The sequence below is a fragment of the Papio anubis genome, chromosome 7 (genome assembly GCF_008728515.1).
Source record: "Papio anubis isolate 15944 chromosome 7, Panubis1.0, whole genome shotgun sequence".
Classification (NCBI taxonomy): domain Eukaryota; kingdom Metazoa; phylum Chordata; class Mammalia; order Primates; family Cercopithecidae; genus Papio; species Papio anubis.
The window spans coordinates 150,647,948-150,720,036 of NC_044982.1; the positions used below are offsets into that span (position 1 = coordinate 150,647,948).

At 36.3% G+C, this 72,089-nt stretch overlaps 1 long non-coding RNA gene across 1 annotated transcript; it reads left to right on the forward strand.

Annotated features, from left to right (window-relative positions):
- Window positions 1-22,659: 22,659 nt before the first annotated feature.
- LOC108586685 lies at window positions 22,660-49,433 on the forward strand. Its single transcript, XR_001904280.3, has 3 exons — window positions 22,660-22,857; window positions 25,633-25,779; window positions 41,444-49,433. It is a non-coding gene; the product is annotated as an uncharacterized LOC108586685 (long non-coding RNA).
- The last annotated feature ends 22,656 nt before the right edge of the window (window positions 49,434-72,089 follow it).

Here is a 72,089-nt window from a genome sequence, read left to right on the forward strand (position 1 = left end):
TTGAGCCAGGTTTGGGCCATATTGTTACTTCAGTAAGATTTAATTCAGCAGTCTTCAAATGATTAAGGGCAGGTTGAATGCATTCCCTTTCTCAGAGCTTTGGAGTTGTGTGTCTGGAGTCATTTTCTCAGTTCTCTTGCATTGCCTTCATTCTTCACTCAGCAGGTCCTACACACCTACACTTAATATGGGGAAACTTCTTGAGCTCTTTTACCTACTTCCAGCAATAGGAGCCCACTGGTTGCACTCATTGTAAGACAGAGTGCCAGAAGACTTTCTCTCACTTCTCTCTCCATCCTCAGACTACCAGGCATTCAATGCCTGTGCCTGGCTCTGTGTGCATACATGTATGAGGGGCCATTTGCAGCTCTCCTGTCTTGCTTCCAGTATTTCTGGGGACACTTGGCGAAGATCTATGGAAAAGACTTGATATAGTTTGGCTCTGTGTCCCCACCCAAATCCCACCCTGAATTGTAATCCCCATGTGTTGGCAGAGTGGCCTGGTGGGAGGTGATTGAATCATGGGGACGGACTTCTGCCTTGCTGTTCTCATGACAGAATTCTCACAAGATCTGGTTGTTTGATAAGTGCATGGCTCTTCCCTTTCACTGTCTCCTGCTGCCATGTAAAACGTGCCTTGCTTTTCCTTTGCCTTTTGCCATGATTGTAAGTTTCCTGAAGCCTCCCAAGCCATGTGGAACTGTAAATCAATTAAACCTGTTTTCTTTATAAATTACCCAGTCTCAGGTAATTCTTTACAGCAGTGTGCAAATGGGCTAATATAAGACTTGGTGGGTGGAAGCAGAACACACTTTGCATGACTCTGATTATTTTAAATTTGTTGAGGTTTTATGGTCCAACATATAGTCTATCTTGGATATGGTTAAAAATAATGTATATCCTGCTGCTATTAGATGGCATGTTCTACTAAAGTCAATTAAATCTTATTGATTGATGCTTTCATTGAGTTCTTCTATATCTTTGCTGATTTTCTGTCTAGTTGCTCTATCAGTTGTTGAGAAAAGAGTGGAGAAGTTTCTAACTATAATTGTGGGTTAGTCTATTTTTTCTTTCAGTTCCCTCCTCAGCATCTGTTGACACGCAAGTCGGGGAGGGGAGGGGCCCTATTATTGCCGGGTGGGAGTGGGACTTCCAGCTCCCCACTAGTCCTCTATTGATACCATGGGGGTGGCCTGTGGCAACTGAGTGGTGGTGAAAGTCCTGACTCTCCAGTAGGCTTCTTCTGGCACTACCCCACTGAGAGGGGACAGGTACTTCTTCACTGCCAAATTGAGGGGTGACATGGTGAAGTTCTGACTCTTCACATGATGTCCATTGGGAAAATCTTATCACCACTCAGTGGGGATGAAACTCTGCTTTCTACGTGGCCTTTCTGATACCATCCTGGCAGACTGGCAAGGGTGGAAGAATAGACTTCCAATCAGCTTTTGCTGGTATTGGTATGGGTAAGAATAAGTTTTTCCTGTGGTATTTGCCTGGAATAAATACTTGTATAAAAGCCTTATATCTTGCTAGGCTGCTTCTTTCCTGGTCCTTTTAATAGAGAGAGCTGGCTGTTGTTGTTGTTATTATTATTGTTATTGTTTGGACCAGCTGGCACTTCAACACAATAGTTCCTTTTACCTAGTACATCATGTCTAGCTTTCAAAAGAAAATTTCAAGACATACTAAAAGGCAAAAAACACAGTTTGAGGAGACAGAGAAATCATCAGACCCAGACTCAGATATGGTAGAAGTGTTGGAATTATCAGATTAGAAATTTAAAACATCTCTGATTAATATGCTAAGGGCTCTAAGGGATAAAGTAGACAGTATGCAAGAACAGATGGGCAATGTAAGCCTTAAATTCTGTACCCTGCAAAGTTATCCTTCAAAAGTGAAAGAAAAGTAAAGACTTTCTGGGACAAATGAAAATTGAGGGAATTTGTTGCCAGTGGACATGCTTTGTAAGAAATATTAAAAGAAGTTCTTCAGAGGGAAGAAAAATGTTATAGGTCATAAACTCAGATCTACATAAAGAAAGGAAGAGCATCAGAGTAAGAATGAGTGAAGTTAAAATATACACTGTAACTTTTTTTCTTCTTAACTAACCTAATAGGTTACAGTTTATTCAAAATAATAATAGCAACACAGTATTAGATTATGTCTGCTTTGTAGATACACCAATGCTATGTACATTTGTATAAGGAAGAAATGAAAGCTAAGTAACAGAAGGAATAAAAAAGAATTAGGAATATTTTGTGATTGTAAGATACTTGCACTGCCAGTGAAGTGGTATAGAGTTATTTAAAAATGAAATTGCTTTATCCGTAATTGCATATTGCAAACTCTAGGATTACCACTAAGAGAAAATAAAAAGGAAGTATAATTACTAAGCTAAAAAATGAAGAAAAATGGAATTATATGAAATGCTCAATTAAAACCACAAAGGGCAGAAATAAAGTAGAAGAAAAAATAGGAACAAAGAACAAGAGCAATAAATAGAAAACAGTAACATATATGGTAGATATGAATCCAAATTTATCAATAATTACTCAACATCAGTGGTCTAAATACTGTAAGAGAGATTACCAGAGTCACTGACAAAACATGACACAACTATATATTATCTAAAGGAAACCAACTGTAAATATAAAGACATATATAACTTAGAAATAAAGAAATAGAGAAAGATATACCATGCTAACAACTAACAAAATAAAGCAGAAATAGCTATATTAATTTCAGACAGAACAGATAAAGTTAGCAGGGATAAGGAGGGACATTATATAATCATAAAAGAGCAAATTCTCCAGAGATACAAAACATTCTTTAATAGGTATGTACCTAACAACAGAGCATCAATATACATGAGGCAAAAACAGATAGAACTACAAGAAGAAATAGATGACTCTACTATTAAAGTTGGAGACTTCAACACCTCTCTATCAGAAATGGACAGGCCTAGCAGGGAGAAAATCAGTAAGGGCAAAATTAAACTCAACAGCACAATCAATCAACTAGAAATAGTTGACATCTATAAACTACTTCATCTAACAACAGCAGAATGCACATTCTTCCCGAGCTCATGTGGAACATTTGACAAGACAGAGCATATTCTGAGCCATAAAACACTCCTTACCAAACTTAAAAAAGTAGAAATTATAAAATGTGTGCTCTCTGACCATAATGGAATTAAACTAGAAATCAATGATAGAAAGATATCTGGCAAACCCCAAAATATTTGTATATTAAACAGCACACCTGTAAATGACACATGGTTCTAAGAAGAAGTCTCAAGATAAAATATTTTAAGATAAATGAGAATAAAATACAGCTTATCAAAATTTGTGGCATGCAATGAAAGCAGTGCTTACAAAAAAAATATAGTATTGAATGAATACATTAGAAGAGAAGAAAGATATGAAATCAATAATCTAAACTTTCACTTTAAAATAACTAGAAAAATCAAATTAAATCCAAAGGAAGCAGAAGAAAAGAAATAATAAAATTGAGAGCAAAAAATCAAAGAAATTGAAAACAGAAATTATTGATTCTCTCAATGAAGAAAATCAACAAAACCAAACCTGGTTATTTGAAAACATCGATAAAATTGATAAGCCTCTAGCCAGACTTACTAAGGATAAAAGAAAGAAGACATAAATTTCTAGTATCAGAAATGAAAGAAGAAACATCACCACAGATCCCATGGAACTTCAAAGAATAATATAGAAATATAAACAACTCTATGTTTACAAATTCAGTAACCTAGATGAAGAAAACCAATTTCTTGAGACACACTCTGCTAAAATACAAGAAGAAATAAACAGTTTGAATAAGCCTACCTATATCTGTTAAGGAAACTGAATCAACAATTAATAGTAACCTTTGAAAACAGAAAACACCAGACTTAAATGGATTTATTAATAAGTTCTATGAAACATTTAAAGAAAAAGTTATACCAATTCTCTACATCTCTTTGATAGAATGTAACTGCAGAGCGAATACTCCCTAACTCATTCTATGAGGTCTGAATTACCCTGATACCAAAACCAGGCAATAAAAGAAAACCAGAGACTTATCTCTCTTATGAACATAAATAAAAAAACCCTAAAAAATTAATAAATTACATCTAACAATATATAAAAATAATTATACACTATAACCAAGTATGCAAGGTTGGTTCAGAATTTTGAAACTACTTAACATAATCAATCAATTCAACAGGCTAAAAAAGAAAAATAACATGATTGTATCAATAGATGCAGAAAAAGCATTTGATAAGTTCCAAAATTCATTCATAATAAAAATTGTCAGCAAGCTAGGAATAAGAGAGAACTTCCTCAATTTGATAAGGAATATCCAAAAAACAGCTAACATTATACTTCATAGTGAGAAACTGGAAGATTTCCCACTAAGATCAGATATAAGTCAAGGATGTCTCCTCTCATCATTCCTTTTCAATATCGTACTAGAAGTTCTAGCTAGTGAAATAAGGTGAGAAAAAGAAATGAAAGGCATACAAATTGTGAAGGAAGAAATAAAGCTGTCTTTGTTTGAAGATGACATGATAATCTATGTAGAAAATCTGGAAGAACTGATTTAAAAAACCCACCTGGGATTAATAAGCAATTATAGCAAGGTTGTAGGATACAAGACTAATACAGAAAAGTCAATCACTTTCCCACATATCAACAAGTGGAATGTGAAGTTAAAAACACAGTATCATTTTCATTAGCATCCAAAAAAAATGCTTAGGTATAAATCTAACAAAATATGTACAAGATCTATATGAGCAAAGCTACAAAACTCTGATAAACAAAAGAAGAACTATATAAATAGAGAAATATTCTCTGTTCATGATTAGGAAGATGCAATATTATCAATATGCCAGGTATTTCTAACTTGATTTATAGACTTAATGCAATCCCAATATAAATTGCAGCAAGATATTTCATGGATATTAATGAAGTAATTCTAAAGTTTACATAGAAAGGCAAAAGACAGAGAATAGTCAACATAATACTAAAGGAGGAAGAACAAAGTTGGAAAACTGACTTAACAGGACCTCAAGATGTACCATAAAGCTATGATAATCAAATGAATATGGTTTTGATAAAAAAGAGGACACATTTATCAGTGGAAGAGAATAAAGAACCCAGAAATAGGCCCACACAAATATAGTCAACTAATCTTTGACAGTTCTTTGACAGAGCAAAGGCAGTTTAATAGAGAAAAGATAGCTTTTTCAAAAAATGGTGCTGGAACAACTGGACTTTCACATGTAAAAATAAATAAATAATTATAGACAAAGATCTTATATCCCACAAAAATTAACTCAAAATGGGTCATGGATATAAATGTAAAATGCAAAACTATAAAACTCCTAGAAGACAACTCAGAAGAAAAAACTTAGATAAATTTGGGTATATTGATGACTTTTTAGATATATCACCAAAAGGATGATCTGTGAAAGTAATAATTGATAAGCTGGATTCATTAAAATAAAAAAAAAATCTGTTCTGTGAAAGACACTGTCAAGAGGATAAGAAGAAAAGCCACAGACTGAAAAACGTTATTTGCAAAATACACATTTGATAAAGGACTCTTATCCAAAACACACAAAGAACTCTCAAAACTTAACAACAAGAAAACAAACAACCTGATTTTTAAAATGGGCCAAAGGCTGGGCACAGTGGCTCACACCTGTAACCCCAGCACTTTGGGAGGCCAAGGTGGGCAGATCATCTGAGGTCAGGAGTTTGAGACCAGCCTGGCTAGCATGGCAAAAACCCTGTCTCTATTAAGAATATGAAAAATTAGCCAGCTGTCATGGTGCGTACCTGTAGTCCCAGTTACTCAGGAGGCTGAGGCAGGAGAATCACTTGAACCTGGGAGGTGGAGGTTGCAGTGAGCTGAGATCGTGCCACTGCACTCCAGCCTGGGGGACAGAGCGAAACTGTCTCAAAAATAAATAAATAAATATATATATAAATAGCCAGAGATCTTAGCAGTCACCTCACTGTATTAGTCAGAGTTTCTAGGGGGAGATAACTAATAGGATATATATATATATATATGAGTTTGTTAAGTATTAACTCATAGGATCACAAGGTCCCACAATAGGCTGTCTGCAAGCTGAGGAGCAAAGAGAGCCAGTTTGAGTCCCCAAACTCAAGAACTTGGAGTCTGATGTTTGAGGGCGGGAAGCATCCAGAAGAGGAGAAAGATGTAGGCTGGGAGGCTAGGCCAGTCTAGGCTTTTCATGTTTTTCTGCTTGCTTTATTTTCTAGCCATGCTGGCGGCTGATTAGATGGTGCCCACCCAGATTAAGGGTAGTCCTGCCTTTATTAGCCCACTGACTCAAATATTAATCTCCTTTGGCAACACCCTCACAGACACACCCAGGATCAAAACTATGCATCCTTCAAACCAATCAAGTTGACACTCAGCATTAACCATCACACTCACCAAAGAAGGTATATTAATGGCAAATAAGCATATGAAAAAGTGTTCAACTTCACATATCATCAGGGAATTGCAAATTAAAACCACAATGAAATACCACTTACCAGAATGGACATTGTTGAGATATTTCAACAATGAGATTCACATTTATTAGAACGGCCAAATATTCTAATATTGTTCACACTAACAGCAGCAAATATTGGTGATGATGTAGAGTGACGGGTACTCTTATTCAACGCTGGTGGGAATGCAAAATGTACAGCCACCTTAAAAGGTAGTTTAGCAGTTTCTTATAAAATTAAACATACTCCTACCATACAATACAGCAATCACACTCCTTGGAATGTTCCCAAATGAGTTGAATACTTATGTCCATACAAAAATCTGCACTCAAACATTTATAGCAATTTTATTCATTTTGGCTAAAACTTGGAAGCAACCAAGATATTATTTAGGAAGTGAATGGATAAATAAACTGCGGTACATCCAGAGAGTAGAATATTATTCAGCACTAAAAAGAAATGAGCAATGCAAGAACCTTAAATGCACATTACTCAGTGAAAAAAGCCGATCTAAAAAGGCCACCTGCTGCAAAATTTCAACTATATGACACTCTGGAAAAAGTAAATCTGAGAGGAGACAATAAGAAAGGATCAATGTTTGCTAAAGTTTAGGAGGGGATGGAAGAATGAATAAGCAGAGCAGAGAGGATTTTTAGGGCATAACATTAGTTTGTATGATACTATAATGGTGGATACCTGTCATTATACATTTGCAAAAATACATACATTGTACAACATTGAGTGAAACCTAATAATGTAAGCTATAGACTTGTGTGATGATGTGTCATTGTTGGGTCATCCATTGTAACAACTGAGTAACATCACCAGGACTTACAAAAACAGTGACTGTCAACATTATCTTTTTTACAACTGGTTTGATATTTTCTGATTATTCTGTATGACGTTGGCATCATTAAGAAGCCTAGTGTCTGGAAAATAGCATTTATGTCCTTAATGTTGAACAGAAAGAACACATACATGAAGAAATGAATGCCCAAATCTCAGCAAAATGGTGAAATAGGGCAAAGTTTCCTAAAAGAGTGTTTTTTCCTTTGTTAATTACAAAGTACAAAGTTTTTACTTGGAAAAGCTCTTCATTCTTTTTAATGAATGGGTAGCATATTTGACCTAGAGAGGCTCACTAAACTAGTCAAAGAATTACATGTGTTTGAATAGGTGTCTCTTAGCTACACTTAGATGACAGGGACTGTTATTATTCATTTTATATCTAGCATAGAACCTCAAAGGGATGACTTTTGAGCTGTAAGTGCTTAATAAATATTTGCTGAGTGACTGTTAAAAACGGATCAATTTAGTTTCCTAGGTAACTATGGCAGAGGATCTCCGTTTAAAGTTGGAATTTATACTTTCTCCCAAACACTAGTGTTATGGACTAAATTGTGTCTCCATTCCCAAATTCAAAAGATGAAGGTCCAACTCCCAGTACCTCACAATGTACTGAAGATAATATCATTAGAGGTGATTCAGTTAAAATGAAGCCATTAAAGTGCAGCCCTAACTCAGTATGACTAACTCCTTATAAGAAGAGGAAGAGATACTAGGGACATAGAGAAAGGGGATATGAGGATACAGTGACAAGGCCAAAGAGAGAAGCTACAGAAGAAACCAAACCTGCCAACACCTTTATCTTAGACTTCCAGCCTCCAGCACTGTGGAAAAATAAATTTCTTTAAGCCACCTGTTCTGAGGTGTATTGTTATGGCAGGCCTGGCAGATTCAAGCCATTCCTTTGAATATATAACAAGGAAATCCCATGTTTTAAATTTATGAATGTTTTATTTAACAAATATATTGACACTTCTTCAAATATCTTGGCAAACTGGTAAATAAGTATCTCTCAAATGTAAAATCTTTATTTTGTTTGATATCAATGTTTATTTCCCCCCTCTTCTTTCACCATTAAATAATTAACTATATATATATATATATATACATTCTATTTATATCCCCCCAAACTTCCATGTTTATCTTATAATCTGTTTTGGTCTGACTTGTGTTAATTTGGCACCTTTTATTCTAATTGATTGGAAGCTGAGGACCTCAAAGAGTGTTAGTCTCCAGTGCCTCCAACCATGTCATTTGATATTCAGTTCAATGTGTTCCTGCAGGGCCAGAACTGGTTTTTCTGCAGCAATTTTCCCTTCATGCATGTTATTTCACCCCCACCCCCACCCCAAACCATCTTAGATGACGCCCTTTCAGGTTAGAACTAAGGAGGAAACAAACACTGATGGCATTTTATCAGCAGGCAGTGACCCAAGTATAACCACAACCCAAATTTCAGAGAGTGTACTTTTTTAACACTCCTGCTGGAGGTATGATGATAATAACTAAAGTCAGACACAGACATTTCCTTCAACTTTTGCCAGACGATGTGGCTCCTTGAAGTAGATTACAATGAAGTCTTTACAAAGCAAGAGGCATGTTGGAGCCTCTCTCCCAAAGGGAAAACAGTTTCCAGTCTGAGACTGACCCCTTAAGTGGAGTCAAAATCCAACGGTTGCATCATCCTTAAAGCATGCTATCTAACCTGAAGGCAGCCTATAGAGTGGCAGTTAGAGCACACGTCCCTCGTTTCAAGTATTAGTTAATATTTTTTAAGAGGATATGAGAGAGTTTTAAAGGGTAACAAAATCAAATTTTGAGAGAACTTTTATCCATATCATTTAGTTTTTTTTTTTTTTCCAGACAACATTTTTACATTGGTAAGCCTTGAACTCTGTAAGTTTTAAGATGACATACAAGACATTTTTAAAAATCATAATTACAATATGTTTGTTGCATTATTCACATCTATCTGATAAAAATATGCAAATTTAGTCAGAAAATTGAGAAAAGATTTAGATGCAGTTTCCAAAGACATTTCATTTCAACTTTTGTTCTTTCTTGGAATTCTGTTCATCACCAGTCAGAGTTGTGTCTGGATTTGCAATAGGTTCTGGGGACTACAAAGGAACAGAAGTCATGGTTGAAGACTTTACTCTGCTCCCACAATATGCTAGGAGCTGTCAGGCATACAGCATTCTTCACAATCAAAACCCCCTGTTAAGTACAATTTTCTGTTCAAAACAGATCAAAATAATTTTTTTTTTTTTACTATTGCCCCTGTATCTTTGGCATCTCCATGAAGTTTTGTGGGTCCCTTGAGTTGGAGCAGTGGTCCCCAACCTTTTTGGCACCAGGGACCGATTTTGTGGAAGAAAATTTTTCTGTAGACCAGGGTGGGGGGATGGTTTCAGGATGATTCAAGTGCATTACATTTATCATGTATTTTATTTCTATTATTACATTGTAATATATAATGAAATAATTATACAACACACCATGATGTAGAATCAGTTGGAGCTCTGAGCTTGTTTTCCTGCAGCTAGACAGTCCTATCTTGGGGTGATGGGAGACAGTGACAGATCATCAGGGATTAGATTCTCATAAGGAGCACACAACCTAGGTCCCTCGCATGCACAGTTCACAATACGGTTTGGGTTCCTATGACAATTTAATGCTGCCACTAATCTGTCAAGAGGCAGAGCTCAGGTGGTAATGCAAGCAATGGGGAGTGGCTGTAAATACAGATGATACTTGGCTCACTGCCTGCCGCTCACCTCCTGCCACACGGCCCAGTTACTAACAGGCCACAACTGGTACTGGTCCATGGACTGGAGGTTGGGGACCCCTGAGTTGGAGGATATTTGTATGCAGGAGTAACAGCAATGGCTCAGATTTTCTAGAGTTGTTCTCTGTGCTTTAAATGGTAACCAGATGCTCAATGATCATGAATGTCTTTAGTGTTGTGAAGAAAGTCCTATAGATTTCTCACCAACTTGAATTACTTATTTGTGCAATGAGATAGTGAAATTGATTTACCCCACAATGATTTCTTATGTGGTAACAGGGAGGTTAATGGTAGGAGACCAGTGGCCATGGTAAAATGATGCCCAATGACCAATTTAGGAGGGCAGCTACCTCAGAAGCCACCTCCACCCTTGAAATCTGACACTTTGCATGACTTACATGAGAAAATGCTGACTCTTTTACATAGCCTACCACTCATCGGGTCCCACTTTCAGGCTGAAAACCTCTTAGTTTAGTCTAGAATCTACGAATTCAGGGGTATATGGTAAGAGAAGGAAGTGCTAGAGCCTAAATGGAATTTCAGAAGTGATGTCATTGCTGGGGAAGAGGAGGCTGAGAATCAGCCTACCAGCTGGTTCCCTAGTGGCCAAGAGAGGTGAGGAACTGATGCAAGTTTTTAGATAAACCACAACTAGTTCAGCAATAGCTAGTCTATTTTTCTGCCTTATTTTCGCCCTAGGCATTTGGACCTATAATAGTTCTAAAAAATAACAACCAGATGTGGTCCTTACACTTATGCTATGTATGATCTGGTGACAATAAAAATAAATAATTATATAATTAAAAATAGTTGGGCAAAGATACAGATAAAAGAAGCAGACACATATGCAGGTTAGAATCAATATATTTTCTCTTAAGAAGCAAAAAGTCCCCAGGATGCCTGTCTGCCCATATGGACTTAATTAACTTGGTTGATATTCAGACTTGGTTTGGGGCTTTTTCAGGGGTAGGAGGGGCAATTTTGGTGCCATGCAACATTCAGTATTTTGATTCCAGGAAAAAAAAGTGATAATGATCCATATTCCATTGTGTACTTTTTATATAATGCAAAGTTACCAAATGTGAACATTTTAATTGGGCTATTCTAAGCAGTACCATTGTTATAGGCCTTCTTGTCAAGATGAATCTTACATTAAAACATTTCTCCCAAGCTACCACAAAACCCAGAATCATAAAAAATTTAAGAATTGCTAAAATACAAAGGACCTGGACCTCCTTAGATTGTTTGTGTTTTGCATTTCACTCAGCTTGAGTAATGAAGCTAAATTTGGTTCGTTTCTTTTATACTTCGCCTGTCTCTAATCAGTTTCACTTTTGATTTTCCATGAGCTCACTGAATGGTGTTGTTTTGGGGGCTTACATGGTCCTGGCATTTTTGTCCATATTCTCAACAAGCTTACTATGGTCATGGAAAGAAAACATTTCAGGGCATATAAGGGTTTGTAAAGGCTTGAATACTTTGTCAGAGGACGCTTAACTTTGAGGTTAAAAATACTTAAATAGGAAAATGAATGGAATTTTATGGAGCTTGGGTTTATTCTGAAATAAGAAAAGTCAAGCTTTATAGTCCATCGATATTTTCTCAGTTGCTTAATAAATTTCACAATTATGCTGAATTTTGTTGAAGCCCTCTAATATGAATGGATATGTTACAGTATTTAATTTTTATCTGTTGATGTGTGTTATAAATCCTGGTAATGTAGGCACTGCATATATTTAATAAACACAGCTTGGATGCAGCATATCTTTCTAATAAGCATAACGCGAGCTCAGTCTGTGCCAGCTTGGTTAAACCAACAGATGATTTTAGCAGGAACAAAATGTTTTCGGTTTTCAGAGAATTCTTCTGTGCTATTAATTGGTAATGTGAATGAGCAATCGATATGCACCTTGCTGTATGTTCTGTTAAAAGATGATTTTAAATTAAATCTTTTAAGGCAAATTATTATTACTGAGTATAAAACGGCTGAATTGTATCATTTATGCCAAGTCTTTCTAACTATTTAGTATTTTTGAGTAAAAGGGTAAGACTGCTGCCTCTGGATAGGTGACAGAAGTGGAGATTAAGCTGGCATTATCAGTGGTTTATATTCAGCTGGAGGATTACCTCACTCCCTTGCCTCTTCTCTATGTTGGGTATGCTGCCTTGTAGCCATTCTGCTGTTCATTAGCGCCTCTACCAGAGGTGTGTGGGATGAGAAATCCTAGTCAGCCCCACTTTACTCCTTGTCAGCAATTCTGGTAAAAGAAGGAGCAGGGGACAAGATTGAAACTAATGGCTGAAATGAGGTTTGAGGATTATCTGTGGTTTTCATTAGCCCTCTTCACTTGTTAACAAGCTCAACCCAGAGCTGAATGCAGTATTTTTTTTATTCACCCGTATTTAGTCCCTGATAAAAATTCTGGTTTGCTATTTATGCCATACCAATAAGCAGGATATAAGAAAAACTGAATATACTAAGGAACTATAACTTAGTTTTGGAAAAATGATGTTACTACACACACACACACACACACACACACTCTTTATAATCAATTCCTTGCAAAGTCTCTCATTTTCTGTGGTGTTTTCTGTTTTTTTTTTTTTTATACGAATGGTTATTAGCATAAGACACATTAGCCTGAAAGTGCCTTAGTCAATTGTTCCAAAATGAGACAAAGAAATTTAACACAGATTTAGTAATAGTTTCATGAAATATGACCTTAAAATTGCAAGTGTTTAATGTCATTAAATAAATACAGCACTGGCCGGGCATGGTGGCTCACGCCTGTAATCCTAACACTTTGGGAGGCTGAGGCAGGTGGAATCACGAGGTCAGTAGATCAAGACCAGCCTGACCAACATGGTGAAACCCTGAATTTACTAAAAATACAAAAATTAGCCTGGCGTGGTGGCACGCGCCTGTAATCCCAGCTACTCAGGAGACTGAGGCAGGAGAATCGCTTGAACCCAGGAGGCGGAGGTTTCAGTGAGCCAAGACCACGCCACTGCACTGCAGTCTGTCTGACAAAGCGAGATTCAAAAAAAAAACAAAAATGTAGCACAGCACTACAGTTGTAGAAATCAAGAATCAAGAGTATACAACTACATAAAAAAAAATTGTCAGCTTTAACGTTATGTGAATTGGCACTTGGGATAAAATAGCAAGTGTCTGCATTATATGTGGGTTGACATAGGGCAGTATCTCAAAGAACCCAGGCAGACGTGAATGCAGAGCGCACCCTGGAAATCTGTGTCAGATGACTCTGTGACCCTGGTGAAAATCAATATACTGATGTTAAACACGCATGTGAAAAGTATGAATGAAATTATTTTGTAAAATATGTGAGTGGCTAAAGCAATATTCCCCAGTAATATATTTAATATAGTCAACTTTAATATGCAGGTATAACTAAATCAACAAAATACTATAAGTAGACATTTGACAATTTTATCTACACTCCTAAAATCTTTATATATATTCAACTTGGCCAAAAATGACTTCAGGATTTTTATCAGAAATATATTAATTTTTGAAAACCAGGCTAAATTTGATTGTGCCAGTTTTAGCTACGAGAGACAGGGATGGGTCCCCAGTGAAATCCAACCTTTAAGCCAAAGACAGTTGAAAGCCTGAATACTGAGCTGTGGTTCTGGATAGATCCCTGAACTGGAGTGAGATTTACCCTTTCTCTCTCTCTCAGTTGGATCCTTCTGGATGATGCCTTTTAACCAGTTGAATGGTGCTTTTCCCAAAGCCTACCCACGGACCAATCAGCACTCACTCCCCCATTCTGAGCCAATAGAAACTCTGGACTCAGCCTCACAGAGGCCTACCCGCTTTCAGGCCGCCTCTCACAGCTGAGGGCAACCCGCTTTCAGTGTTCCTTCTGGCTGTTGAGAGTTTTCCTTCTGTCACTCAGTAAAATTCTTCTCTGCCTTACTCTCCAGTGTCTGTGTACTTTATTCCTCTTGGTCGTGGTACAAGAACCTGGAACTCGCTGAGCTGTGGGTGGTGAGAACAAACGAGCTGTAACCCGCCCCCGTTTTCTGAGTTGTGGGCAGCAGGTGCTAAGGGAGCTGTAACAGGCCCCCAGTTTACCACTCTATGGGCGGTGGGCGCGAAGAGAGCTCGAACACGCCCCTGTTTGCCTAGCTGTGGGTGTGAAGTGAAGCCATTGGGCGCCATTCCCTCCTGGCTTTCTTGCAGAACTACAAAAACTGCAACATTTCTTGGGGGCTCATACCTCGGGACTCCCTGGGTGAGAGCCGTGACACCTCCAGGGACTCCGCGGTTGCTGGCATCTCTGAGTTTTCAGGTGCCACCCTGTTCCCCTTGTCTAGACATTGGTGCCTAACACAAAATTTACTCGTGACACACCTGGTCCAGCTGTGGGCTAAGCACAGAGTCCCTTTTCTGCCGCGGTATCTGGGCTGGGACACGGGCTGAGCGCAGTCTGCTGGGCCCCACGGGCAGAGCAAGCGTGGCAGGCCCGAGCAAGGCCCTGGGCAAAGGATATAGCAGGCGCAAAGATTTCTTGCTGGCAAACTGGCACCAAAAGAATCTTGTAACGCTAGCAATCAAAACTATCATTAATTGTAGAGGGAAATACAGGATTAGCCCACTACCAAGGAAAATAACATTTGAAGAGAGTTTGATTATTCAGCACAAATACAACGCATTTTAACCATACATGCCTCCAAAATAGTCTAGGCCATTCTATGAAATTCTATATGATTTAAATCTAGATTTTCATTGTTAGGAAAAGTGAGATAGGAAAGTGTATTGAACGTCAAACTCAGTCTTTGAGATATAGGCTCCTTTGAATCTGTTCTTTGGGTGAATCAAAATCACTGCCAATGGACACACTAACATTTGTGAATTGACTAGAATGTTCATTTCATGGCATGTAACTGATGTTGCTGTTAGTTATTTTTATTTAGTCAGTTTTTTAAAATTAGGATTTAGGCAGCCAAGCATTACATGAGGAAAAGGGTGATTTAGTTTTCTGTATTAATATGGCAGCTTGCATCTTTTTCATGACATTTTTTCTATAAGATACTGGTATTGAGAACACATTTTGCTTTTGTTTTTATTCATACATCAAAAGAGGTATCCTGGCGGGGTGTGGTGGCTCAGACCTGTAATCGCAACACTTTGGGAGGCCGAGGTGGGAGGATTGCTTGAGCCCAGGAGTTTGAAACCAGCCAGGGAAACACAGTGAAACCCTGTCTCTACAAAAAGGAAATAAAAATTAGCTGGGTGTGGTGGCACGTGACTGTGGTCCTAGATACTTGGGGTCTGAGGCGAGAGGATGGCTTGAGCCTGGGAGGTCAAGTCTGCAATGAGCCATGATTGTGCCATTGTGCTCCAGCCTGGGTGACAGAGTGAGACCTTGTCTCAAAAAATATAAATAAATAAATAAATAAATAAATAAATAAGACATCTTGAGACACAGAAGTTCAACTTTGCAACAATTCAGTGGGTCCAGAAAATAAGTAAAATCTAGTCTATGACTCTCCTTGTTTCCTTTAATCTTATATAAGCATAACAGTGCTCCAAGTCTCCATCTTCTTTCTGAAATTAGCCTGTGCAATCTGTGAAAAAATATCTCCCTTTTCATGTAGGTGACCTCGATGTTAGTCCACAATAAAGGAACTTCTGGAGCTTTCCCTGACCAATCTGTGAGAACCTGCAAACTGGAGAAACTATACCATACCAGGCTCTAGAATCTATTGTCTAGGCCTCCCCAGAATCCCCCAATTTAAAACCAAAGCTTAGTCCAGAAAACTAACAAATGGCAAGTATCATCTTTCCTGGACAAGCCAGGAACCTGTTTTTTTTTTTTTTTGTTTTTTTTTTTCCTTAAGGTGACTTCTTAAAATATTTGAATAGTGTTTTTGTATTGCTGTTTTTGTATTTTCGGAATAGTCTGGAAATTGGTACTGAAATAGGTGATTGAAGCCTGGGGATGCCCTAGAAGCTGGAGAATTATGGGTTAATATTTGGTAATATCATGAATTTATATTTTATTTGTTATTTGACAAACCCTTGGGAAAAGACCAGAGTTCAAATGTTACCTTACAGAGTGCTTAGTATAAGCAGTGTAAGTTAGCCACTAGTTCATTCTACATGTCATGAATATGGACCTGATGTGTGTTACTCATCAGTAAAAATTACTGTATTTTTCTTTGGGTTGCTGGGCATCTTACAGCAAAATAACATGGTGGAAGGATAAGAGAGTTGAACAAGCAGCATATGAAGTGAGGTTATTTGGAAATTCCACTGCTCTGGAGAAGTGGGGTCTTCAGCTGAGGCTAACAACCTATGTTCTGCACCACACTGCATGAAGCCAGCTTCATGTGATGGGTAATGATGTGGGACAATACTCAAATACGTGCAGCAGTGGATGTGGCACAGATGGCTAAGACAAGGAGCACTATGAAGGCCACACCTTCAGTATGTGTAAAAATGCTCATCCTGTTCTAGCCTAGCCACCCAGAGCAGACAGGCATGAAAGTGGAGGGCAGGGAAACCCACTGTCCTTGAGTTGTTCTCTCTGAACTGACCAAATTCTTGTAGAGAGGGAGCCCTTGGTGAAAATGAATTTGGCATTATATGTCAGACTCTGCTTATTCTAGCTGAGGAGAGAGAACAGCAGTGTGGAAGAATCAACCTGAGACCTACACAGATTCACAAGTTTATTAAGTCTATACAGTTTCACAAGTTTATTCATATTATTATTGTAAATCAACACTGTCCTGTCAATTCCTGTCCGTGGCATACTTACAAGTTGTTAAATGCTGTATAATACCTTTGAGAGATGGGATGAGATGAATGCAAGTTATTCGTTTCACTTGCAGTTTTAAACAGGGAATGAAGCACAGGCAAAAAACTACTTATGAAGGCTCCCCACGATGTCTCTATGAGTAGCAGAGCTACCAAACCTGTTGTCCTCCTAGTAGAGCAAGTGAGATCTATGCAGACCAATTACACTGGATCAAGGATAGCAACCTTCTCCCTTGTCTTTATGGTGACTATTTGGAAATCATGCCTGGTCTATCTATTGAGATTTTATGAATTAAACCATTATATTGTTTAGATTAAAAATATTTAGGCTTGGTGTTATTAAAGCAGAGAACAATATTACTGAAATATAGAGCTACAGGATGTGTGTGAAGAATAGGGTAGGCAAAAGAGTAGTAAGAGAATAAGGAGGAATAATGGCAATCAACATAGCAGATCTCTAAGAAACTGTTAAAGATATTATATGGTCTATTAGTTGTGTAAGTTTTCAATTTCTGCTTTAACCAATTGCTTCACATTTGTTGGCTTAAAGCAACACAGATTTATTATCTTGTATTTCTGTGGGTCAGAGGTCCAACACAGGTCTCACTGGGCTATAACCAACATGTTGGCAGAACTATGTTTGTTTCAGGAGGCACAATGGCAGAGTTCCTTTCCTTGCTGTTTCCAGCTTCTAGAGGCTGCCCACTTTCCTTGACTCAAGACCCCTTCATCTTCAAAGCCAGCAACATCCCACCTCTTCTACTCTTCTTTCATCATCATACTTTTTGACCACAACTGGGAGAAATTCTACGATTAATGGCTCATTTGATTACATTGGGCAACCTGAATAATCTGGGATAATCTCCCTAGCTCAAAATCTGTAATCTTAATCACTTCTGCAAAGTCCCTTTTTCCATGGAAGGGAACAAATTCATGGTTTCTGAAAATTAGGACATGAACATATTTGGGGAGACATTATTCCATCTAACTCATTAATATATTCTGCTTTTCCATCCCCCCAAATTCTCTTCCTCTTGCCTAGTCAAAGAACTTTATCTTAAGGTCTTTATCAGTTCAATCTCTGCTCACTATTTTTGTTCATTCATTCATTCGTCTGTTTCTCTACTTCTTCATTATTTACATATGTATGAAATATTTATTTAACATCCCTTCTGTGTCAGATTACTCTCTAATCTCTTCAAAAATATATAGGAAAGGCAACTGTTTTATGAGTATTTCAAAAAAAAAATACGTAGACAACTTTATGCTTGTTAAATGGGAAGTACTAAGTAGAAGACTGAACCCTATTGTCAGAGTAAGTATATGGAATAATGTTGGTCCTGAATGCTCTGTGACATTCATGGGTCAGTTGGTTGGATAAAAGTACTGTGATAGAGACTGGTAGGTGTATCCCCAAATCTATTCAGCCTAGAGCTGACCAAAGAGATTGTGTCTAAATTTACTAAGTTAGGTGCATATGAATTTATTAAGTCAGGGTTGGCCATCTGTGGCCTATGGGCCAAATCTAGCCACCTGTTTTTATAAATAAGTTTTATTGGAATACAGCCATACACGTTCATTTACATAATTTTTTTTGCAGCTCTCATGCTATAATGGAAGAGTTAGATCTTTGTGATAGAATCTGTATGGGATGAAAAGCAGAAAATACTTAATTATCTGGCCATTTTACAGGGTACATTTGTCCACCTCTGGTCTAAGCCAACAGGAAACGTTCAGTATCTGTTAAGATGGTTTCAGTATTGAGTAACAGAATGTGTAACTAATAGTGGTTAAATAATGAAGAAATTTATTACAGCATGAAAAGTAAGTGTAAGGTTTATTAATTACATGCCTCAAAGAAATGATCCAAGATCCAGGTCCATTCGGCCTTTCTGCTCTGCCACATTGGCAGGTTGGCTCATCTATTCATGGTCCTAGGCTGACTCTTACCTTCCCAGGCATCACATCCTCATGTACCTCATCACAGGCAGAGGAATGAGACACTTCCTTGACAGGTCACTCCTTATCAAGGAAGGATGGTTTTGTTGTACCTCCACACTGACCCTGGAGGAAACTTGTGGGGTTTTTTTTGTTTTTTTTTTTCCCTTTACTTTTCACTAGAGAGAACTGCTTCACATACTCATGGCTAATTACTGGCAAGGAGGGCAGAACGACCGTGACTGGCTTGGGCTATCCAAAATTTATTTATTTATTTATTTTTATTTTATTTATTTTTTGAGACGGAGTCTCACTCTGTTGCCCAGGCTTGAGTGCATTGGCGCCATATCAGCTCACTGCAAGCTCCACCTCCCGGGTTCATGACATTCTCCTGCCTCAGCCTCCCGAGTAGCTGGGACTACAGGCACCCGTCACCATGCCCAGCTAAATTTTTGTATTTTTAGTAGAGACGAGGTGTCACCATGTTAGCCAGGATGGTCTCAATCTCCTGACCTCGTGATCTGCCTGCCTAGGCCTCTCAAAGTGCTGGGATTACAGGGGTGAGCCACCCCGCCTGGCCCCAAAATTTATATTTTGGAACTGAGAGAGGTCCCTTTCCGAAGCACGTGGCTGCTGGGAAGAACAGCCATACAAAACTGGTACCCTGCTGGGAAGAAAAAGATAGAAAATGCCTATGTGGCCAAGTGTCTGCCCTCCTTCTGCTAGCATCTGTGTGCCAAATCTAATGCCTTTCATCTCAGATCTGCCTATGTTGACTCATCGCATCTACTCCACTTACATTTTATGCTGCCTGACATTTTCATGAGTAAAGTACCCAACTTTTGAATCAAGAAACCAGTTTTGGGTTCCTGCCCATTTTTCTCTCCTGACCGAAACCTCTTATTTCTAGCACAGTGGTTGAATGAGATGCTGTGGAACTATATTAGAAGTCAAACTGACCACAATTTGTATTTCAGGTATGCCAATTACTTACTATGCCATGGGGTTTTTCCTCTTTATAAGGAATATAATAATAGATCTCATTTCACAAGTTATCATAACGATAAAATGAAATGATTTAAATAAAGCATTTAACATAGTTCACATAGAAGTGCTCAGTGAATGTTGTGTTTTACAATTATCCCACTCCCATCACTGCACAGGATGTTCATAGTAGTACTTCCCTGAGATAAGCCTGAAATAGGACATGAGAATAATAAATTAATTATTTTCCCTATTCACACAAACCTCAATTAACTTTTTGAATGAAAAGCTAAACTCTGAGATCTGAGATTGTCATGCTGACATTGTGAATTTTGGGATGCTGGCTGAGAACAGAAGGGCTATAAACACATGCAAACTGGTTTGGATTGAACTGTGCAAATCAATTATTGGTAAGTTTGTTGACATAATATTTAAACCAAATAAAGTATTTTACGTTACTTAAAAGACGATGCCTTGGGAAACAAACACTTAGACTGAAGGGGTATGCCATAGCATTGAAGACATCAGCAGGTTTGACCTTGCAAATCCAGCCTTTATATTTTCTTACTCTCCTGCTGGTTTTACATTCTAAGTGTTTCTCAAATTTGTCTCTCCTCCATCTCTACTGCCACAATCCTTATCTGACATCTGGACTACTGCAATATTCTTCTTAAAGGTCTTCTTGCTTTCCCATATCCAACCTCTGTAACAGAGCCAGGTTAAAATACAAAAGGAGCAAATGTGATTAGGCTCTTCCCTTTAAAAGGCTCTTCCCTTTAAAAACATAAAATGAGAACTTCTGCTTCTGGACATGGTAAAGTAACTGGTATTAGACTTACCATGTCCCTTCTAAAGAACAGTAGGCCTGGGCAAAAAAAATATGAGGTAACTGTTCTCAAACATCTAACAATAGGCTGCATAGAACCATGGTCCTTGAAAGAAGGGACCTTCATAAGGCAAAATGCATTTACCTCACCTTCCTGCTAAGAACATTTTTCCCAATGGCAGGAGGTAGAGTCCAAGCACAGCCACAGTTCAGCTGATGAAAAGGCAGAGATCAAAATTTTGAGATGCTGAAGTGACTAGATTTTAACGAAAAAGATATTTGAGAGGAGAGACCTGTGTAAAGGAGGGGCCGATAAGTCAGCTGGGGAAATTACTTTGAGTTGTTTCTCAAGTGCCAGGGTGTGTATAAATAGGGCAAGGCTTTCTGAAGTCTAGAAGAGATGGCTTGCTCTGGGGCTGAGAGGTGAGCAAAGCTATCAGAGGTCATGCAAGGCTGAAACTTGGTGGGTTTCTGGCCCACCATAAGTGATAAGACCTTTCCAGGTACCTCTGGCATTACATGGAGGCATGAGAAAGGCCATGCCTAAGCCTATAAATAGTGTGCCCTAGAGAAAGAACCATATTCTAGGACTAAAGCAAAATCTAAAACAGAGTAGTCCTCACTAAGCATAAACAGTTTTATAAGGTTAAGAAGACATTCCAGTAATTTAATTGTCTTGCTGAAAGTAAATACAGCAGAAAACATAATCTATGCTCTCTACAACATAAATTTAAAAATTACCAGACATGCAACTAAGCAGGAAAATATGATTGATGATCAAATAACAAAAGTTTGTCACTAGGAGCAGAGACTGAAATAACCCAGATGTTGGAATTAGCAAACATTGCCTTTAAAGCAACCATTATAAGTATGTTCAAAGATTTGAAGAAAAAGAAGACAGAATGAGTGAATAGATGGGGAATCTAAGCAGAAAAAGGTAATCTATAAAAAAAAACCACATGGCAATTTTAGAACTCAAAAGGACAATATCTGAAATGAGAAATTCACATTACCAGTATATTGTATATTACAGGAAACATCGCTAGCAAACCTGAAAAGAGATCATTTGTAATAATCAAAGATGAAGAACAGAGTAAAAATAGACTGAAAATAAATGATCAGAGACTCAGTGACTTGTGGGACATATCAAGTGGTCTCAGTTATTTGTAATGGGAGTTTATAAGAGGAAAAGGAAAATAGAACAAAAACATTTAAAGAAATAATGGCTGAGAATTTCACACTTTGGTGAAAATAATCAAAGTACAGGTTTAAGAAGGTCAGTAATCCCCAGGAAAAAGATATACAAAGAAAACCTAGGTACATTACAGTTGAAATGTTTAATAATACAAATTAAAAGCTATCTTAATAATAGAAAAAAGAGCATTGCGTACAAGGAAATGACAATACACAAATTATGACTGACCTTTCATCAGAAACCAGGAAGATTACAACACAATTGAAAAATACTTTTAATGTGCCCAAAGTAAATGAAACACTCAGTCCAGAGTTTAACATCCGGAAAACATTCTTCAAAACTGAAGGCACCTTAAGGTACAGAAAAACAAAGCTTGTATATTCTCACTTACTTGTGGGAGCTAAAAAATTAAAACAATTGAACTCAGGGAGATAGAGAATAAAATGATGGTTACCAGAGGCTGGGAAGGGTAGTGGGGGTAGGGGGAAAGGAGAAAGAGGATGATGGTTAATGGGCACAAAAATGTAGTTAGATAGAATGAATAAGATCTCGTATTTGATAGTACAACAGAATTACTACAGTCAAGAATAATTTATTGCACATTTAAAAATAACTGAAATAGAACAATTGAATTGTTTGTAACACAAAGAAGTAAAAAATGCTTGAGGTAGATAAATAGATACCCCATTTATCCTGATGTGATTATTATGCATTACATGCCTGTATCAAAATATCTCATGTACCCCATAAATGTATATACCTACTATATACTTACAAAAATTAAAAATAAAAAGAAGACAAATTAAAGGTAGTTTGGGTAAAAAAAAAATTCTGAGAGAATTCTTTGCCAGAAGACTGGGACTATAAAGTATGCTAAAGAAAGTTCTTTAGAAATGATACTAAATGGAAAATCAGCTCTACAGCAAGAAATGAAAAGAACTAGAAATGATAAATATGTGGGTAAGTATGAAACTTTCTACTTTCCTTAGAAATTTTGTAAGACTATGGTCTGTTTAATGCAATAGTAGTAACATTTTAATGTACATTTTAAACACAGTTATAAGTAAAATATAAGCAACAAGAATACTCATGATGAGGGATGAATATGTGGACATTATATTAATTATAATGTTAAAAGATTCCTATATTTTATGTGAAGTGATACAATATTTGTTCAAAGTAGACTGTGATAAGTTATATATTTTGATAACTAGGGCTAAAACAGTAATATTCAGAGGTATACAGAAAAGTCTAAGAAGGAAATAGAATGGAATACTGAAAAAATATTATATTGACAACAAAGAAGTAAAGAAAAGAGGAACAAAAATCAGATGGGCTAAATAGAAAACAAATAACAAGATGGTACCTTTAAACTCACTCATATCATAACTGTATTAATGGAAATATACTAAATAATATGAAAATTCAGAGACTTTCTGACTGGATAAAAACAAGATTTAGTTACATTTAAAGAGATATATCTTAACATAGAAGCATTAGAAATTGAAAGTTAATGTATGGAAAATATATTATGCATAGAGTAAGTACAAGAAAGCTGGTGTGGCTATGTTGATATGAGATTAAGTAGTCTTTTCTTTTCCTTTTTTTTTGAAACAGAGTCTTGCTCTGTCACCCAGGCTGGATGGAGTGCAGTGGCATGAACTTGGTTTACTACAACCTCCTTCTCCAGGGTTCAAGAGATTCTCCTGCCTCAGCCTCCCGAGTAGCTGGGACCACAGGCATACAATTAGCACACCATGCTGAGCTAATTTTTATATTTTTAGTAGAGACAGGGTTTCACCATGTTGGCCAGGCTGGTCTCAAACTCCTGACCTCAGGTAATCCACCAGCCTCCACCTCCCGAAGTGTTGAGATTACAGGCATGAGCCACCACGCCTGGCTAGATTAAGTAGTCTTTTAAGGCATAAGGATTGTCAGAGGCAAGGAGGATTACAAGAGAAAAAGAGCGGGTATTTAATAATGAGGAAGGGTGCAATTAACTAGGAAGACACAACAATCATAAATGTATATGCACCAAATAATAGATGCTCAAAATATGTAGGCAAAATTTACAGAATAGAAAGAAGAGACAGACAAATTTACGATAATAATGGGAGGTACTTTTTTCAGTAATTGGCAGAAAAAGTAGACAAAAAAATTATTGAGACAATGGATTTCTGTAACACTAGCAACCAAGTTGACTTAACAATTTATAGGACACTAGTTTAATAACTACAGGATTACATATTCTTTTATTCTTTTCATATAATCATTGATTATTTAGACAGATATACCATATAAATGGGCTAAAAGTAAGTTTCAACGCATTTTAAAAGATTAAATTTTATAGAGAATGTCCTCCAGAATTAAATTAGAAATCAATAACAATAACAAATCTAGAAATATTCTAGGTATTTGGAAATTAAAGAATATTTTCTATGTAACCAATAGGTTACAGAATAAATTACAAGGGAAATTAGAATATATTTTGAGCAATAATAATTACAATTCATCATCTAAACACTTATGTGATGCAGCTAAGACAGTGCTTGGAGAAAAATTTATAGTTTTATATTAGAAAAGATAAAACATTTATAAAAAATAACCTAAGCTGCCTTCTTAAACTAGATAAAGAGGACATTAAATGCAAAGTTAAGTAGAAGGAAAGAAATAACAAAGATAGAGGCAGAACAAGTGAAATAAAAATTAGATGAACAAGAGAGAAATGAATAGAGCAAAATGTGAATTATTTGAAAATATTAATAAAGCTAATAAACTTCTAATAAGACTGTTTAAAGAAAAACACTAGAGAAATAAATATGATTGAAAGAAGGAACATCATTATATATGATTTAGATATTAAAAGGATAGTAAGATAATATTATGAATTACTTATTTCAACACTGTCAACAATTTATATGAAATAGACAAATTCCTTAAAATATAATTTACCCAAATTGGCATAAAAGGAAATAAAAAATTAAATTAGAGCTACATTTATTAAATGAATGTATAATGAATATGTTAAATGAATTAAATTTATAATTTAAAAAACTTTTCCATAAAGAAAATCTCAGGCTCAGATAATTTTCATGCTGAAATTTATTAAATATTTAGTAAAGAAAAAAGCCAGCATTACACAAATTCTTTCAGAAAATAGAGGAAGAAACACTTTTTGATTCATTTTAATAAGGCTAGCATAACCTGGATACCAAAACCTGACGAAAACATTGTCCTCTTCTCTACAATTAAAAAATAATAACAACAACAGCAAACATTTTTCTAAAACCCCTAGGAAGCTAGGCAGAAAAGAAAATGTCTTCAATCTGATAAGCAGCATTTAAGTATAGCTATGATCTATAGCTAACATCAGTTTTAGTGGTGAAATATTGAACATTTTCCCAAGATTGGAGAAAGGCAAAATTCCATGCATCCACTACTTCTACTTAATATTGCACTTGCAACAAGGCAATATAAGGCAATTAAAGCATAAAAATTAGAAAGGAAAAGCAAAAGTCTGTACTTGCACACTATGTGAAAGTGTGCACATATGATATTTCTATTACACATAATAATGCTAAGGAATCTACAAGGCAATTACTAGCAATGGTAAGTACAAATCTGGTAAGTCAAATTTGCAGGATACAAAGTCAAAATACAAACAAATATTAGTTGTAGTTTTATATATTTGATGAAAACAAATTAAATTAAAAATTTCAAATACAATTTAAATAGGAAAAACAAGACAAACTTCACGGATAAATATAACAAAATATGTGGAAGAATGCAGCACCAAAAAGTATAAACCATATTAAAAAATTCACAGAAGACTTAATGAATGAAGAGATGTTCATGGATTGGAAGACTCAAACATGTTAAAATGTGAGTTCTGCCCAAATGATCTATAGATTCAATGATATAAAAATGATCCGTGTTGTAGAAATAGCTTAGTTGATTCTAAATATATACGGAAACAAAAAATAATCATCAATAGAATCCTGAAAAAGAATACATTTAGAGAATTCATGCTACATTTCTTAAAGACTTACTACCAAGCTACTTGTCACCAGGATAATATTATTTCTCTTTAACTGCATATGATGACAATATCAACATATATAAAAGATACTGAAGAGCATAATAATGTAATGCTCATGAACCCACCTTTTAGTGTAAACAATTATATACTTATATTATTGTTTTATCTCTATACTTCTACTTTACCTCAATTGATTATTTTGTCTTAATTTGCTACCCTAAAACATCAAAAAAGTGAATTTTCCCCTTATCTCATATGTGGTTACTTGGTGGTATAGTTCATGTAGGAAAGACAGAATCAATTGTTTATTTCCTCCCTAGTTTATCAATTGTTTAAATGAAGAGGTGGAACCCTAGCATCTTCCAGAGATGACTCATTTTTGTCTAAGAATTATCAAAGGTGCCTGGATTTAAACATACTTAATGTTTTACAGTGCATTGCAGACATATCTTTATTGATGCTCAGTTGTTCTATCTTGGATTAAAAAGGGTTTATTCAAGTTGGTTGCTGAGTATCCTTGATAGCTTTCTTGCTTGTGCCAGGATAATCTTATATATTTCTTGTCTCACATCTGGAATTAGCAACCACTTAAAATATTACTTTTTCCTTCTTATAGAAAATGGTCATGGGAGGGAAAATCTGAATATTGGGGTGCTCGTTGCTGCTGGGTTGATCTTATCATAGACATTTGCTGTGTAGAAAATGTGTGTGTGTGTGTGTTGCTTTGCGTGTGTTGTGTTTATGTGTTATACATAAAAGAAATATGGCATTGACTTTTACGAATTCATTTTCAGGATATCAAAGTTTGTTACCTAACATATTAACCCCATATACAAAAGCAAATCATGATATTTTAGATTGGGATACAATTTTTTATATGGATTGTAATTCTTTTAATCTTGACATCAATAATAAATGAAGAGGGTGCCATTTTTACATGTGTCTTAGGAAGAATGTCTTGGGTAGAATGAATTTCTGTGGATCACTTAATGGACCAAACACCAATCAATTCACGTATTTTAAGTTCCCATTATTGTTTTGTGCTAAGCAATGGAAATATATGGAAAATACTGGATTGATTAACTGAGAATTCATTATTTTGATCACTATTGTGCTACTTGGAAATATTTGCATGATCCGGAGTGTTGAGTAGGTTACCCTCTGCAGTTACCTTTCTCAATAGTTTCCTCTGAGAAATAACATTTTCTTGATCCTATTTAAACAAGTGTGCAAACATAGTCTCAAGACAAAATTCTTTTTATCTACCAGCTCTTTTTTTCTACCAGGTTTCTCCCACTCCCACTCCACACCCCATAAAGAAATTCTGTAGCCGCCATTGTCAAGTGATAATAGTTAAATGAGAAACCAATCTGTTAATAACAAGACAAGAGGAAAGTAGAACTATGTTCCAGGGTGTATGCTAAGTAGTTTCACATGAAATAATAATAACACCCATACTTAAGCAGACTTACTGAAATTCACATTATTTTAAACACTTTCCATATATTAACACCTGACCCCATAACCATCATTTTCATTGTACAGACAAAGAGACTGACAAACAAAGAAGTGAAGTAAGTTGGCTCAGGTTCCATACTCTTTACCGTCCTGGACTACCTCTCAGCATGTTATCTAATCTTATTGGACATCCAGGATAATTTTTTTGGTGTAGATATTACTGTCCCCATTTTACAGATAGTTAAACTGAGACTCAGGGAGATTAAATGATTTAAATACATAAAACTTGAAAATTTGGACCTAAGATTTCTAAATCAAAAACCCATGTTCTCAGTTTTAGATATCAGTGAACAGAATAATTATTTAGATGAAGTAGCTTATTAGTAGTATATAATTTCTCAGTTTTTATTTTATGTAACAGAATATTAAAATGTTATAAATTACACAAGTATTAAATATAGAGTTGTATATTAAAATTAATACCGATTAATTAAATAAGTAGGGGCAATAATTTGGATATCAGAGGTTTATTTTTATACAGGTAAGTGAGAGTGTATTTGTCTCTTTTCTCTTAAAATAAATAAATTAATAAAATGATGCACTTTTGTGTGCCATATTTTATTCTTTGCTAGCGAATTTTTTATTTTATTTTATTATTTTATTTTATTTTCTTGAGATGGAGTCTCATTCTGTCACCCAGGCTGGATTGCAGTGGCATGATCTCGGCTCACTGAAACCTCCGCCTCCTGGGTTTAAGTGATTCTCCTGCCTCAGCCTCTTAAATAGCTGGGACTACAGGCCTGTGGCACCATGCCTGGCTAATTTTTGCATTTTTAGTAAAGACAGGGTTTCACCATGTTGGCCTGACTGGTCTCAATCTCCTGACCTCAGGTGATCTGCCCACCTTGGCCTCCCAAAGTGCTGAGATTACAGGTGTGAGCCACGCGTCCAACCGCAAATTATTTTAAAAATTAATACATAAGAAAAACGGAACTGGCTCCTTTATTTTTATTCAAAAAGAAAACAAAAATCCTCCTGGTGTAAAGAATGCCTGGTTAAAAATATCCCCAGATTATCCCAATGAAAACATTCTTTCTTGGAAGTAGACTCAGATGGGAAAAGCTTAGAACCAGTTGGAATTAGGTGACCACATTAGATAAAGTGGTAGTAAAATTTGAAGGGTCATTTACAGTCATTGACTTTTCATGTCTTTGGCTCTGCCAAATGCATCCCCAATCAAGAGACTCAGCCCTCCAAACAATTCATGACATGCCGATTTGTATATGGGTCATTTATTGACTGTAATAATAGGACTTGTGTTACTCTGTTGAAATTCAATGTTGAACACATTGATGCTAAAAAGTCTGCAATCTTTATTTATTGGCCTTAGCATATTTATTTTTTAAAACCTTATAGTCTTCATTAATAACTGTAATTAAGAAGAAAAATAAAACCAACTTTCGTTTCCAGCTATTTTTCTTTTTTTTCTTTTTTTTTTCCAGCTATTTTTCATAGCAAACAAAACAGAGGTACACCAAAGACATATAAAGTAAAAAGCTGTTGAACTGCATTTTAAGGAGAGACTTGATATTTCATAAATGTCTCTAATGAAATACGTCTATAAAATGTGAAATTATTTTAGAATTCTAGCCACAGATCATACAATCTTCGAGAGTAAAAGGATGGATCAAGACAACAAGAAAGAAGGCATGAAGCTGTGGAGAGTGAGGGTGAGAAGCATTGCAGATGACTGCAAGCCAGTTCCCTGACCTTCCCCTACTCCTACTGCTGCAGGCCCTGGTCAGGGAAAGTAAAACTGACACTAGCTGTTTAACGTGCTGTAAGACCAGAAAGTAAAATGAAAACCATTACTACCTCTCAGGATGCAAGAAAGTACAAGAAAGGACTAAACTAGTTGAAGATGTTATCTCAATGGAAGAAGGAATCCTAATTAAATTGAAGTCTTAAAAAAAAAAGACTGTCTATTTCACAAGACTGATAGAGACATATATTTGATGAGTCGACTTGGTCTTTTCAAGGCCCTACTCTGGCTTCTCTTCTATTTCTGTGTATGATTAGAAGGATAAACAGTCTATAAGAGCTTGCTATCTACCAAATCCAACCACGCGGTCTTGAAAATTACTTCTGGGTTTACAGATAATTCTTGTATCAAATAAGTTGATAGGAGACACCAAGAATTAGTAGGATTGGACTAGAGTCAAAACCCACTGCACTTATCAAGGCTTTACCGATCCTACTGTGTTCCATATGTGTTGAAGTCTAAAGATATCTAGAAATATATGGCATGATCACTGCCCTCAGGGAGCTGACAGCATTGTATGCTAGAAAGAGGCAAAAACAACAAAAGAGAATGTAACTTATAACTGACTGAAATACCAGTGTGTCATTTTGGAAGCAGAGAAGCCTGATTTCGGGCAAACTTTTTAATGAGAATTTGAGTTTTCATATCTATAAGGTGAAAATAAGATGATCAACTTACGGTTGAAATGACAAAGATGCATGTCCTATGAGATAGCCTTATATATACTAAGCATTCAATATGTAAGAACAGTGATGATAATGCTAATAATGACATAATGATGCCCCTAAGTGACAGACAGAAAATAACTGGACTAATAGGGATATCTCTACAAGCTGGAGTGGTTGAGCAAGGTACCTTAGAGTTAATGGGATCAGAACCCAGTGGTTCTGGGCCCCAAAGTATGAACAAAGGTGAGTGAGGCAAAAATGTGACCTGTGTAAGGATCACTAAGGGAACCATCCTTAGAGTCACCGGAAGTTTATACTTTGGCCTTGGGAGCAGGTGATGATACTTAAACGAACACATTTGTCCATAGTCTCTGAATGACTCAGCCATGAGCCTCAGTGCTTATGATTACTGTGGAATTGGTGCCAGCTTGGCCTTGTCAAGAATGCCGAATGTAATGTAATTTTAATGACTTCCATTGTATTTGAGGCTTCCTTGCTAAGATCCAGCATCACATTGTACATTTCAACTGATCTGAGTATACTAATGAAGATTAATTGTTCATTGATTAAGGAAAGATGAATCACCTTATTACTGATGTGAACTTTCCTTCCTGAAGTAAAAGTGTATTGAGCTTCAAAATACTGGCTCAGACGTGGTGAAAGGCTCTATTTAATTGTCTTTCATTTTATTTTACCCTGATGATAATGGTAACAAAATACTTATTCCTCTTGAAAAAAAAATCAAGTGGAAGTTTTATTGTTTTTTTCCAAACATATACAAAAGTCCACACACAGTGATTGAGTAGAGGGTTTTATTAACACCTTTTTCTCAAAAATTGAATGAACTCATTCCTATGAATCAATTTCTGATAATAAGTGTTATCATTTAGGATTGCATTAAGCTGCATGTAAACAGGATCCTAAACTCAGTGGCTTAGTCAAATTAGGGATTAATTTTACATACTTAACAGGGAGACTGGAGAACTCAAGGAGCCAGGTTTTTTTTTTTTTTTTTTTCCTCCCTCCCATTTCATTGATCTGGGTGTGTGATATCCGGCATCTTGGTTGGAGGTTGGCTGCTGTACCAATGTGCACTATGTCTGCCTTTCCAGGCAGGCAGAAAGTGAAGAGCAGAGGGCCAAAATGCCTGCACTACCTGAATCAGTCTATTTTTGTTTTGTAGGCAAAAATGGAAGGCAATGTCTTTTTCTAGAGTATAATATATACCCAACATATATATCCAACATACTTCTGTTTATATCTTGTTGGTTGGATCCATGACTCATAGCTATCCATTTTTTTTCTCAAAAACCTAGGAAATCTTATTGTCTTTTATCTGAGAACGTTGCTTTTCTAAACAGAATCAGGGTTCATTTAGCAAGGAAAAAGGAGGAGATGGCCTATGTTGATTAGCATAGTCAATGGAATGGGTTTCCTTGCTAGGCTTCTTCTTGAGAGGAAAACTCTAGGAACATGACCATGACATATTAGAACTCCCTGCAGCAATATAGAAAAAGCAGTGGTAAGGAAGGTGGCAATCACATGATTTCCAAACCTTAGAATACTTGACTGGGGCTGGAGAACTCCTGAACTTCAAGTTCACCTCTGCTTCTCTGAGGTTTCGACAGCTTCCCTGTTGTCCCCAGGTGGATTTTCTGCTTTCATAGTAGAACCTTCTTTATTTTAGCAGTATGGTTTGATGCATGTGTGCTATAGACATGGAGTCTACATAGCAGTAAGGCACCACATTAAAAAGTACAGCATCTAGAGGTAGAATACCTAGGTCCAAATTGTAGCTCTGTCACTAATTTAGCTATGTGATCCTGAGCAAGTTGCTTAATCTTACTTTGCCTCCATCTTCCTATCTATCAAATGGTAACAATACCCTTTTTCATAGGGTTTTTCTGGAGATTAAATGAGTTAATATGTTTATAGTATTAAAAATAGCACCCATCACATAGTAAACACTCAGTAAGCATCAGCTGTTATTTAATTCAACAAACTTTAAGATAGATATGTAAAATAAAAATGATATGAAATCTAACCTTTTGAGAGTTTGTTAATTTGGGAAGAAAGATAATATGAAAATACTTGAGAATAATTTAAAGACAGATTTTAAGGAATTGCATAGTTGGGTAGTAAACTATGAGGCCCTTTTTTGCCTCTGCATTATTATTTATTTTGTTAGATGAACATGAAACTTTGAGTTTGGGTACTGAATATTCCACCTGTTTGTACATCCAGGCCCCAGCTTATGATAGGCACTCAGTACAAATTTATTGACAATTATTACAAGAAACTGAACTAATCTGAAGATCATTGTATTTTTAGTAATTGAAAAAAGACTTCATGAATTATGAGAGCTATGATCTGGAAAGAATTATAAGAATTCAGTAAGCTGAAAAGAAAAGAAAAAAGAAAAGGACATTCTAACAGAGAAGGGTATGGTAGAATGTGATGGAATGCTGTGTTAAAAAGGACAATGGCAGCAATGTGTAGAATGCACACAGTGCATGGCAGATGACTGACTTATTTGATCTTGGACATGATGGAGTAGTGATGAAGCTGGTTTTATCAGTTGGTTGAAGACTAAATACCTTGTGAATATTTTTGGATATCAGAATTGATCTGAGACACAGTAGAAACAATTACAGAATCTTTCACAGGAAAATATCGTAAAAATATTCACATTTTAAGAATTAAGCAGTGGAGTGCATAATTAGTAAAATTTGAAAAAGAAAAACTAGAGGTAAGAAGACCTATTAGGAGATGATTAAAGTCCAGAGGGGAGGTCTTGAAAAGGGCAGCTTCTCTTCAAAGGCCTGAGATTAGAAGTGCAGTCTCAGTTTCTTTTTGAGGGCATAATAACAGCTTCAAAAGGCATCCTAGTCTCTTCCTAAATTCCCTAAGGAATTCTAAGCATTTTTCTAAACACTCAAAATCACTTAGGAAGAATTATTCTTTCTAAATATGGGCAAATAAACTGCAAGGTAGGAAAAAAATAACTAGTTAGTGTATATAGATTTTTAACCTACCTTTATTTTTAAAAGTTATTCACTTGCTGGATTTTTTTGTTTAGTGGTACCATACAGTAACCTTTTACTTTACAGGGCTGCATTTTTTATGATCTGAAGATTTTTGAAAGGATTTTGTATCCTTTATTACATAATGTATTCTATCTCCCTTATTAATCTGTTGTCCCTTGAAGTAAGATAATTGCTATATATTTTTCTACCTTCTACATTGTTGAAAGTGATGACTTTAGTTAATACTATAGCAATTCAATGAAACCTAACAGCATGAAATCTTCCAAAATTCTCATGCAAGGTACTGACAATACCTTGCAATAAATGAATGAATACTTATTGATTGGCTTGTATGTGCTAAACATTCTGATACTCACCACTTATATAGTGTTGAATGAAACAGACATAATTCATGCACTCATGAAATCCACCATCTAGGTAATAAGACTGATAACAAACAGGTAAACAGATAAGTAAATAAGCAAGTCTGGTCGGGCATGGTGCCTCATGCCTGTAATCCCAGTACGTTGGGAGGCTGCTGCAGGCAGATTGCTTCAGCCTAGGAGTCCAAGACAAGCCTGGGCAACATGACAAAACCTTATCTCAAACAACAACAAAAAACAAACAAACAAACCCACCCCTGCAAATAAGCCCCCCAGATTAGCCAGGCGTGGTGGCAAGATTCTGTAGTCCTAGCTACTAGGGTGGCCAAGGTGGGAGGATCACTTGAGCCTGGGAGGTGGAGGTTGCAATGAGCTGGGATCGTGCTCTGCACTTCAGCCTGGGTGACAGAGCAAGATCCTGTTTAAAAAAAAAAAAAAAAAAATTCTGATGAGTTGTAAAGGAATTAAACAAAATGCTGAGGCAGAGAAGTGAGGATGTGGTAAAGTGTGATAGGAGTTGAACCTATTCAAGAGAGTGGTCACCTCCAAGGAAGAGATATTTAGGTGGAAACTGAAAGATAAAATGGAACTAGTCTTGTAAGTTTCAGGGGAGAAGCATTTTAGTAAAAGATACAGCATATGCAAAAGTACAAAGTTGGTATATATCTCAAGGCACACTTAAATATGGTAGGTGAAGAATTATATCGAATGTTTAAAGATAGAAGGATTTACAATGGCATGGGCAGAATTAAGAATAATCAACAAGGGATGGTGAAATACATCCTGCAGAGAATAATGTTAAAGGCTGAAGAAGATATTTAAAAAAAGAAAGAAAGAAAAAAACTACTTAAGGATACTAGAGAGCAACCAAATGTAGGTAGAATGGCAGAAAAGTGGACTTCTAAAAGAAGGAAATAACATTAAATATTTCTTATTTTACCACTGTTTGCTGGGTGGATGGTTTCAATCAGAGAAACAGCATGCTGGCTAAGACTCAGAATGCTGTAGTTTTATAGACTTAAAGTCCTAGAGGACAGGGTCCAGAGATAGCATAGTAGGTGTGAAGTGAGGGAAGTAATCTTGACAATGAAGGAAACAAAGAGGTGGAGAACTGAACACTCTGTGTAAACTTTGCCCAAATTTCTGGCTAACCCCTTAAACTGTGAATGCGTAGGCAGGTTCTAAGGAGCCCAGCTAAGACTAAAATAACAGAACAGAAATCTCAGCTGTTGCCCACCACAGGGACAATAACATTTAGACTTTGAATTCAGAGAAGTTAACTACCAACTAAAACGAACAAAATATTCAGCAATCTTTAGAGGAATATCACAGAATCCAGAGTCTCTACAAGATATTATGCAAAATCCCACACTGCTATACATAAAAAAGCAGGAAACATGACCTATACTCAAGAGAACAGACAAACAGTAAAGACTGACACAGATTACCTGGGTGTTGAAACTAGCAAAAAAGATTTTGAAGTAGCTATGAGAGCCATGCTCAAGCACACAAAGGAAAATATGCTTGTGATAGAGAAACAAAACTCAAGAAGAATAAACAGAGGAACAACAAAAAAGTGAAACAAATGGTAAAATGATACATATAAAAATCTACTATCAATATTTATATTTAATATAAATGGACTCAATGCTCCAAATAAAAAGGAGACTATATGTTACTTATAATAGAAAATTTTTTAATATAGTGGTGCAGATAGCTTAAAAATGCTAAAGTAGAATTCAAGAAAAGAGTATTACCAGTAGGACCTGTATATGTGTGTATTTATTTATATAATTATATTTATGTTTATATTTATTATAAGAAATTGGCTTATTCAATTTTGGGAGCATGTTAATCAAATGTGAAGTCTGTAGAGGTGGCAGTCAGGAGGGGAAGATCATGAACAAGTTCAAATCTTACCAGCATGGAATAAGGCTTGTTGTCCATAGCTAAACTAGAAGAAAATATCCAGGGGAAGCAATAATAATGGCAGATCGAGTGGCTGTTTGAAATTTCCCCCTTAGGGAAGACCTAAGCTCTCCGTTAAAGGCCCTCCAACTGATTAAGTCAGGCCCACCTCAAATGAATACTTTTCATTTTGATTAATTTAAGATTAGCTAAGTAGACGCTTTAATTCCATCTGCAAAATCCCTTCACAGTAGCACCTACATCGGTGTTTGATTGAAAAAGTCGAAGATATGTATATGCTTTAAAATGTATTCTTCCTCCCTGCTAGTCTCCAATTCTAGCCAAGAAATATCCTTGTAGTCCACACTTCCAGCTGGAAATCTACTGGAAAGAGAAGTCTTATGACTGTAGCTAAGCCTAATCAAGTTAACATATCAAAAGCTATCAGGCCAGAAATAAGAACAAATATTTCATAGTGATAAAAAGTCAATTCATAGAAATATATAATAATTATAAGTGTGTATGTGTCTAATAAGAGAGTTTCAAAAAACAGTGAGCAAAAATTTACAGAATTAAAGGAAGATACAGATAATTCCACAATAATTGTTGAAGATTTTAATGCTCCTCTCTCAACAATTGATAGAATAACTGGTAAAAAATCAGCAAGTTCATAGATAATGAACACTAGCCACTCCCTTGACCTACTTATATTTATAGACCATTAAACCAAATAGCTTAAACCTAAGTTTAGAAACAAAATAAATATTTTCACCCTCAACATTCCCATTGAACACTCTATGAAGTTCTTGCTAGTGTGACCTGACAAGAAAAGAAAATAAAGGACATAATTATTTGAAAAAAGGTAAAAAATATACGTATTTACAGATGCCCTCATTATTTACTTAAGAAAAATTCGAGGTATGTACAAAACAAGTGTTAGAACTAAAAGTAAATGTAGCAAGATTATAGGACACAATGTCAACATACAATTATCATGAGTATTTTCATGTACTAGCAGCAATCAGAAGGTGAAATTTTAAAAAAGTTTCCATTAAGATAGTGCAGACAAAACATAAAATACTCAGAAATAATTTAGCAAAATGTGCATATCCTCTTCATTGAAAATTATACATCATTGCTAAGATAAATAAAAGGCCTAAATAAATGTAAAGAAATACTATATTCATGGATTGGAAGATTTACTATTGTTAAGATATCAATTCTTTCCAAATTGACCTATATTTTCAAAACAATTTCAATCAAAATTCCTATGGAAATTGGCAAGCTAATTCTAAAATGTGTGATAATTCAACTAAAAACCTTATAATAAACAAAGCCATTTTTAAAAAGAGCAAGTTGGAAGATTTACACTATCTAATTTCAAGAATACCCTATAAAGTTATAGTTATCAAGACAGTGTGGTGTTAAAGGATATATATATATGGATATATACACATATGTTATATAGATATATATATTTTCCACCTCTCTCTCTCTTTCTCTCGCTCTCTCTCTCTCTCTCTATATATATATATTCATTCATATAAGTGAAACAAAATATGAAGTCCAGGAAAAAATTCACATATATATGATCAGCTGGTCAACTGATTTTTACAAAGGGGCTAAGACAGTACGTAGGGAAATGATTGCCTTTTCAACAAATGGTTTTGGAGAGAGAGATAGAGACACTAACTTCTGTCCTTATTTCTCATCACACACAATAATTAATCATTTGGATCACTGACCTAGGCATAAAAGCTCAAAGAATAAAGTTTCTTAAGAAAAACAAAACAAAACAAAACATTAAATTAGGCTGGGTGTGGTGGCTCAAGCCTATAATCCCAGCACTTTGGGAGGTCGAGGTGGGAGGATCACTTGAGGTTGGGAGTTTGAGACCCACTGGCCAACATGGTGAAACCCCATCTCTACTAAAAACACAAAAATTAGCTGGGTGTGGTGGCATGTGCCTGTAATCCCAGCTACTCAGGAGGCTGAGGCAGGAGAATCACTTGAACCTGGGAGGTGGAGGTTACAGTGAGCCAAGATCATGCCACTGCACTCCAGCCTGGGCAACAGAGCAAGACTCTGTCTCACAAACAAACATACAAACAAACAAACAAACAAAAAACATTAAATGAAAAACTTTGCATCTTGCCGATAGGCAAATATCTTCAGGCACAAAAAGCAGTGATAATAAACAACTTATTTAGACTTCATCAAAATTAAAATCTTCTACTCATCAAAAGTCATCATTGAGAAAACAAATAGGTAAGTCGAAGACTGGGGAAAAATATTTACAAAACATATTTCTGATGAAGAATTTCTATTCAGAATATATACAGAACTCCTACAACTCAATAATAAAAATGCAAACAACCTGGTTAAAAACAGGCACAAGATTAGAATAGACCCTCCTCAAAGGAACAATAAGCACATGAAAAAGAGCTCAATATCATTAGACATCAGGAAAGTACAAATAAAAATCACCATGAAATCTCATTATATTCCCCCCACAGGAATGGTTGAAAATCTTAATAAAGGAATGATTAGAGATCCCATCATACACTTGGTGGTGGGAGTTTAAAATGGTACAGCACTTTGGGAAAACTCCTAGGAGCTTATTATAAAACTGTACATACATTTACCCTGTGACCCAGAAACTCCACTACTGGTAATCAATCTAAGAAATATTAAAGTATACATAAATAAGTTTTTATAACAAAGTTTATTAAAGTTTTATTCATAATAGCCAAAAAAAAAAAAAAAAAAAAAGTGGAAACAGTCCAGTATTCATCAAGAGGATAGAAACAAAATGGTGGCATATTCAAACAATTGGGATACTAATCAACAATGTAAGGAGCAGACAACTGATGTAAGTGCTAACATGGGTAAATCTTTGAAAACATTATGCTGTGTAAAGGAAGTTTTATACAAAGAGAACCTATTGAGTAATTCATCTATGTGCATTTTTAGAATGGGCGAAACAAATGTGTGATGAAAACAATTAGCATAGTTGTTGCCTCTGGAGGTGCTGGCAGTGGAGATTGGGAAGGAACCTGAGAGAAGTTTCTAGAGTGATATTAATTTTCTATATCTTGACAGCAGTTTGGATTATCCAGATATATAAATTTTCAAAACCGATAGAATGACACATTTAAGATTTGTGCAATTGACAGTAGGTAGATTTTACCTAGAAATAAAGAAGAAACTTATATTAAACTCTGCTAATGATATGCATGCTTAAGTGTTTAGGGGTGATATATACTAATGTCTGCAACTAACTCAATTACATCAATACATATGAGAGATTGATACATAAATAGAAGGATAGATGAATGGGTAGATATGTAATACATCAAAAATAGCAAAGTGTTAATTGTAGAATCTTGGCAATGAATTGGGTGAACAGTATATAGTTCTTTCAACTTTTCTGTATTTTTGGCAATTTTTACAAGTAAATTTTTGGAAAAATTACAGATGATTGGAGGATCCTAAACGCAGTCTTCTCTTCAGTTCCAACCCTACTACCTATCCTACTTCATAACTCTATACCAATGTTTGAATTATTAAAAAAACCTCTCAGAAGAATGCTTATTAATTACTTTAGTGATACATGTAAACGACTCCCCCAATTCCATGACTGGCATGCCGAGAGTACTGTTTTTAACATGGGGAATTGCTAATGGTAAAGTGGCCTTATTGCATTTGAGCTGAATATATGTGCAGACTAAAAACTAGCCAAACTTGCCTGTAGTATTTAGAGCTATAGACCTAAAATCCTAAGATTAAACATATTAATTGTTCCATCTTGGCAGCATTTGAAGCAGTAGCCTCCTCAGGTTTGAATCTATAGTTAACAGGTCACTATTGCGCCTCTACCTTCACCCTGTTTTATTTTATTATCTCCCTGCCTGCTGGAGGTGATTGTTGTAAAGCAGGGGTCCCCAACACCCGGGCCGCTGACCAGTACGGGTTCATGGCCTGTTAGGAGTTGGGTCACACAGCAGGAGGTGAATGAGCATTACCCATCTGAGCTCTGCTTCCTGTCAGATCAGCGGCGGCATTAGATTCTCATAGGAGCACGAACCCGATTGTGAACTGCGCATGTGAGGGATCTACATTGCACACTCCTTATGAGATTCCTAACTGATGCCTCATGATCTGAGGTGGAACAAGGAACAGTTTCATCTGAGAACAATCCCTGCACCCCTCTCCACTCAGTCCATGGAAAAATGGTCTTCTACGAAACCTGTCCCTGGTGCCAAAAAGGATAAGTACTGCTGTTTTAGACAACTGCACTATTTAAGGTTTATATACTTAATTTGCCACAAATCTAGAAGCACTTAAGATAATCACACAGAACACCTGAAGTTTTCTTACTAGAAAAGAACATTTTAAATAATAAAGTTGTATGGGATACCATGCGTCTTAAGATTCAGATTCAGGCTTGCCGAGAGAGGGCTTCCTAACCCACCCTCACTATCTTTGGCCGAGTATATTTACAGTGGCAATGGGCTATTTCTCAGCAATTGCTTTCTAGGAATTTATCTTTCACTCCCCAAAGAGTGGGCTTTAAAATGAAGCACATAGTTTCTTGAAAATATCCTATTAGAGTGGTTATTGTGTTAAATGCTTTCATTCTCTCACCCCGTTTTTATTAAAGCCACTCTTCTCCTGGGGGATGGGGGCAAAGACGGTCAGAAAGGGGCAAAAACACAAGAAGACAAAAACATTCCAGGAATGCTGTTACTGCTTTCATAGGTCACAGCCTTTTCTGAAAATTTGTCAGGTGTCCCCTCCCTCTGTTTTGCAGGTGGTTACAATCATAATTGGGCCCTAAAAAAATAAAATAAAAGAAGTTGTGGCTGGAGATCAAAAGTTAAAAACATCATTAATTATTGATAGGCCTGGATTTTGACAAGAGCATTCTTTGGGTCAGAGATGAGTTAAGAAGCACTTAACAAATAAGCAGCCTTGCAGATTATTTTTGCAGTTCTCGTTGGAACAAAAGAAATTTAAAAAATATATAGGATGTTATTATCTAGATATGACAATTTTTTATTCAAAAAATGATCATACAAAGCCTTGCCTCTTGACCAAACGTTTAAAATGAATGGTAGAAAAAAAGACCATCACATAAAAAGATAGGTGGTCAATGCCAAGTGTGACATTCACATATTCAGAGAAAAACATTTTTCTTTATCCCATTCTCTACTCCTTTGAGCTATCGTTTTGAGGGAAAGCATTTTTGTTCTTTTCAATGTGTATTCCTTTTGACCATTGTAGACTAATTTGAATTTTTTCTAAGTAGGTCACAAATAAGTTATGATGCTGCTCGTTTCTATTTTAACAGCAGCACAGTAACAAGGAGCCATGTTTTCGAAGGAGAGGCTTCTGGGTACCAGTTAGAACAGCAGTAAGAGTCGAGACATGATGTGTTCCTTCTTTATTCTTTACCCCCCACATGAAAAGGCCTTAGCCCCCAGCTTTGCCTCAGGCCAAAGCCATGAGGCCATAGCCTAAAGCTCCTGATGAATCCTCATAGACTTCGCTGGTCAGAGTTTCTCAGGCAAAACCAGCACAAAACAAATGCTTTTCACTTGATGTCTGCCTCTTGAAAGCTTGGAGCAAAGATATCTCTTTGAAAAAAACAAAACAAATTTGAAATTATGCTTATAAGGCCACTTTTTTATCTTTTGCCATTTGTGTATGCAGCAAACGCTAAATATTGTATTGCCTAGCAGGAAGTCAAATACAAGTACCCACTGTGTCTTAAATAAAATAAGAGGCATGTTCATTTAGAAACTGTGAGCGGTAATTCAACATGAAAATCTGGGGGCAAAGAAATGATCTTGGGAGCCCCTGGGCAAACCTGGAGAACTGGCACATGGGCAGTCAGCAACCTGCTTTCCTTCATTACCAATGGGATGTGCATTGCCTTTTTTCCCCTGTCTTTATTCATTTTTCAACAGCCTGCCACATACAATATGCCAAATCTCATATAAAAAAGCCTTCTACACACACACACACACACACGCACACGTGCACACACACACGAACTAAAGAACCTTCAGCAGATCCTGACATAGACAGACAGTAAAAACAGCCATCTGCACTGAAGCCCAGGATTTATTCAATTATACTTGCCCAAGTCATTTGTTTGGCTTTGCAATGTAAAGAGTTCTGTTTTATTGTTGGGGCTTTTCAGGCTGTCTAATTGTTTTCAAAACTCTTCTCCCCAGATGCGTTTGGCATTTACCAACAGCGAACAAGCACGAGCAGTGGAACGCAAAAATGTGTGTGCATCAAATGAACAGGAAAATCTTCACCCAGGTCACCTGCCAGAGTCAGACTAAGGTTCCTGGTATTTAATGGAAAGGTTAAAAGAAGTTTACAGCTTTAATGCCTGTGGCACACTGATTACTTTTCAAGATTTTGAGGATTAAAGCCTCTGAGAGTCTTTCGAGCAAGTTTGAACAGTGGTGTTGGGGAGCATGAATGGCAGGTGGTTGGTCTACAAAATCTCATCCAGGTTCAAGCTTCTGGACATGATGTTATCAACGCCCCACTCAGATTTCATGTTTGATCCTGAGGATTCTATCATTGCTCTAATCAAGTCAGATATGTGGTTAATGCTTCACATTTTTATTTAAAGCAAGGCTTTTAGTACTATGTATGTTTTCAGTTAAACCACATAGCTGCTCTAGCATAGTATTATTTGTGACCCTAGCTGCTGTCTCCAAATGCTCATTGATATTCTTGTAAAAAAAAAAAAAAAAAGAATAATCATTGAGGTTCTCTTTCACAAAGCCTCTATTCTTATCAATGGCCATATAATGCTGATATCTTTTGGGTCAAAATGGAAAGATTTCATGCTGTACTTTGAAATACAGTATTATTTAGCACAATAAGTCTATCACAGGAAATCTTAAGTTTAATGTACAAAGCATATAAAAAAAACCCACGAAATTGGAAATTTTTATGATCAGAGATGAATCCAGTATTTCGGGTGCAAGCCTTGTTTAATGTACACCTGCTGAAAACATTTCATACATAAACACAGATGGATATCTCTATGTATATACATATATATGTATATGTGTGTGTGTTTCCATGTCTGTCTCTATCTTTATACCTAACTCGGAAAGTTGATTACCTTAGTAATAGTTGGGCATATTTTATCCTCGCTTTTAGCTTACAACAATTATGGAAAGTCTGAATTTTGTTCATCTGTCTGCATTTGAACATGTCAAACATCTGTTAATTTGTTCCAGTCAGAATCATTTTACCCTATAAAAGAATCAAGCAGACTACTTATAGTTTGTCTCTGACATTTTGTTAAAAATTAAAAGCTTCCTCCCTCCCTCCCTTTCTTACTTCCTTCTTCCCTTCTTTTCTCTATCCCTCCCTTCCTTCCTTTCTTTTTCCTTCCCTTCTTCTCTCTTTTCTTCCAAGTGTCGGTGCCTGGCTAGAATTGAAAATAAACTACCCTTTCTTTCACTGTTTCCAAAAAAGTATGCAAATGGAAATTTAAAAGCTATCACATAAAAGTATATCCAAGTAAAATCCTATATGAGAGACATGAACATAAAAACAAATGCTCCTAACTGTAAAATCAGGCAAAATGCCATGTCGATGTGTGCAGTCATGTAGTCAACTAACTCAAGATTACCCTTGTGGTGTTTTTCTTTCCAGAATTATTCAGTTCCTCAGATTCAGATATGAAGGGAATGCAGTGTATTTCATTTCTGAGTTGCACCCATAGGTGATACACTGTAGGTGACCTTTATATCTTTTTGTTTTCCCGATTGCTAGCCTGAAGATATCTGTTCCTAGGGAGAGCACTAGCAGATTTTTTTTTTTTTCTGGAGAAACTCTGAGAGAGTTGCTCAGTTTTGGTGCTTGGTTAGAAAGCTTTCCGTGGGCTCAGATGGGAGCTTTCCTTTGCAAGCTATCACAAGTGTAGGAGTTATCTCCTTTTATCTGAGGGAAAGAAATGGGGAAATAACCAACAGGAGCAAGTCTTCATTTCTATGGTGTCCTGGATGCCTCTCTTTTTCCTGCTTCCTCTTATTTCATTTTCTGGGTATGAATTTGAAACATGGTGGGTTATGGCTTTGTCTTTCCAAGATTTATTTAGTAAGATTTTGCGATCAATATGTGTCTGGAGCTGAGCAGCCAGAACTATTTCAGTCATGCCTTTGGAGTCCTACTGCAAATATTCAGAGTTTTAGAACTTCTATTTATGTGAGAATGGGATACCATAGATACCATACCTACCAATGGATGCACTGTTTTGCATCTGTTCGGTTTGCTTTCCTATAGGAAAAACAATGACCATTGCTAATTTACATGCTTTCTAAAAACATTGGTTTGTTGGGTATAAAATTTGGTTTCTCTGGGTCATAATACTGCTGCCAGACAGATGCATGTTTTGCATGTTATTAATGTAACTTCAAAACCAACAAAGACGGTGAATTCATTGTATTTTAGATACAATTTAAATCAAGAAAACTGAAACTTGGGAAATGGCTACTGGGAATGCAAAAATACTTCTTTTAAATTTGGTTTGTTGTTTAATGTGTACTTAAATGTCTACTGTGTAGTCCCTTACATTTATTCTTTCTCTCAGAAATGATTACTGGATGCCTAGTGTGGGCTAGGCACGGTGTCAGATGTTTGGGTTATAGTGATGAATTGTAATGGGAAGAGAAATGTGGACATGGCAAGAAGATTCCAGGGGAAAACAAAGCTAAACTAATACGAAAAATAAGGACACTGACCTTTGTTTGTACCAATAAATATTAAGGAATTTGAAGTTATTTGACAAGTAGAGAGACCTAAGGATGGGTTTCAAAAATTTCTCCAAGTGGTCAAAGTATATTTACAGAAGGCACTTCATGATGACAGAGAATAGAGTGAGGTGAAGTGGGTAAAACTGGGGCAACTAAGAATTGAGCTTCTCATAACAAACTTCTTGACTTCAGAGCCAGCGCAGAGTTTTTCAGAGCCAGCGCAGAGTTTTTAAGGGAGCATGTGAACTTTCCTTCACTTGAAAACGTGAACGTTGGACCACCTCCCGCTCTGTCAGATGATTTAGCTTTTATCTGCTGTAGACAGGGAGTTTGAACCAGACGGCCCTTCTTGTCCTTCCCACCATCTCTGATTCTCTGATACATGTGTTGGAAAACAGCTTTTGTCAAAAAGCAATTTGCCATAATTGGTTGTTTATGATGTTTTTCCTGACTCTGTCCAGAATGAAGTGAGGTGTAGTCTGTAAGGAAGAAGGTGAAGGTGACAGTCAGTTTCATGAAGGGTACCCAAACAGCCTGCTACAAGTGAGGCCCCGAATCATTGCACCACTCTCCTTTTAACTGATTAGGCCACATCTCACTCAAAGATGAAGCATTTCATCTCAGGAGTAGTTCCTTTTTATGGCAGCATTGCCCTTTTCTTTGCCATAATTAAGATTCTGTCACTGTTTCCCTTATAAACTCCTATTTTCTGGAATTTATAACTAAAGGCTAAAAATTCCTTCTAGGCTGCAACTTGAAAACTGCAATCTGATCTTTTTACATGTTGGATTTTTTTCCCCTTCTGTAAAGGAAGGAGAAGTTCAGCCGAGCTTAAAGGGGTCCTGATGTGGGAAAAATTAGACTGAGGATTTTCCTTTAGTTTCCATTCTTTGTGTCTAATGAACTTTGAGTTTACAGACTCTGAACTTTTAAATGTTAGATATATGCCTTAAAGGACTATTTAGAAATAAATGAGGTTTGGAGTTTGTAAGAGTCTTATCTTTACTATAATATTTCACCAACTATACTCTAAGGAAAAATGATGAATAAATTAACTAGAAATCCCTTCTCAAAATTAGTGCGTTTTTGTAGCTAATTATTTAGCTATTTCTGAGCTTCCCTAACCCATATAGCTTTATGCCACAGCTCTAGCAGTCTCATCCAAGGAGCATCTGTTAATGATGGCAAGCAATAGATTTAAAAAGTAACAGAAAATAGCAAAGGAGAAGCAATCTTTGCCTATCTCTTTTAGTTTTGGTTGAGGGAAACTGGGAACGCTGAATTCATAGAACACTGCATTTCAAAGGCAAAGAACAAGCCCAGTAGAAATGTTACCTTAGTCCTATTGATCCCTGGGGTCCAGGAAGCCAAACTTGAATCAATTGAACTCTACTTGGTTTACGGTAAATGATTTGATGAATCTCCCCCAAAAAGTCATTTTATTTTTTCTAGGTATACAAGTCTAGGTATAAGAGAAGTTATTTACTTCGCAAGAGTATGCAAACCTGAAAGGATAAACATTCATTAATTCCTGTCTCTTGCATTCATGTCTGGATGTGTCTGACCCTCAGACCTAAAAAAATAAGAAAATTCAAACCTACAAAATCATCATTTTTATGCTTTTCCCTTTTCTTCCCCTAGGTAGATATCCCCAGCATTTAATGTGAATGTCCTTGCTTCTGAGACTTTCAATTCTTTATTTTTTATATAAAGGTAGGTTTCTTTTGATTTAAAAAATGCATTTTTTTTATGCCAGAAGGGAGATGTTTTATGTTTTTCTTTTATGTTCTCTTCTTTTTACTCCACATGAATAGGTTTACCAGTTTTATTTTTTATTTTCAGATGAATACAATTTCATGTTAAGCTGGACAAATTTATTCAACCCCAGTTCAAGTACAATTTTTAAAAAAATAAATAAAGCAAGGTCAGGCTAGCTTTGGTTTTTAAAAAATATTTTCTTTTATAATAAATTCTCTCTCAAATGATGCCTATGTGTATATTTTGACATAATCATGGGTACAAATGTGCAGTGTCTGAAATCTAAAATGACACTGGAATATCTTTTCTTGCATTAGCATTACTTTAGTATTCCTACAACAGAGGATGATTTGAGGAAATGCAGAGGCTTTCGGCTTATATATATACTTCTGATTATTATTCCACTTCCTATAGCTACAGATCCAATTTCATACCATGATGGATGCATCTCTCAGAGTTCAAAAGAAGTTATGGCAAAAAGAAGGGCTTTAAATAAGGCAACCATGAGAGCCCAAGATGTAAAATTCGAAATCAAATGCCATAGAGTTAAATGATGATCTAGGTTTTGATTTCTGCTCCAACAACTGAGGTATATTTGGGGTCTTCAAGTGTAGCGTCATGTATGAAAACAGTACTAGGAATCTAGACAAGGATGACTGTGACATTTATGTTCCATCTCATCTAGTATTTTGTTTTAATCAATGACTTTAAAAGCCATGTCCTGGGAGGGCAGAGGTGCCATCACTTTAGGGGAAATAGATAAATCACCACACACTGAAGAGGTGCAAGAATTAGGCAAAATGTTGAAATGTTGTTCTCATTTTATTTTTGGCATTATGATGCTTTAGACATAGTGAAAAAGTTACTGGTGATTTCAGCATCCTGGAGATTTCAGGTGGGTATTGATAGGTGGTTTGTAGAATATTCTCACAAGTGTAATTGCATTAAAGTAACAGATGATGCTGTTGGTACTTGATGATTATTCTACATTAAACTTAAGAAGCAAATAGTTATCTGGCTTTTTTTGCACTCATGATGTGTTTATAATAGAAATTTTTGATATGCAACAGAAGTTAATTGACTATTTCGATTTATTTGATCTCTTCCCTGGTTAAAAACAGAAAGGAAAGAGAGAAAAGAAGGAAGGACAAAAGGAAAAATTCATTCCTTTGAGGCACAATATTGTGCCTTCAAGATGCCAAGTTCAAAAAGAGAATACTCTTTAATAAGGTAAAATGAATTGAATATTAACAGTATTGTGCAAATTAATTTACTTTGCAATGATAGTGTACGTGATGGGTGTGGGTGAGGCATGAGAATCCTGTGGCTTGAGAGAGGGGATTCTCGTTGAGACAAGGGACAATACAAGGGGGAAGAGGGACACAAAAGAGGAGGAAACAGATGCCAAAGACCAATTTTGATTTTGTTCTTGGATTTGTTTAATGCTGACCGTGAACAAGGTTCTCATAAGTTCTATCAAATAGTACTGAAGATAAATACTACTCCTTTCAAAATTTAGTTGAGTTTCTTTGTTTGATAAAATACTAGTAAGTAGAACACCCCTGGAACCAGAGGCAGGAGATTGGAGCTTGGCTGTCACTTAAGAGCTGTCAGCATCTTTCCAACTATTTTATTAAATGAGGGACATTTAATGGTATCTAACATTTATCTGCCTTATGAAATGCAAAAACGTATCCATTCGGTTCTATGAACTCCATATTAAATTGGACAACCCTAGGTTTATATTTCCTATTGTCCGCATGTACAAATTGATAAACATTTTTATAATATGAATTTGTGAATTTTGGGGTCACAGTTCTGAGTTAGGTTAAAACCATTTTGCAAAAACTATTGTCACCTGCAGACTCCTTGCAATAGGACACTAAGTTTCTTTAGTAATTTTCTTTAACATGTGTCTGTTGTAGTGTCTGGAGAGAAACGTGAGTAAAGAGAACTGAAGGAACCTTTTCAGTGTATTCAAAATTGAAAAGGAATATTTCCAATTCTAATGTACCTGAGTAATTCACAGAGAGCAAAACCTTGGAGCAAATACTAAAAGGCTATAGTTTTTTATTATGATTAATAATAATAATAATAAGATGAAGAAGAAGAAAAACAGTTTTTCCCTCTTACTGCTTTTGTTGTCATATACTGGAAAAATAAATTCTCATCTAACATTTTATTCCTCCTGCATTCTCCTTGTCTCAAACTTGTGGGGCTCTCAACTTGAAAACTTAACTTTTCTCTTTTAAAATGTGCATTAAAGCACAAATGACTTTCTCGCTTTGATGTTGCCAGAGAAACTTGAGCACTATGTAATTAAGCTTCTGCTTTAAAGTATTTCTCTCAACAAACACAGGCTTCTAGGACTAAGACTACATAATAGATGTTATTAACTGTACATATAAATAGGAAATGTGTCTTGCAAGCATTATATTAGCTGAATGAGCTTGCCTTATTCCAAAGTCATCTCTTTGCTAATAATGACTCATGAGTTTCCTTTCCATTATTTAAAAATAACATAATTACAGGTGATTCTGTAATAATTTGACATATCTTATATTCATATCTGAACCTATTAATTAGAGACAACATACGTATTTATAATGCGCTTTTATTATTCAAGTTAATCCCTTTAATCCTATTTGAATAGCCAGATAAAAATTAATCCCTTCAAACATCTTTATAAACAAACATTTAAAGTCACCTATTTTCATCTTTGTCCTCAGCACCTACACTGAAAGCTTTCGTGATTGATGTTGATAGAAGTAATAAACAAGTGTTTGGGCAAGAATAATATGCAAATTGTTTTTCTTTGCAAAGAAGGGATATGTGTTTACTGAAGAGTTCTCCCAATCCACAGGGGTTTAAAATCACAGAGAATTATTTCAGAGTGCGAAATTAATGATTCAGTCATTCTTGGGGGTTAGGTTGTCGTGGAGGTCCTTGACTGTTCTCCTGAGCCCGTCCATCTCATAAAATAAGCAGGTGTCTATTTGAAGACTTTCTAGACCAAGAGGACCAGGTTAGTACAAGGCCTTTAGGTTTCTCAGAGGTTCCCTTGGAGTAGGCATTTGCTAACATAATAATAACAGAAGGAAGTCACACTGAAGCCAATTTTGGATTCTTTTTCCAGCACTGTGATCCTCACCACAAGGTCACTGGAAGCAGGGGAGGAAGCAATTGCTTTTCCCTGCTGTGAGCAGTGGATTTGAACATGCCTCACACTGTTTTCATGCTGCGTTTTCTTTCCCTCCCTTTTCCCCATAACACAAGTGTAAACCAAGCATGGGAAAGTCCTTTGGGTACTAAAAATAACACAGTCTATCCACAGATCAACTGATTATCTTATTTCACTTATTTCCTCAGAATTATGCAGAGTCTATCAATTAAGTAATGATAACTTTTTAAACCTGAAGGAACTAAAAAATAGTTGGTATTCGTTTATGTTTTGAATATTTTTGTTGTAAAGTGTAGAAAACTTGAGAAATATAGTAAAGTAAAAAGGAATAAAATTTAAAAAGTCAGTAAGCATAAAACTACGGAGTAACTATGGTTGATATTTAGTTTAAATTCCTTCCAGGCTTTAACATGGTTTAATAATTGAGATCATGTAATAGAGATAGCATTACATCTTTCGTCATGTTATAAAAGTCTTTGATAGCATATTTTAAATTAGCTACATGATATTACTTCTTAAGAAAATTTAAGAAATTTTTAAATTTAAGAAATTCAAGAATTTAAATGTAAGAAATCTAAATTGGATTTAAGAAAAAAAAATTAACCATTCTCTTATTATTGGAGAGTAAGGCTATTTTGATTTTAGTTTTGCTAATAAGAATTCTTTGAGTCTCCTTTAATGTAAAAGTCTTTTATCTGTAATTATTTCCTCAGAATTTATTACTACACATGGAATTATTAGGTCACATTGTGTGAATATTTTTAAAGTTCTTGATACAGAGCTAAATATTTCTTTGAAAAGTTTGTGAAAGTTTACATCCCCAACAGTATATGAGAATGTCTATTTCCCACATTTTCAGAAACGTTTAGAAATATTGTCCAATTTAAGCTAGACAAGTTACTTGCTGAGAAATGCTATTTTTTGTTTCTATTCTGAGTTCTGAATAAACTAGCAAAGTTTTGTACTTAAACATTTGTTGCTTTACACGTTTTTTATTTTATTTATTTATTTGTTTGTTTGTTTATTTATTTATTTATTTGAGACAGAGTCTTGCTCTGTCGTCCAGGCTGGAGTGCAGGGGCGCGATCTCCGCTCACTGCAAGCTCCGCCTCCCGGGTTCACGTCATTCTCCTGCCTCAGCCTCCCGGGTAACCAGGACTACAGGCACCCGCCACCTTGCCTGGCTAATTTTTTGTATTTTTAGTAGAGATGGGGTTTCACCATTCACAGGATGGTCTTGATCTCCTGACCTCGTGATCCACCCGCCTCGGCCTCCCAAAGTGCTGGGATTACAGGCGTGAGCCAGCTTCACACTTTTGCTGTTTCTTCTGAGAATTGTTCTCCCTTCGTCATACCCCTTGCCAGTTTTTTTCTTTCAATTGTTTGTGCTTCTGATACTGATGTCTAAGAATTCTTTATATAACAAGGATATCTATCAGCTCTCTGTGCACCACAGTTATTGAAAATATTATAGTTCAAATGTTATTGACCTATATATGCAATTGTTCCTGGTATAGAGGAGTTATGAATGTTGGGAGACAATTCTGCATGGATCTTTTGGTTTCTGCACATCCTGTGAACAGAGACACTGACTGCTTTTGTTTTAGGACTGTCTTTTCAAGGATGTTTGTCTGGCAAACAGCCCTAGAAAATAGACATCGTGTCCCTATTGGAAGCATAGGAAAGAGGATCTTAGTGCCCATGGGAAAAGGTTAGGGCTCCTTAAGCTCAGGTCCCTCTCCTGTAACTCAACCTGCTTGTCCAGATGTCACGTGAATACCTTCGCATTGTTCTGCAGAATGGAGTATCACAGAACGGACACAAATTTGCCCTGGGGGGTTTATTAAAAATAACCATTTAGTTAATTTTATAACATCTTCAATGTTTTGTTACTCTTCAGCATTTTAAATTCTTCCTCGTTCAATTTGGATATTTTGTTTTCCAAAATGTTTCTGTGTCCTGAGTATTTTCAAATTTATTATGATAAATTTCTGTAATATATTTCCTCATAATCAATACATCTTAAATTCTGTTGTATCTTTTGGTAATGAACCCTTTTTGAATTTCTTAATATAATAAGTAGGCTTGAAAGAAACTACCTATACAGTTTTTTAGTTCCTCTTGTGGTTCAGTGTTTGCTTTCTAATTCATGCATTTCTGCTTTTAGTTTTATTACCTTTTCTTGTGGTTTTATTCTCATTGTTATTTAATTTTTAGTTGTATTTTCAATTTATTCATTTTTTTTTGAAATTGTACCAGTTAGGTTCTTTTTGACTACAAGTGGTATAAATGCTGACTCCAAGGAGTCTAACAATAGAAGTATATATTAATCTCTTATCCCTGTAAGTCTAGAGGTAGGGTAGGTGCTATGGATCAGTACTTGAAGGTTTTATTAAGGACTCTGGTACTTTTCATCTCTCTTCTCTGTCTTCTTTAACATCAGGCCCCATTTCAGACAGGTTAACATCATGGTCACAAGGTGGCCAGGTAGTAGCCAGGTTACATACTTTCTTGTTCATTTTCAGAGGAAGACAGAAAGCTTCTCTTCCAGATCCTTTTCTTTCATCTGATTAGATCAGCACAAGTCATGGGAGCATCCCTATTTCAACAGCAGTTTGCAAGGAATGCTATAACTAATTCAATTAGCCTGTCAGGATCTATGCCCACAGCTGGCAATGGGGTGACCTTCGTCTCAGTCATGAAGGGCTAGATTGATGGACAAACTTGGGGTTCTCTTAGAAAGAAAGAAGGGGTTTTTGGGTAGGTCACCAGCAGCATAAATGAAAGCCTTCAAGGCTAAAATTTACATTGTGCTTGTCCACATTACAAAAGTTTTGGTATATGACCATTTTTATTATTTAATAATAATCTGTAAATTATTTTATCCTCTTTGATTTGTTAGATTGGGATGTGCTTTTAAATATCTAAGGGTTAAATATTTTCTGGTTAAACAAGTGATAATGACATATATATATTCTGACAGTTCTAATTTATTAAAGTTTTCTTTGTATCTATCCATATCAATTTGTAAATGTTCCAGTGATGGGGAGCTATATATTCAGATAATTCTATTGGTAGTTGGCTTTAAGAGTCACAATAGGCCGGGCGCGATGGCTCAAGCCTGTAATCCCAGCACTTTGGGAGGCCGAGACGGGCGGATCACGAGGTCAGGAGATCGAGACCATCCTGGCTAACACGGTGAAACCCCGTCTCTACAAAAATACAAGAAAATTAGCCGGGCGCGGTGGTGGGCGCCTGTAGTCCCAGCTACTTGGGAGGCTGAGGCAGGAGAATGGCGTGAACCCGGGGGGGGGGCGGAGCTTGCAGTGAGCCGAGATCGCGCCACTGCACTCCAGCCTGGGGCACAGAGCAAGACTCCGTCTCAAAAAAAAAAAAAAAAAAAAAAAGAGTCACAATAAAAAATAACTTGAACCAAGCTCTTTAATTTTATTTATTTAACAAACACTTACATAGCTGCCCAAGTGCCAGGAACTTTTTCAATTGCATTGTAAATATTACCTAACTTAATCCTCACAACAATCCTGTAAGGTAATTCCTGTTATTCTATTATTCCGGTGGCACAGAAAGGATAAGCAACTTTTATGGGGCACACAGCTAGCAAGTTGCCCTGCTTATGTTTAAACATGAATGTCCTGGTCCCAGAAGCCATATCTTTAACACTCTCCTAAACTAGCTATCAGTCAATGAAAAAGTAATAAAATGACTTCTGAATACAATCTGAATAGATTGAGTGGCATCAAGTCTAAATTTGCCTCTCCAGTTCCAAACAAAATAACCGAAGTGATTTGTAAGAAGGAGGGGGAAAAAGGGAACTGATAGCAAACAAATGAGGAAAGGGACCCTATATCTTGTCATAATCTTCAAAACATGGGGATTAAGGAAAAAAAAAACATTTGTTGGGGTTCAGTTTATCTCTAAATCACTGTCCATTTTCCTCTTTAATATTAGCAAAGAAGATAAATGTTTAAAATCCAGAGAAATCTCACTGATAATGTCCTGACTTTGAGAAAGGGGTCTGAGGAGTGAGTAGATAGTCACACATAGAAACTATTACCTATCAGCAAAAGATCTTAGCAAAGGAAGGCAATATTTAGGAGTTTCCATTGATTCCTCTTGATCAGGAGGAAATGAAGCATTAAGATAAAGTATTCATAATTTCATAGGAGTTCATCCTCCTCCTCCACCAAAAGAGACACAGTGGAACGGCAGCCAGGAGCTAAAATAAATGAGACAAAGACCCCCCTGACAGAAAAGGAAAATGTAAGGAAAGTTGAAGATCCTCCAGGAAGTACTTACCATAAGCCTCTAATATGTAGGACCAAACACATAAATATTTAAGATTGCTCATTTAAGAAGTCTTGAAAGAGTGAGCTTTGGCATTAGAACTCTAAATTGAGCTGGGTAGATGATTGAAAACTCAAGGATAACCTCTTTGAGTGGGTGTGACAGAATCTGTCTCAACAAAGGAGATAGAGGACATTTAATGAATTTGGAGAAATTAACACAAAGCCAAGATTCAGCAACCTAACTATACATACAATTCCAGCTACATTCCTACATGATAGTTATCCTTGTTTTTTCATTAAACATGGGATTGGGTTTGGGAGTTACCTGACTGAGGAATCACATCTGGACCTGATGGAAAGGCCTATGCATCATGCAGGAATCCTGGACAGGTATTCCTGGATGCAATACTTGTTTTAGGGGAGGGAGATCCATATGGAAACAGGAAATAATGTAGGCAATTATACAGTTGGTAGTCTGAATGGAAGACTTTGACAGAGACTGTAAGCTGCTCATCAAAACCCATTTCTTCTGTTGGTTTCATAGCTGGATTATGTTTCTGCCTTCCTTGCAGTTTGTGTGGACTTGCTCACGGCATTCCAGTCGATAGAATGAAAATGGAAGTAATTCTAGGCCAATGTCCCCCAAACCCATCAACACGCCATATTCCATGTCCAGGTATTCCTGAAAGTCATGCACAAAAGATGGCAGTACTTCCAACAGCCTGAGTACCTGAATTGCTATTTGGATTAGACTTCTCCCCATCAACCCTTTCCAAACTGAAAGCACATTCAACTTTTATGTGAACAACAAATAAGCTTCTATTGTGTTTGTGCTATTATTTTTTAATTTATTTGCTACAGCAGCTAGCCTGCTCTAAATAATATAGGAAAGGTTTTGATAAATGCCAGAAAAGATGGCCAATATCTCCAAGGTTTTTATTCATGATCTCAGATGAGGAGAGATTCCTTTTATCTTCCAGCAGTCTCAAATCAAATATCGTGGTGTAGAGTTGTTGCTTTTTGTATTTTATTGTCATTTCTACAGCATGGAGGAAGGTCAGGCCACAATCCCTTACCCTCTGAATCCCTTACCACATGGAATTGCTTGTCCATTGGAAAAAGCATATGTGTTTCCAGAAGGGACAAAAGATGGTGAGGGAGAGAAACAACTTTTGAATAGTATAATCGAAATGTACTAATATAGATAATTTATGACATTATGATCCCTTTAGTATAAACATTTCTAAAGATTTTTCCCCCCTTGGGTGTGTGTATGTGTTTATCCCCTTTGGAAGGGATAAATAAGAAACTGGTTAGCAATTGTTACCAGTGGAAAGAAGGCCTAGAGCATTAAATTAACTTAACTTTGCATTTTATACCTGTCTGTACTATCCAAAAATTTAAACCATAAACAGGTATTATTTTACTCATTTATTTTAAAATATTTTAAATATTAACAGATATATGAGATGACATTGTGGGTCAGATTTTCTACTTTATAATCTTAGGCATAAAAACTAATTTTAAAGAATGTGAAAAAACTGAATTAGACAATTTTACTCACATAAGACAGTGAATGTGGCTTGTTTTTTCTGCCTCTCCAACACTTTTCTATGGGACTGATACATATACTCTGAAGTAAGAGGTTAAGATTATTATGGTCTTATTGTTGAATTAATATTTCTAATATTATATATGAAATAGATCACTATAATTTACTTTATGTTTAATTTAGTCTAATGTATTTATAAATCTAATTCTGATTTTATAAAATGAATAATCACTTCAGTGCTTTATACTATAATTTGCATTTCTCCTTTAATTCACTGCATGACTATCAGATACAAGATTATTAAGTAAATTTTTCTAGAACATAGTAATATATTTTCTGAGCCTTCTATCTCAGAATAGTTTTTAATTGCCTTTGTACATAAAAAAAGTCTTGGCAGACCATAGAATTCTTGGATCTCATCCTTTTCTATTCAGAACTCCAAAGATGAGTCTAGTATCTTCTGGCACTCAACATTCTAAGAAAAGCTAAGGCTGATCTAATTCCTTTGTAATTGTTTTTATTGCCTGGTTCCTGAAAGAATTTTGTGTTTACTCTTGAAATTCAATAATGTTGCCAGGATATTTCTAGGTATTAACTATTTCTTATATACAACACTTCAATTATAAAACGAACATTTTTCATTTCATTATCTCTTAAATTGGGATACACATTGCAGTCAATGATTAAAAAGGATTATGTAATATTTTAATTGGCAGCAGTTTTTTAATAGTGAATTTGAAAATAATGGTATGTTTTAGAAGGAATGGAATCTCAAGTTTGATGAAATAATAAAGTATGGTCTCTATTAACATATTCTCTTATTAGGTCCCTTAATAGTTCATATTATTCTTTAAGTAAATCTACATATTTCTTGATATACCTACTTTGGTTTCCTTTGTTACTTCTTAAAATGTCAAATTTTCTTTCCTTATCTCTTCTAACTCATTTGCATATGTGTAAGCTTTTGATTTTTGTATATACAACCTTGCTGACTTACTGTAATGCTCTACTTGTTTTCTCAGTTGATTCTCTTGGGGTTTCTATGTATGGGTTCATACCATTGGCGTATAAGAATACTTTTGCCCTCACTTTCCAACATGCTTGTCTCCTGTATTTCCCTTCCTTCTTATTGGCCAGTGTTTGTTCTAATTGATTGATACATAAACTCTACCGTTTAAATAACTTGTGCATCACCCCTATGCTATATGACACGCTTCTACTCCTCTTTGGAGTGAGTAGAAGATAAATGTGATTCATAATGAACCTATGTGATTTATAAATGCACTTCATGTCACAAAGTAGCATATATTTCTTTAGTTTTCATCAGCTGCCTCCAAGTCGATTGCTCCTTCACCCTGACATTCTCTCCACTGGCTTCCTCCAAACATGACTTATCTGAAGGCTTCCCGCGTGACCCCACTTCATGCTCTCTGGTGTGAAAAATCATCATTAGGAACAACTTCTATATTGTCCACAACATCAGACTAACTGTCCTAACTAAAGGACAGCTGGTCAGGTGTTCTGTGCTTAGCGTCTAGAACCTTTAAGAAACTGCATGTTGTAGGAGAACTGTAGACTTTTGTGTGTTTCCTCAGGGTTCTTCTCCAATTTCATCCTAAATTCAATGCGCTTGGTAGCTTTTTTTTTTTTTTTTTTTTTTTTTTTATATATATATATATAACTTGAAGCCTAGGGTTGTGACTGTCTCCTGGTTTCATAATAATGGAGATTATTATTTTCATCTCTTAATTTATTTTTTTAAAGTCAGTGATAGATGTGAAGAAAAACTGAAATGACGCCATGTTCTTTCCTAATGCAGCTGGTTTGCATGCCATTTTTCTTTTAATAAAGCTCTCTTTCACTTTATCTTGATTGTATTATTTTCTTAAGAACACAAAGTAGATGCATTCTAAAATAAATGTATTATTAGTTTTTCTTATGTGTTTTATTTTAAACTTTTGTAGGTTTGATTCCCTCCACCTCATTAGACCAGTTTTTCCTTTATGTTATAGATTTTTGTAAAATGTATTATCCATATATTTTGTTTGTTTGCATATACTTAAAAGTGGAGAGAATTTGCCAGGTTTTGCCAACCAACAGACTGTGTATAATCTCTTTCATATTTTTTATAGTAATGCGGGGATGTGGTAGGGTGTTAGGATATACTGTTCAAGTTTTATGCTGGAAAATAACTTGATGTTCATAGCCTCCAGCTACATGTGCAGTCTAGAAGGCATTTATTTAATGTAATTTGGCTGATTTGATGTGAGATTAACTTTATTGTTGAGTGGTATATGCCTTTTTCTTTACTAGCTAGTTCCGTAGCAGTTTCCACACCAAAGTTCTATGGCAATTTATAATTTTCATTTTCTAAGTTGGAAATTTGATTATTACTGGGCTGTTGTTTCAAAGAGTGATTTAACCTCAGGTAAGCCAACTCTCCATTCTAATATCCACATCCTAAAACATCTTTATGGCTATCTATACATTGTAACCCAAATACGGCAAGGCCGTTGAAGAAGAAACAAAAACTACACTTTTGTGGTTTTTGTTGGTATAAGTGTCTAGCCTTAAAAAGGAATTCCACTGCTTTATGACTATAATCCTGCATTTATAGAATTACTAAAGGTTTTCAGGACTTTCTGTCCTTTAATGAATTTAAGAGGGAAAATTATAGGATAGGTTGTTGTAAAAAATGTGGCTATTTAAATACTTTGGTATGTTTTCCTTCTGTATATTATAGTTTGTCCTAAAAACTTCTTGAAGAATTTCTATTTTTTTTCCAGGAATACATTATCTACTTTATCCCTTGACTCAGTCCTTTGCCTTTCAACTTTGTTAATTTTTTTTTTTTTTTTTTTTACTATTTTACTATTTTATGATTTGAATTTACATCTCGGCTGAGCAAAGGAGGCAAGAAGACAGGAATTTGTAGTTATTGCTTTCACGTGTTGATTTACAGTCTTGCATAAGTCTTATCAACACTTTGAAATGTTTGGATCTATTTTTCTACTACCAAGAATAATAAAAGGATCTTACGTTTGCTGATGATATTTCTATTTCTCAGCAATGATAATACTTTCGTCTGGGCTTTGAGATGTTAAAATCATGTGCGGAATTGTCAGAGCTGATGCACAAATATATTCAACACAATTCTCCTTTTAAATGGAACTTTTCATAACAGTTGAGTTGGTGCCTGACGTGATTCTCTGTCAAATGTCTGTGGCTTAAGGTAATCCATGCCAGGCTTTACCTTTATTTTCCTAAATAATCAAAAACTCTTTGAATTTTCAAGTTAGTACATTCTGTATTCATTCTCTGGACTATAATTTCGTTCTAAGAAACTGACGTAGATGATGCCCTCCCAATGCTTCCTTGCCTCTGGGATTGAATCAGACGTGGCTTTCAACCTCTGTCCTCACAGGCGAAATGAAGTGCAAAACTGAACTAATTAACCAGATGTCTCTAACGAAAGTAATCCACTATTGAGGAGAAGGTAGGAGTTTGAAGCTAGAATGATTTTTTTTTTAAATTGGTTAAATTCAAAAGATAAGTAATTGCTCAACTTGGCCAGATAATTGGCAGCTTCTCTTTGTGGATAAAGCTATCTAGTCTTAATCTTTCAAGTGTTCAAATTCTTGTAATAAAATTCTACTAGAACTAGAGTTACTGTTTCAAAAAATCTATTCTCACTGAATTCAAACTTTTTCCCCCATGAGAGGCCAATTCTTTTTCCTTTCAGTATTACCTAATTCAGAAAGAAGGGCTAAGTTAATATTTAAAGTCATGCTCCTTAAAATGCCTATCATAATTTTAAAAAAGAAAAATTGGGGCCAGGCATGGTGGCTCACGCCTGTAATCCCAGCACTTTGGGAGGCCAAGGGGGTGGATCACGAGGTCAGGAGATTAGCTGGGCGTGGTGGGGCACACCTGTAGTCCCAGCTACTGAGGAGGCCGAGGCAGGAGAATGGCGTGAACCCAGGAGGCGGTTGTTGCAGTGAGCCGAGATCACGCCACTGCACTCCAGCCTGGGCGACAGAGCAAGACTCTGTCTGGAAAAAAAAAAAAAAAAAAGGAAATCTTTTTTATTTAAAGGCTACTTCCTTCTGTCTACATCTTTTCTAGGTACATAATGCTAACATCAATGAACCTCATTGGTAAAGTTTTTGGAGGAAAGCAATGTACTTTTCTAAGCACACCAGACAAGTCGAATTCTTCCTGGGATTAAAAATAATCATGAGGACCTTTAAAAACATGCCTGCAGTTGGTCACTGAGGGTATAAAGAAAATATAATAGTAGTTGATATTAAGTAGATTTCCCATATTTTCAAAGTACCATCTAACTGGGGTTCATACCAAAATGGCATAAAATCCAAGAACGTTCTCATGAATTCCATAGTTTCTGGACTGATTTGAGGGAGAACACTTAGTAAATAGGTGGAGGTAATTAGGTCTTATGAACTGGAGCAAGAAAGCCTTAGGAACTGGGATTTAAAAGGGCAAGTTCAGTCAGGTGTGGTGGTTCATGCCTGTAATCCCAGCACTTTAGGAGACTGAGGTAGATGGATTGCTGAGTCCAGGAGTTCAAGACCAGCCTTGGCATCATGGTGAAACCCTGACTCTACAAAAAATATTTAAAAAAAGAAAGTGCTGGGCTTGGTGGTGCACACCTGTAGTCCTAGCTACGAGGGAGGCTGAGGTGAGAGGATTTAGTGAGCCAGGGAGTTTGAGGCTTTGGTGGGCTATCATGCCACTGCACTTTAACCTGGGCAACAGAGTGAAACCCTGTTTCAAATAAATAAAAAATAAAATGGCAAGTTTGGAGCTTATCTGATAGAAGAAAAGAGGTAGTCCTTTGTCAATGGAGGTGTCAAATATAAAATTTAGGAAAGGAGGAGGGTAGCCAGGCTGTGGGAAATCACAGAAAACAGAGTATTTACCTCTAGAAAAATAAAGAAACATAGACAAAGAGGTTAGGAGGAGATGTTGTCCCGACTCTCTCATTCATATAAATGTTCTGGTTAATTTAAGGCAAATATTTCCAAGGTGTTCATTGAGCACCAAAACTTTGCCACTTTCAAGATGCTGATGTAAAGAGAAAACCAGGTGGTCATGGAAAATTTACATTGATCTGGTCATAAATGCCTAAATGGCAATTCCTTGGAGTTCACGTTTTCTTTCTCTCTTGGGTCAACTTGAAATTAAAATACTCTATTTTGTTTCTTTATGGTGTAAAACTATCCAGAAATGAATATCCTGGGACTCTTTCAAGCCAATAGCAAACAGGGAAGTAAATCCATTCAATGATACATTTCCTAAAGCCACACAACTACAACCATCTGATTTTTGACAAAGTTGGCAAAAATAAGCAGTAGGGAAAGGACACTCTATTGAATACATGGTGCTAGGACAACTGGTTAGCCATATGTAGAAGAATGAAACTGGACTCTACCATTACCACACACAAAAATTAACTCAAGATGAATTAAATATTTAAATGTAATACCGCAAACTATTCATATAAGAATCCTAGAAAGAAACCTAGAAAATACCCTTCAGACACTGACTTTTACAAAGAATGTAAAGCCCTAAAGAGCAATTGCATCAGAAACAAAAATTGACAACTGGGACCTAAGTAAACCAAAGAGCTCCTGCACAGCAAACAAAACTATCAACAGAGTAAACAGACAACCGACAGAATAAGAGAAAATATTTGCAAACTATGAATCCAGTGAAGGTCTGATATCCAGAATCTATGATGAACTTAACCAATTCAACAAATTAAACACATATAACCCCTGAGCAGTGAGATTTGCAGGCAGGGGCAGCTTGGTGACCTGGAATCAGTCTGCATGTACTATTCCTGGGTGTCCCACCCTACTTCTCTGAGACTGTGGTGCAGTGGGGCCCTCTCTGCTCCATCCCCAAGTAGTAATTCAGGCATTTAGAGCACCCACTTGCCTGGACTGGGAGTCTGAGCTGCTCCAACCTTGATGGACATAGATTGTGGTGAAGTGGGTCCCTCTCTGCTCCACTCCCAGGCAGAAATCCAGGCATCTGGAGCACCCATTCACCTGTCAACAGCTTGAACCACCCCACCCTTCCTAGACATAAAATGCGATGCAACAGGACCCTCTTTGTTTCATGTCCAGGCAGATCTCCAGACATTTAGAGCACCTGCTTGCATGCATCAGCACCTGAGTCACCCCAAACTTCTTGTGAAGAGATCTTGGTGCACGGGGACCCTCTCCATTCCATTCCCAGGTAGATCTCCAGGTACTTGGAGCAACAGCTTGGCTGGATCAGTAGCCTGAGCTGCCCCATCCTTCCTGTGCAGAGATCCTGGTGCAGGGGGGCTCCAGGCAGATGTCCAGACATTGGGAGCATCTGCTTATTTGGTTCAGCAGCCTGAACTGCCCCACTCTTCTTGGATGTAGACTGTGGTACAGCAAGGCCCTCTCGGCTCCATGCCCAGGCAAATCTCCAAGCATTCAGAAAACCAGCTCACTTAAGTCACCCCACCCTTCTTGTGCAGAGATCTTGGTGTAGGAGGGCCCTCTCTGCTTCATGCTCAGGAACATCTCCAAGTATTTGGAGCACCCATTCACTTGGGTCAGCAGCCTGACCTGCCCCATTCTTTCTGTTCAGAGATCCAGGTATAGGGAGGCCCTTTCTGCTTCATGCTCAGGTAGATCTCCAGGCATTCAGAGGACTCACTTGTTTGGATCAACATCCTGAACTGCCCTACCTTTGCTGGACATAGATCATGGTGCAGCAAGTCCTTCTCCATTCCATGCCAAGGCCCATCTCCAGGCATTCTGAATACCCACTATTTTGGATTGAGAGTTTAGGCCACCTCTCATCTCTGTTCAGAGAATGTGGGCCAAGGAGGTTTTCCAGCTCCACACTTGGGCACATTTCTGAGCACTAGGCCATTTGCCAGGTTCTTCCTAGGTGCTGGTGCTTGTGCTTGCCATCAGGGGATCCTGTAGGCAGACCTGCCTCATAAAGCACCGCACCCCCCAAATAGCGACCCTATTCCCACAGAGGGAGCAGGGAGTTCATACCATTGTGCGCTCCATGAATCAGCCAATTGCCTGAGGCAACCGATAGCTTCTCCAGTAAACAAAGGTAAAGTATATACCGAGTCCTGTTGGCTGTAGTCAACTCTTACCTATAAGTGCCATCTACTGTCTTGTAGGTCAAACTGCATAGCCCAATATAAAGCCTGCCAACAGAAGTGCACAGGGCTATAGAAACAAAGCCAAAACACCCTACCCACATTTTCTACAGTCACTCTCCCTGGGTGGAGGCACTGGGGAACATGGGAAAGAATATATATGTGTGTGTGTGTGTGTGTGTGTATTCTTATATTATATATTATATTATATTATATATTATATATGCAATATATATAAGAATATATATGTAATAGGGAAAGAAAGAGAAAAAATTCTAACTGCATGAAAATAATTACAAGAATAAAAAGTGCCCGCATCTCCAGAGAAGGAGGAACCAATGCAAGAATTCTGGCCCCATGAAAACTCTGAATGTAGTGACACCACCAAAGGATCACACTAACTCTCCAGCAATGGTCCCTAACCAAAATGGAAACTCAGAAATGACAGATAAATAATTCAAAGCATGGATTGCAAAGGAGCACTATGAAATTCAAGACAAGATTGAAAATCAACACAAAGAAAATTCTAAAGCAATCCATGAAATGAAGGAAGAGATAAACATCTTAAAAAGAAATCAATAAAAGCCTCTGGAATTGAAAAAAATTCACTTAAGGAGTTTCAAAATACGATTGAAATCTTTATCAATAGCCTGGACCAAACAGAATAAATAATTTCAGACTTTTATGATGAATCTTTCAAACTAACCCAGTCAGATAAAAATAAAGAGAATATTAAAAAATGAACAAAGACTTTGAGAAATATGGGATTATATAAAGTAACCAAACCTATAAATTGTTGGCATTCCTGAGAAAGAAGGACAACAATGGAAAAACCTGTAATACATATTTGAGGAAATAATTCAAGAAAATTTTCCTAATCTTGCCTGAGAGGTAGACATTTAGATCAAAAAATCCAGAGAACACATGTGAGATACTTTACAAAATGAACATCACCAAGGCACATAGCCACCAGGCTATCCAAGGTCAATACTACAGAAAAAATCTTAAATATAGCTAGAGAAAAAGTTAGATTACATACAAAGGGAATCCCATCAGGCTAACAGTGGACTTCACAGCAGAAATCTTATATACCAGGACAGATTGGGGGCCTGTTTTTGGCAGTTTAAAAGAAATTCTAACTAATTATTTTATATTCTGCAAAACTAACCTCATAAGTGAAGGAGAAATAAAATCTTTTCCAGACAAGCAAGTTCTAAGAGAATTTGTTACTAGACCAACCTTACAAGAGATCCTTAAAGGGGTTCTATAGATGAAATTGAAAGAATATCTGTTACCACAAAAACACGCTTAAGTATATAGCCCCCCGACCCAATAAAACAACCATACAATGAAAAGTTACAAAGCAATGAGCTAACAACTTCACAGTAGGGTCAAACCTCATATATCAATACTAACCTTGGATGTAAATGATTTACATACCCTACATAAAAGGCACAGAGTGGCAAGTTGGATAAAAGCACAAGATTCATCCATCTGCTGTCTTCAGATACCCATCTCACACATAAAAATACACACAGACTCAAAGTAAAGTGTTGGAGAAAGATATACCACACAAACAGAAAAGAAAAAAAGAGCAGGGGTCACTATCCTTATGTCAGATAAAACAGACTTTGAACTCATAGTAAAAAAGGACAATAAAGGGCATTTCATAATGATAAAAGGCTCAATTCAACAAGAAGACATAATTATCCTAAATATATATGCACCCGATATTGGAGCACCCAGATTCATAAAACAAGTAGTTGTAGACCTAAGAAAAGACCTAGAAAGCCATGCAATAATAGTGGAGGACTTCAATACCCCACTGACAGTGTTAGATCATTGAGGCAGAAAACTAAGAAATTCTGGTCTTAAATTTGACACTTGGCTAATTGGACCTAATAGACATCTACAGAATACTCCACCCATCAAAAACAGAATATACATTTTTCTCACCTGTACATGGAACATACTCCAAGATCGACCACATGCTTGCTCATAAAGCAACTCTCAATATACTGAAAAAAAAATAAAAATTATACCAACCATTCTCTTCAACCACAGTGAAATAAAAATAAAAATCAATTCCAAGAGGATCTTCCCAAATCACACAATTGCATGAAAATTAAACACCTTGCTCCTGAATGACTTTTGGGTAAACAAAAAATTAAGGCAAACATAAAATAAATTCTATAAAATAAATGAAAACAGAGATACAACATGCCAAAAATCTCTGGAATCCCACGGGAATACCAAGATGAATCACATACAAATCTTTTTCTCATGAGACTTTCATATGAGTTGATGAGTTAAGGCAAAGACAACCAGGAGGTAATTAGGTACAGCGGGTCGTTGAGTACCATCATTTCACTCAACATGATTTTGCTATAACATTGATGAGAAGAAAAAAATATTGATTAGTGGCTGGAGCCAGTATCTGTGTAGAGTTTGCATGTTCTCTCCACATCTATGTGGGTTTTCTCCAGGTACTTCGGTTTCTTCTCACGTCCCAAAGATGTACACATTAGGTCAATTGGTGTGTTTAAGCTTTCCCAGTCTGAGTGAGTGTTAGTGTGTATGTGAGTGTGCCCTGCAATGGGATGGTGTCCTGTCCAGGGTTGGTGCCCACCTTATGCCCTGAGCCGCCAGCATAAGCTCCAGCCACCTGTGGTCCTGAACTGGTATAAGCAAGTAAATAATTATCTTACTTGTTTTTATTTATTAATTTGTTTTAAATGTTTGTAGAGCCCACGTTTATTTAATTTTAGAAGAGTTTTGGTGGATAGAACTGGAAATCATATGTAAGAGGAAATAAGCCAGCCAAAGAAAGATCAATGTCACACGTTCTTATCCGTATGTGGTAGCTAAGAATGTTGATCTCGTGGAGTTAGACAGTATAATGATGGTTATCAGAGGCTGGGAAAATAAGAGGTTGGGAGATGGATGAGGATAGGTTGGCTAATGTGTATAAATATACAATTTGAGAGAAGATATATGTTCTAGTGTCAATTGCACGGTAGAGTGATTATAGTTAAAAATAATTTGCTGTATATTTCAAAATAGCCAAAAGAGAAGATTTGAAATGCTCCCAACATAAAGAAATGATAAATGTTTGAGGTGATGAATATCTCAGTTACCCTGATTTTATAATTACACATTGTATATGTGTATCAAAATGTCATATATACCCCATAAAATGTCCAGTTATTATGTATCAATTTAAAAAGAAGTGGTTTGGGTCTTTTTTTTCACGTTTGGTGATGTTTTTGTGACCAGAAATATGCCAGTGCCTGGGCATAGTTAGTGTTTAATAAATGTTTGCGGACTGATTGAATGAATGGGATAAACTGTGCACTTAACAAGGCTCATAAAGTAAGGGGAAAAGGATGAAGAACATAAGGTAGGAAATATAAAAAATAAATATCCCAACATTGATATTTAGGTTTTATTCTCAAGGATATAGGGAGTCATTAAATATTTTTTTAAATTATGTAGTTTATCCAAGAGCAGATGCATACTGTGACTTTAAAACTATCTGCTTTACATAATGGGAGCATGCACATAGATGAAAGTGGAAAAATTGACAGTAAGGGAAAGAAGTTTCCTCTCTGATGGATAAAGTATAAAATAATCATACAAAGAATTATCTCCAATCAATCACCACCTTCTGTAGAAGAGGGAATCCTGGGCAGTAGAATGCCCAGGCAGTAGAATCTTCTTCTGCCTGGGCATTCTTCTTCTGGGCATTCTTCTTCTGGGCAGTAGAATCTTCTTCTTCTACAGGCAAGCATATTCCTGTCATTGAGGCTGACTTGATTTAATGTCTTGAACATTCATGGTGTAGACTTTCATGGATAGTGTTTCTATGTCTGTGTCTGCCTAGTGGGATACACATTTCTTGAGGTCAGGGAACAGGTCTTATTTGACTTGGTATCTTATGTGTCTTTACATACTTGATGTTCAACATCTGTGGAATAACAGAGGAATAGGCTCCCCATATTCCAACTTTCCGATGCCCTGTGAAAGACAGAGATTTACTAAAAGACTACTCATACTACCAAGAAAAGAAATTATTTCTATGTGTTAGTCTCGGTGAACTGTCTTGATCTATATCTTCCCATGATAAGTATATCCATTCTCCCCTTGCTGACAGGCTCAAGTTTCTGGGCTTGCACAAATCAGAGAAGCAGACCCTGCACTAGAACCATTTTGTAAGGCAAATGTCATCTTCCATGAGAGTGAGCAGTCCTTTCCCAATGACACCTTCATCTCAGTACTCCTACCTTTCCAAAGGGTTCAAATTAGAAATATTGATAATTTTTCTTATGTTTAGAAAAGAATAATAATTCAAAATACCTGAGTTCCAGAAAGAAAAATTTAGGCCAAATGGAAAAAGAATCTTTTAACAATTGCCATACTTAAAAAAAATCATATTCTGAACTTTGCTTTATATGATGTTCAGACATTGTCCTTTGGCTTGTAAGGATTTGGGTAACCTAAATAGCCAGGGAGGCATGGTCCATGTTTGCTCTTCCATTCCATGACTCAGTAGGTTTTTTTCAAACCTAATTTGTTTTTCTTGCTTTACCAAAGAATGAAGGCAACCTTTACAAATGCATTAATGGTGAAACAGAAAACAACTTTAGTACAGGCCCCATTAGCCATGTCGGTACAAGTTCAAACACTGAGGAAAGAGAACATTTTATTAAATATCACCTGAAGACACAGAATAGAAAACAGCAAAAAAGAAAAATGGTCACTGAAAAATTTAGTGCTGAGGAACACACACTGTATTTTTCACCATTTGCCATATTTACTGAAAAATCAATGGTAGATCTCCTGTAGTGTGACTGTGGTGTGACAAACTCTTATTATAGGTTAACATCCTATTACACCAGTTCATTTGTGTAAAACTTTCTGCTGGAGTGGCAAATATTAATAGCATTGTCAGATAAGAAACAAAAGCTAGAGTCTTCCAGGTATAAGAGGGAAAGGGGCATCTCTCAGAACGGTGATATGTAATTGTTGTTTTTATTTTTGTATATGCTGTTATTCTCAACACGATTTAAGATTACTCACCAAAATACACAGAATCCAGTAAGACAGAATCAATGTTTAAAATAGAAGAAGGAAAAGTGTGAGGGACAAGAAAATTAGAATACTACTAATAAGTTGGGCTTGAGAGTAATCTGTGCACATCGAATGTTGGGAGTTTTCATTCTTGAGTGAACTGAGCCTTGGATGTGACACTGAAGTTTTGAGCAGCCAACTTAAGGGAGACCTGATCAGCTTTATGATTCACAGTGTTTAATGAGATAAAAAACAAACCAGGTCATTGCTCATAAATATTCTAATTTTTTCCCATTCTATGCCCAGTTATAAATTTATCTCATGGATTCGGGGAGAGAGAGAGAGAGAGAGAGCACGCTGAAACATGGGACACAATATTCTAACAGTGCTTTCACAATGAGCTTACATATAATTTTCTACTACATAGCCTGATAGAATTATACCCCAAAGCAATGAAGTAATAAATCTTTGGGGAACTAATAGAATGTGTTTGAGGGGTGATGTTTCCCGCCAGAGTGGTATAATGAAAGACAGATTTTAAAGTATGCCATGGACTAGATAAGCTCTATATTCTCTTCAGACTATTTAAATTCTCTCATTCTCTCTTATTTTTTTCTTTTAAACTTGAGATTTTTAGGTACCTGGACAAGGTAGCTGGTTAGTGCGGACAACTCATGGGCTTCAACATTTAGTCCTGATGGGAGTGAAATTACATAATTCCGTGAATATTGAGGTGCCTGACGAGAACACCTAGAAGGCCATTCTGCATTCCACAGAAGTGACCTCAGGATGGCCAACATTTTCCTCAGTCTCTTCCAGGTTATGGAAAAGCCTCTTCTTGGCCATGATGTTCAGAGGGAACCAAATTAACTTGATGGCTTCATGTCGTGGAATAAATAAAAACTAATTTATGTTCTCATAAATTTTTCAGTGTGACTCCACAAAGTGAATCAAATGGAAATAGCTTCCATCTCTGAAATTCGAGTTTGAAAATTGATAGCACAAACTTATCTAAGAAATGTAGAATAGAACTTCAGAAATTAAGAACCATGGAAATAAAAAGATCAGGGGAAGAAAATATATCCAAGCCTCCATTGCCATTCCCTCTTCCTTTATGTGCCTGTTCTGCATTCCTCAAATCCTCAGATGTGTCTGCCTTGCCTCACCCTCTGAACGGCCACCTGATGGTAGAATGATTCCGTTGGATTTGTCTTTCCAACAATTAGAACGAATCTCATGATAGGCAACTCAAAGTTGGTTGAATAAATTAGTGTTGCTTTTTTTTAGCCCCATCTATATAAGTGAAAATCACATTGCTAGTTTAGGAATAACTAAAAGTTTTATTCTTAAATTAGTTAACAAATGAAATATTGATATTGCATTATGAATTTAAGATATGAGATAAGGAAGGAATAAAAATTGGGGAGATACTTAAGGAAAAGAGGGTAAAAGTTGACAGAAAAAAATCTTGACAATATATTTTTCTATTTTTGCTAATTATTTTTCATATATTTGAAACCAAACAGAAGAAAACAACAACAACAACGACAACAACAACTTCTTAGTTGTACTGTTTTACAATATGTGTTCAATATGTGCTAGCCATCATTTAATTCTTTGAAGACAATAGCGACAGGGAAATGAATACTTTGCCGAAGATGTGCTTAGGAACTTTGAATATTTGTGCAGGTCCAGGGTTGTCAGTGCTGCTGAGGTCACAGAGGCGAGAAATGAAGGCTGCAGAGAGTGAAGTGGGGTTTTAAGCTCAATAGGTGGCTCTTGGGTCTGGGGCAGAGGCACATTGGGAATTAGGCACATTTGCCCGGATCCTCAGCCAGTAAATGGGTATCCTCCCAACAGTTTCAAAGTGGTTCTGGCCGTGTTTAACTTCTCTCTCTGTGGGGGGCTAATCTCATAAAGATTTCAGCCACACAAGCAACAGTGTCTGGGGTGTAATGATCGCTTTGAAGTTTGTTTGCCCGTCAGTGCATTTAAACAGTTTAAATGTTCCAGGAATAGGATTAGATGCCCCAGTGAATTCATTTCATTTACCCCCAGCAGTGGTTTCCCAATACTATGAGAGGTTTACATGGTATCAATTTAGAGGCATGCTGCTTTTGAAGATTTTCCCCTTCACCCTCTCAATTTTCTACCTCTCTTAAGGTCTTGCCTAGAAAAATATTAGGGGTCAGGGCTCAGTAAAAGGGGCATTATGGTTACGCCTTTAGGTCATGCAAAATACAATTTTCTGAGTTGTTTTCTAAAGTATTGTTAGCTCAATAAGTAGAAAGCAGAAAATCAGAACAAAATGAAGGCCATTTGAAAATTTGTACAAAGATTATACATAAATATTGAACCACTGTACAGCCCAATCTCTGAATTAATCATGCCATTTTAGAATGGAGAATTTTGAATACTGATTGTCACACTAGCTGTGCAGCAAGTTGATACCAGATTGCTTCTGTAGACTTAACCCTTAGGAACCGCAGAGAGTGTATATTGCCTTCAAACATAACCCAAAAGTTATATTTAAAAATTAAGTAGTGATTTGCAGTGGTCCTTCAATGCCCAACAGTTCTATGCCAAATTCTGCACACTAATTCAGCACTAGAAAATAGAATAAGCCTCTCTATCTTTGGATACAGAAGGAATAAAGTGGTCCTGAGCTACTGTGTCCACTGAAAATGATCTCTGGGACCAGCAGAAGTTAATGTGGAAATACTTAATATTATACATATGAAAAATTTCCATGAAGTGAACAAAATCTTTCATTTTGTATCATTTCAAAATGATACAAGAATATATTATTATTTTTCATTATGTTTGCTCTCTCCTAAGCAGCTCAAATGACATATTTTAAAGTAAAATGTTCATATTTACAAAATTTTGGGGATATTAAACAGGTACTTTCCAAATACATTTGACTTAGAGGATTACTGTATTTCTTAGACATTTTTGTTGTCCTTTTTTTCTGAAAAATAATACATGGTCATTTTAGAAAACTTAGAAAAAACAATTACTAAAAATCAAATGAAAATTACACATAAAATTCAACAATCTTTATGTAACCAATGTTAAAAAGTCGAGATTTCCCTTTTTCTTTTTGCTGTACATATTTTTCAATAATTAAAACTATACTATAAATAAATGATTTCTCATGTAGCCTATATCATGAACATTTTTCTTTGTCATTGAAATTATTACTAAATGTAATTTTCATGGCTGAAGAATATTTCATTTGAACTCTTACTATACCTTAATTTATTTCAATGTTTCTGTTTTTGATTAGATATTTAGAATTTTCTTAATGTCATGATACATAGTTTCTATTTGTTAGAAATAGTTGTTGGGCTGGATGTGGTGGCTCACACATGTAATCCCAGCACTTTGGGAGACCAAGGCAGGAGGATTGCTTGAAACCAGTAGTTAGAGACCAAGCTGAGCAACAAAGTGAGAACCCATCTCTACAAAATAAAAACAACAAATGTAGCTGGGTGTGGTGGCGTGCACCTGTAATCCCAGCTACTTAGGAAACTGGGGGAGGAGGATCGTTTGAGCCCAGGAGTTTGAACTATGATTGCACCACTGTACACCAGTCTGGGTGACAGAGCAAGACACTGTCTCAAACAACAATAAGAAAGCAGCAGTTACTGGAATCACTGGGCTGTAAGTTCTGATTATTTTAAAGATTCTGAATATATACATATATTCAAATATTTTTCAGAAATAATCTATACAATCATTAGTGAAGTTAGATGTTTTAAAATATGCTTATTAGCTTTGAGATTTTTTCATGTTCCTTGTCCAAACTTTGAGTATTATTTTGAGGATGTTTGTGTTATTTTTAGTGATTTTTTAAAAACAGCTCACCATATTGGGGATATTACCTTTGTTTGTATTTGTTATGAATATCTTCCCCCAGGCTGAGGAGTACTATTTTGTTGCATCTCCTATCACATTCTTACCCTGCTGCTATAGCATCTGAAAAAAGAACCTGTTTAAACGACCTCCTTTAGAACCGTATATTTTTATTAAAATAAGAAACAATTTTGTCCTAAGGATTTTTGAGTAATTGTCTCAGTATTGTGGAGAACAGATCCTTAAATTGCTAAAGGTATGATAATAGATTTTTTAAAAAGAACTAGATACATTTCGACTACTTTAGTCTTCCCTGGATGCTCACGCTTCTATTTTCCCCACATGTGCCTCTGCCACACTCCTCCCCCAACCCCATCCTCACTTTCTCCCTGTTTTTCCCTGAAGGAGAAAACTTCTTTCTTTAAAGTAGGATGAGCAATCAGTTGATCTTCTCTTCCCACTGTCTGGTTAGATTACCTAGGGACTCGCAGCAGCTCTCTTAGAGTATGGTTTGCTTACCACACACAAAAGGCTCTGCATGCAGAAAATGCTAATATCACTCTGCTTGATCCTATTTTAAGGGACTTGCAGCATCCCATACTTAGTGGTACCATGCATAATCAGTCAGGCAATGTTGCTTGATACTGTTTATTCTGATCTCACTTTGGCTTAGTTTGCCAGCCAAATTAGTGAATTGGCCTAATCTCTCACTGCAGTTATTTTATAATTATCTCAAATGTTTAAGAAATATTCTAGGCATTGACCAGGTTTTAATTTTTCTTGATGACCCAGGGGAACTTAGGTGACATCTGCTTTTGGCCTTGACTTAGTCATTTCTCTTACCCCATAATCAACACCAATTCATGATCTGATCATGATCATGATTCAAGATATATTTTATCTTCATCTGAAAACTGGACTTAGTATTTTGCTAGGCATTTGTGGAGAATTAATAATCAACACCCTAGAAGATGTACCCAGATGTCAGACAAGTGGAAATATTTTTGTCTCTCCTGTGGTTATTCTGATGCTTTGTAAAAAATAATTATAATATGCATATATTTATATAATTATAGAAATACTTGTAGCTTTGTGTTTTAGTGTGAAAAAGCTTGTTCCGTGGCATGACCTATGGGAGAGGTTATGGAGGTCTTCAACTGTACATGCTGTAGGAACAAAACCACTTA